Source organism: Arachis stenosperma, chromosome 8 (assembly GCF_014773155.1).
Source record: "Arachis stenosperma cultivar V10309 chromosome 8, arast.V10309.gnm1.PFL2, whole genome shotgun sequence".
In the NCBI taxonomy this organism is placed as follows: domain Eukaryota; kingdom Viridiplantae; phylum Streptophyta; class Magnoliopsida; order Fabales; family Fabaceae; genus Arachis; species Arachis stenosperma.
This window is the reverse complement of record NC_080384.1, coordinates 1,381,392-1,453,480: the sequence shown is the minus strand read 5'-3', so window position 1 is coordinate 1,453,480 and position 72,089 is coordinate 1,381,392. Positions and strand designations below refer to the sequence as shown.

At 35.0% G+C, this 72,089-nt stretch overlaps 4 protein-coding genes across 10 annotated transcripts; 3 read left to right on the top strand and 1 right to left on the bottom strand.

Moving 5' to 3' along the window:
* Positions 1-39,825: 39,825 nt before the first annotated feature.
* Positions 39,826-40,506, top strand: LOC130944446 (uncharacterized). The gene is made up of 2 exons (XM_057872776.1): positions 39,826-39,938; positions 40,269-40,506. Exons 1-2 carry the CDS (start codon positions 39,826-39,828, stop codon positions 40,504-40,506), a joined length of 351 nt encoding a protein of 116 aa, XP_057728759.1.
* Positions 40,507-52,549: 12,043 nt separating this feature from the next.
* On the top strand, positions 52,550-56,887 carry LOC130944422 (phosphatidylinositol/phosphatidylcholine transfer protein SFH6-like). Its single transcript, XM_057872741.1, has 14 exons — positions 52,550-52,798; positions 52,943-53,225; positions 53,464-53,563; positions 53,648-53,914; positions 54,003-54,080; positions 54,176-54,277; positions 54,827-54,876; positions 54,964-55,063; positions 55,156-55,254; positions 55,364-55,477; positions 55,565-55,706; positions 55,896-56,296; positions 56,484-56,558; positions 56,719-56,887. Exons 1-14 carry the CDS (start codon positions 52,783-52,785, stop codon positions 56,737-56,739), a joined length of 1,848 nt encoding a protein of 615 aa, XP_057728724.1. The 5' UTR covers positions 52,550-52,782; the 3' UTR covers positions 56,740-56,887.
* Positions 56,888-57,097: 210 nt separating this feature from the next.
* Positions 57,098-60,914, bottom strand: LOC130944423 (inositol-pentakisphosphate 2-kinase-like). Of its 7 annotated transcripts, XR_009072043.1 has the most exons (9): positions 60,529-60,894; positions 60,232-60,435; positions 59,994-60,141; positions 59,377-59,417; positions 59,159-59,269; positions 58,399-58,995; positions 57,966-58,165; positions 57,488-57,636; positions 57,098-57,391 (listed from the first exon to the last, which is right to left on the bottom strand). XR_009072043.1 is itself a non-coding variant. In XM_057872744.1 (8 exons), exons 2-8 carry the CDS (start codon positions 60,649-60,651, stop codon positions 58,022-58,024), a joined length of 1,368 nt encoding a protein of 455 aa, XP_057728727.1. In that variant the 5' UTR covers positions 60,652-60,659; positions 60,748-60,914; the 3' UTR covers positions 57,098-58,021. The 7 variants fall into 7 exon arrangements, 3 of the variants coding, with proteins under 3 accessions (XP_057728727.1, XP_057728725.1, XP_057728728.1); XR_009072040.1 differs by having other exon boundaries at positions 57,488-58,165; XR_009072042.1 differs by having other exon boundaries at positions 57,098-57,636.
* Positions 60,915-65,306: 4,392 nt separating this feature from the next.
* Positions 65,307-67,768, top strand: LOC130945088 (3beta,22alpha-dihydroxysteroid 3-dehydrogenase). The gene is made up of 7 exons (XM_057873754.1): positions 65,307-65,920; positions 66,007-66,156; positions 66,223-66,471; positions 66,541-66,709; positions 67,048-67,154; positions 67,240-67,358; positions 67,466-67,768. Exons 1-7 carry the CDS (start codon positions 65,327-65,329, stop codon positions 67,572-67,574), a joined length of 1,497 nt encoding a protein of 498 aa, XP_057729737.1. The 5' UTR covers positions 65,307-65,326; the 3' UTR covers positions 67,575-67,768.
* Positions 67,769-72,089: the final 4,321 nt, after the last annotated feature.

The window sequence follows — 72,089 nt, the reverse complement described above, 5'->3', positions numbered from 1 at the left end:
AAGGATCAACAAAAGCCTCAACAAGGCTTTAACAATGGTGGACGCAACAGGCTGAGCAATAGCAAGCCTTTTCCATCATCTTCTCAGCAACAGACAGAGAATTCTGAACAAAACACTTCTAATTTAGCCAATCTAGTCTCTGATCTGTCAAAGGCCACTTTCAGTTTCATGAGTGAAACAAGATCCTCCATTAGAAATCTGGAGGCACAAGTGGGCCAGCTGAGTAAGAAAGTCATTGAAACTCTTCCCAGTATTCTCCCAAGCAATACAGAAGAGAATCCAAAAGGAGAGTGCAAGGCCATTGATATAATCAATATGGCCGAATGCACAAGGGAGGAGGAGGACGAAAATCCTAGTGAGGAAGACCTCCTGGGACGTCCCTCAAGCAAGAAGGAGTTTCCTATTAAGGATTCAAAGGAATCTGAGGCTCATATAGAGACCATAGAGATTCCATTAAATCTTCTTCTGCCATTCATGAGCTCTGAAGACTATTCTTCCTCTGAAGAGGATGAAGATGTGACTGGAGAGCAAGTTGCTCAACATTTAGGAGCTATCATGAAGCTGAATGCCAAGTTATTTGGTAATGAGACTTGGGAAAATGAACCTCCCTTGCTCATTAGTGAACTGAATACCTGGATTCAGCAAATTCTACCTCAAAAGAAACAAGATCCTGGCAAGTTTTTGATACCTTGTACCATAGGCACCATGACCTTTGCAAAAGCTCTGTGTGATCTAGGGTCAGGGATAAATCTTATGCCACTCTCTGTAATGGAGAAGCTGGGGATCATTGAGGTACAACCTGCCTTGTTCTCATTACAATTGGCAGACAAGTCATTGAGACAAGCTTATGGAATAGTAGAGGACGTGCTAGTAAAGGTTGAAGGCCTTTACATCCCTGCTGATTTCATAATCTTAGACACTAGGAAGGAAGAGGATGAATGCATTATCCTTGGAAGACCTTTCCTAGCTACAGCAGGAGCTGTGATAGATGTCAACAGAGGTGAATTAGTCCTTCAATTGAATGGGGACTACCTTGTGTTTAAGGCACATGGCCATCCCTCTATGACAAAAGAGAGTAAGCATGAAGAGCTTCTCTCAGTTCAGAGTCAAGAAGAGCCCCACAGTCAAACTTTAAGTTTGGTGTTGGGAGGCCACAACCAAACTCTAAGTTTGGTGTTAAGACCCCATATCCAAACTCTAAGTTTGGTGTTGGCACTATACAACATTGACCTGATCACCTTTGTGGCTCCATGAGAGCCACTGTCAAGCTATTGACATTAAAAAAGTGCTTGTTGGGGGGCAACCCAATTTTATTTATCTAATTTTTTATTTTATTTTATTTTATTGTTATTTTGTGTCTTATTAGGTACATGATCATGTGGAGTCATGAAAAAAAAATATAAAAATTAAAAACAGAATCAAAAACAGCAGAAGAAAAAATTCACACCCTGGAGGAAGCACAGGCTGGCGTTCAACGCCAGTAAGATGCATCTGGCCGGCGTTCAACGCCAGAACAGAGCATCATTCTGGCGCTGAACGCTAGAAACAAGCAACATTCTGGCGCTGAACGCCAGGAATGTGCCTAGAGAAGAAAAGCTGGCGCTGAACGCCAGTAACAAGCATGAAACTGGCGTTCAACGCCAGAAACATGCTTTACATGGGCGTTGAACGCCCAGAATGTGCACCACACGGCGTTTAAACGCCAGAATAGTGTGCAAAGGCATTTTACATGCCTATTTGGTGCAGGGATGGAATTCCTTGACACCTCAGGATCTGTGGACCCCACAGGATCACCTCAGGATCTGTGGACCCCACAGGATCCCCACCTAACATATTCCCACCTTACCTCCTAATCCTATTTTTGTGATTACTCTTCCCCATGTCACACTTCCCAACAACTTTCACCAATCACCTCAATTCCTCTTCCCAATCAACCTATTCACCACTCACATCCATCCACTCTTCCCCATAAACCCCACCTACCTTCACAAATTCAAAACCATTTTCCCACCCATTCCTACCCTAAATGGCCGAATAAACACTCCCCCCTCTCCCTATATATACCCTTCCATTCTACTTCATTTTCACAAACACAACCCCCTCTTCTTCACCTTGGCCGAACCTACATCTCTCCCTCTCCTCCATATTTTCTTCTTCTTCTTCTTCTTCTTCTTCTTCTTCTTCTCTTCTTTCTTCTATTGCTCGAGGACGAGCAACATTTTAAGTTTGGTGTGGTAAAAGCATAAGCTTTTTGTTTTTCCATTACCATCAATGGCACCTAAGACCGGAGAATCCTCTAGAAAAGGAAAAGGGAAGACAAAAGCTTCCACCTCCAAGTCATGGGAGATGGAAAGATTCATCTCCAAGAGCCATCAAGACCACTTCTATGATGTTGTGGCAAAGAAGAAGGTGATCCCTGAGGTCCCTTTCAAGCTCAAGAAAAATGAGTATCCAGAGATCCGACATGAAATCCGAAGAAGAGGTTGGGAAGTCCTAACTAACCCCATGCAACAAGTCGGAATCTTAATGGTTCAAGAGTTCTATGCCAATGCATGGATCACTAGGAACCATGATCAAAGTATGAACCCGAGTCCAAAGAATTATCTCACAATGGTTCGGGGAAAATACTTAGATTTTAGTCCGGAAAATGTGAGGTTGGCATTCCACTTGCCCATGATGCAAGGAGATGAACGCTCCTACACTAGAATGGTCAACTTTGATCAAAGGTTAGACCAAGTCCTTACGGACATATGTGTGGAAGGAGCTCAATGGAAGAGAGACTCTAAAGGCAAGCCAGTCCAACTAAGAAGACTGGACCTTAAGCCTGTAGCTAGAGGATGGTTGGAGTTCATTCAACGCTCCATCATTCCCACTAGCAACCGATCTGAAGTTACTGTGGATCGGGCCATCATGATTCATAGCATCATGATTGGAGAGGAAGTAGAAGTTTATGAGGTCATCTCCAATGAAATCTACAAAATAGCCGACAAGCCCTCCACCATGGCACAGCTAGCTTTTCCTCAGCTTATTTGCCATCTATGTTACTCAGCTGGAGTTATCATAGAAGGAGACATCTCCATTGAAGAGGATAAGCCCATCACCAAGAAGAGGATGGAGCAAGCAAGAGAGACCCTCCACGGTTCTCAAGAGATGCATGAGGAAGCTCATCATCAAGAAATCCCTGAGATGCCTCAAGGGATGCACTTTCCTCCCAACAACTATTGGGAACAGCTCAACACTTCCTTAGAAGATTTGAGCCACAATGTTGAACAATTAAGGGTGGAACATCATGAGCACTCCATCATTCTCCAAGAAATAAGAGAAGATCAAAGAGCAATGAGGGAGGAGCAACAAAGGCAAGGAAGGGACATAGAAGAGCTTAAGAACATCATTGGTCCTTCAAGAAGAAGACGCCACTAAGGTGGACTCATTCCTTGTTCTTATTTCTCTGTTTTTCGTTTTTTTTATGTTATGTTTATCTATGTTTTGTGTCTCTACTTTATGATCATTAGTATGTAGTAACCATGCCTTAAAGCTATGAATAAAACCCATTAATCCTTCACCTCTCTTAAATGAAAAATGTTTTAATTCAAAAGAACAAGAAATACATGAATTTCGAATTTATCCTTGAATTTAGTTTAATTATATTGATGTGGTGACAATACTTTTTGTTTTCTGAATGAATGCTTGAACAGTGCATATGTCTTTTGATCTTGTTGTTTATGAATGTTAAAATTGTTGGCTCTTGAAAGAATGATGAACAAAGAGAAATGTTATTGATGATCTGAACAATCATGAAATTGATTCTTGAAGCAAGAAAAAGCAGTGAAAAAGAAAGCTTGCGAAAAAAAAGAGAAAAAAATGGCGAAAAAAAAATAGAAAGAAAAAGAAAAAGCAAGCAGAAAAAGCCAATAGCTCTTAAAACCAAAAGGCAAGGGTAAAAAGGATCCAAGGCTTTGAGCATCAATGGATAGGAGGTCCCAAGGAAATCAAATCCAGGCCTAAGCGGCTAAATCAAGCTGTCCCTAACCATGTGCTTGTGTCATGAAGGACCAAGTGAAAAGCTTGAGACTGAATGGTTAAAGTCATGATCCAAAGCAAAAAGAGTGTGCTTAAGAGCTCTGGACACCTCTAACCGAGGACTCTAGCAAAGCTGAGTCACAATCTGAAAAGGTTCACCCAGTCATGTGTCTGTGGCATTTATGTATCCGGTGGTAATACTGGAAAACAAAATGCTTAGGGCCACGGCCAAGACTCATAAGTAGCTGTGTTCAAGAATCAACATGCTTAACTAGGAAAGTCAATAACACTATCCGACATTCTAAGTTCCTAGAGAAGTCAATCATTCTAAACTTTAAAGGAAAAAGTGAGATGCCAAAACTGTTCAGAAGCAAAAAGCTACAAGTCCCGCTCATCTAATTATAATTAATATTCATTGATATTTTGAAATTTATAGTATATTCTCTTCTTTTTATCCTAATTGATTTTCAGTTGCCTGGGGACAAGCAACAATTTAAGTTTGGTGTTGTGATGAGCAGATAATTTATACGCTTTTTGGCATTATTTTTTAGGTAGATTTTAGTAAGTTCAAGCTACTTTCAGGGATGTTTTCATTAGTTTTTATGTTAAATTCACATTTTTGGACTTTACTATGAGTTTGTGTATTTTTCTGTGATTTCAGGTAATTTCTGGCTGAAATTGAGGGACTTGAGCAAAACTCTGAAAAAGGCTGACAAAAGGACTGCTGATGCTGTTGGAATCTGACGTCCCTGCACTCGAAATGGATTTTTCTGGAGCTACAGAACTCCAAATGGTGCGCTCTCAACGGCGTTGGAAAGTAGACATCCAGATCTTTCCAGCAATATATAATAGTCCATACTTTATTCGGAAATTGATGACGTAACTTGGCGTTGAACGCCAAGTACATGCTGCTGTCTGGAGTTAAACGCCAGAAACACGTCATGATCCGGAGTTGAACGCCCAAAACACGTTATAACTTAGAGTTCAACTCCAAGAAAAGCCTCAGCTCGTGGATAGATCAAGCTCAGCCCAAGCATACACCAAGTGGGCCCCAGAAGTGGATTTATATATCAATTACTTACTCATGTAAACCCTAGTAGCTAGTCTAGTATAAATAGGATAAGTTACTATTGTATTAGACATCTTTTGACAGTTTAATCTTTTGACTTTGTAGTCTTTGATCATTCGGTCTCTTGATCATTCAGGGGGCTGGCCATTCGGCCATGCCTGAACCTTTCACTTATGTATTTTCAACGGTGGAGTTTCTGCACACCATAGATTAAGGGTGTGGAGCTCTGCTGTACCTCAAGTTTCAATACAATTATTATTACTTTCTATTCAATTCTCTTCTATCCTTATTCCAAGATATACGCTGCACAAAACTTTGATGAATGTGATGATCCGTGACACTCATCATCATTCTCACCTATGAACGCGCGTGACTGACAACCACTTCCGTTCTACCTTAGGCCGGGCGCATATCTCTTAGATTCCCCAACAGAATCTTCGTGGTATAAGTTAGATAGATGGCGGCATTCATGAGGATCCGGAAAGTCTAAACCTTGTCTATGGTATTCCGAGTAGGATTCTGGGATTGAATGACTGTGACGAGCTTCAAACTCCTGAAGGCTGGGCGTGATGACAAACGCAAAAGAATCAAGGGATTCTATTCCAACCTGATTGAGAACCGACAGATGATTAGCCGTGTTGTGACAGAGCATAGGAACGTTTTCACTGAGAGGATGGGATGTAGCCATTGACAACGGTGATGCCCTACATACAGCTTGCCATGGAAAGGAGTAAGAAGGATTGGATGAAAGCAATGAGAAAGTAGAGATTCAAGAGGAGCACAGTATCTCCATACGCTTATCTGAAATTCCCACCATTAATTTACATAAGTATTTCTATCTTATTTTATTTTCTGTTTATTATTAATTATTCGAAAACCCATAAACCAATTTAATCTGCCTAACTGAGATTTACAAGGTGACCATAGCTTGCTTCATACCAACAATCTCTGTGGGATCGACCCTTACTCACGTAAGGTATTACTTGGATGACCCAGTACACTTGCTGGTTAAGTTGAACGGAGTTGTGGAAAGAAAGTGCTGAGTTAGTTTTTAGGCACATGCCAAAGAGCCATTATTGTTGATCACAATTTCGTCCACCAGCAAGCAGAGCTGGGTGTTTCTGAGTTTGGGTCCCTCCGTTATTTTTACTCTATTTTTATGATTATTATAATCTGGAATTGTAGAGATGATGGAGGGAAGACCTTTCCTTCTCTAATTAAAGAATTGAGAAAAGAGTTTCTGCTAATTTCTTTGTTTTACTCGAGACCCATGTGAGTGGGGGACAGAGGTGTGGATATCCGTAAAATGATGGGCTTTGATGGAGTCTTTGTCAAAGAAGAAAGAGGTCATGCTGGTGGTATTTGGTGCTTATGGGACACTAATATTTGGAAAGTGGATGTGATGGACCATTGCTCGCAAGTTATTCATATGAAGGTATCGACAGGTAATCATAATCCATGGATTCTTTCGGCAGTGTATGGTAGCCCTCAGAGAATTAATCAAAAGGGACTTTCGGGCAATATTCATTTGTTTAGAAGGAGTAATAACCTTCCTTGCTACTTCGTTGGAGATTTCAACGCCTTCCTTCTTGATTCCGAGCGTGGAGGAGTGTTTTTAATCAGAGCAGAGGTTCTTGTTAGGACTTCCAATCGTGTGTTAATGACTGTGAGTTAATTGATTTGGATTTTGTTGGGTCCCCTTTCACTTGGAAAAGGGGGAATCTCTTGGAGAGGCTTGATAGAGGTTGATGTAATCTGGATTGGCGAATTACTTTTCTAGAAGCTTTTATCAAGCACCTTCCCTACCTTAAGTCCAATCACACTTCGTTATGTCTCAATCTATCTTCGATGATGACACCTAATAGAGGAAAAAGGCCATTTAGATTTATGGCTTCCTGACTTTCACACCCTGTGTTTGAAGATCTTGTCAGTAGTAGCTCGAAACTTGATGAGTCTTGGTCTAACTGCATGCTTTCCTTCCAAGATGCTTTAAAAGAGTGGAACTTATCTATCTTTGGTAATGTCTTCAAAAGGAAAAAAATAATTATCATGAAATTACAAGGGCTGTCTGTGAGCATGAGTAACAAGTATAGCTCTTATCTTGAGAAATTATAGAGTGTCTTATGGAAAAAATACGAAGAAATTCTAGCCCAAGAAGAGATGATTTGGTTCCAGAAATCTAGATGTAAATGGCTGGAGTTCGGAGACCGGAATACTAAATAATTCCATGGCACCACACTTGCTAGAAGAAGAAGAAGAAGAAGAAGAAAAAGAAGAAGAAGAAATAAAGTTCTCTTCCTTCAAGATGATAGTGGTAATTGGATTTCAGATAAGCCATGCTTAGAGAATATGGCTACTGAGTTTTATATTAAGCTTTATAGTGATGAAACTATTGTTGTGAACTATATTCTCGAAAATGATTTTCCTCCTCTGTATCATGGTTCAGTAGCTATGTTGGATGCACCTTTAATAGCGAGAGAGATCAAAGATTCCATTTTCAGCATGGGAGGAATGAAAGCGCCGGGATTGATGGCCTCCAAGCCATCTTTTATCCAAGTAAGTGGGATCTGGTTGAGCCCGATCTCTGAAGGTTGCTTTTTTGTATCTCTGAAGACCCCTTGAAAGTAGCTGAGATTAATGAAACTTTGATCACCCTGATCCCAAAAGTTAAGCTAGCGACCAACCTCAAATAGATGCATTCGATAAGTCTATGCAATGTCTCTTACAAGGCTGTGACTAAAATCCTTTCTACAAGATTAAGAAAAGTTTTGGAGCATTTGGTTTCTCCTACACAATGCAATTTTGTTCCTGAAAGACATAGTTCAGACAATAACATCATTGCTCAAGAGGTGATATATTCTATAAGGAATAAAAGAGGTCAGAAAGGTTGGATGACAATAATGATCGATCTTGAAAAAGCTTATGACAGACTTAAATGTAGTTTCATCAAAGATACCCTAATTGACATTGGTTTTCCTCAACACTTCGTTAATTTGGTTTGTGCTTGCATCACTACTCCAAGGATGAGACTTCTCTGGAATGGAGAGGTGCTCGAGGAATTTTCCCCCTCTAGGAGTATTCACCAAGGAGACTTAATTTCTCCTTATATCTTTGTTCTATGTATGGAGCATTTGTCTCAACTAATCAATACAGTAGTTGGTCATGGGTTCTAGAAACCTATCCATCTAAAGAAGGATAGTCCCAACCTCTTCCATCTTTGCTTTGCGGATGATCTTTTTTTTTGCAGAGGCTAATATGTAGCAAGCTGACATTATCAGTCGGATGCTTGAGGTTTTCTATAACAGTTCTAGTCAGAAAGTTAATATTGAAAAGACCCAGATTTTTTTCTCATAATGTGGGCAATAATGTTAGAGAAGATATTAGTGAAGCTCTCTAGTTTACAAGAACAGATGACTTAGGAAAATATCTTGGAGTTCCCATCCTTTACAACAGAACATCAAAAGACACCTTTAATGGGATAATCAGTAGGCTCAATCTTTAGCTTAGTAGCTAGAAAGCTTCTTCTCTATCTCTAGTAGGATGAACTACCCTAGTGAAATCTATCCTTTCTTCTATTCCTAGTTATAATATGCAAAATGATAGTTTACCTATTGCTACTTGTAATGAGATTAATTGTAAATGCAGGAACTTTCTATGGGAAGAGACGGATAACACGAAAAAGGTGCATATGCTCAACTGGAGGGAGATCAGCAAGGAGGGTTAGGTATTCGTCATGCTAAAGACCTCAATCATGCCTTTATGATGAAGGCTGGGTGGGGTCTTATTGAAAGGCTTGATGCTCTCTAGACCAAAGTCCTTTGTTCGAAGTGTAAGTGCAGTAGTAATATTATACCAAGGGTGAAAAGAAGAAGTTGTGACTCTAATATGTGGAAGGGCATTTGCAAAGCATGGAGTGATGTAGAACGTAATACTATATGGCGCATTGGAGATGGGTCTAGAATCAAATTCTGGAAACATAGATGGCTGCTGTTCCGAGGGTTACCTGAAACTATAGGTCGATCTCGGTCGAGATCTTCTGTGTTGGTCGGAGCCGATGTGTCTGGTGGGCATATAGTCGCCGGAGCTAGTGTGTCCGACTTGTGGTACTGAAAGTGCTGCTGATCCTTCATCCCCGGAGGGTGGGGGTACCTGTAAGGGACTCTGATGCTTAAGTTAGCAAGGGTATTAAGCAGGTATTGAGTAGAATCAGAGTATGAGTTATACCTGGGTGCTCCAGTGTATTTATAATGGTGAGATGTGGCCTTCTGTGGATAAGATAAGTTAGTTATCTTATCTTATCTTTTATCTTTAAGTGATGTCATCTTATCTTTAAGGGAACCGCCCTTCTCTCTGTAGGCTTGGGCCGCTTTAGGATTTGGGTCATGTTTTCGTGGGGACTTGACCGAGATCTTTGGGAAGAGGTCGGGTTGTCCTGACCTGAAGAGGTCGGTCGCTTTGTCTGTCGAACATCCCGGGTCGGTCATCTCGACCCAGGATATGAACAGTGCCCCTGCTTGAGCTCGGTCTTCTTTTTTGAGGTCGAGTCTTTGACTTCGGTCCTTCTTTGATGAAGCCGAACTCAAGCATTTTGTCGTTTTCTTTGTAGCTGCTTTTGAATGTAGAACGTTTCCTCTAAAAGACGCGCGCTTTTATATTAGCACTTTTTCGGGAACGTGCGAGGGTTTAATGCTTTCTTTAATTTTGAGCATTAATTTCCCCGTTTCCCCTGGGCTCTTTACTTTGATTTTGAAAAACCCAGAAAACGGTTTCTCTCCTTTTATTTTCCTTGTAACCTCTTCGTAACTTTTTCCACTTCTCTCTTCGCTCTCTGTCTTTCGCTTGCGTTTCTGCTTCCTGGCGTTAGTGGCGTCGCTCGGCGGTTTCCTAGGCAACTTTCGTTTCTGCCCCTTTTTCGAAGTTTCTTCCGTCTCCAGGTTAGTCCCTTTTCATGCTTTCTCTTTGATTGTGGTGTTGTGAAGAGGTTTCGGTTTTGATCCTCTCTTTTTGGCAAAGTTTGGATCTTTCTGTTTTCCTTGAGCCCAAGATTTGTTGAAATGTGCTTTCTGAGAGTTTCTCTATCTTCTGCATGATCCTTTTCGCCTTTGTTGGGTGCCTCTAGGGCTTTGCATGTTTTTGTTATTTCTGTTCTTGGTACTGCTTGTCCGTGTCTGTTCCTTTTTTATTTGAAGGTTGCTTTTGTCTGCTCTTTAAAAAGGTTGCATCTTTTAATGGTCTCTGCTTGGCGTGCTTTTTGCTTAAAAGTGTTTGCTGTTTTGGATTCTTTTTGAGAAATGCTGGGATGCAAACTTCACATTATTTTTCTGGGAGCCTTGCCTTGTTACTGCCTCCAAAGGATGCCCCAGGACTTTGGTTTGAGTCTTGGGGTTTTCCTTTTCTTGCTTTTCATTGCCTGAGAAGTATTAACCGAGTTGTTTTCTCTTTTGTCCGAGATGTTTGTAGTAACCTCATTTTCTTTTCTTACTTGTAGGATTAGTTGGCCTCATGTCTTCTTGTAATAATATTGTAGAGATGTCGTCCAGAGTTCCCGAGGGGATGTCCGATTGGCTGGACTCCCTTGTTTTGTTGTGTGTTTCTGTTGTGGATGCTAAGTTTTGCATAGAACTGAGGAAGCGCCATAGGATTTGTGGTAACAATGCCCGTGAGGAGGATTACGAGCTTGTTGCCCCTGATTCTGACGAGAGAGTTTGCTTTCCGTCTTCTGTTGAGGGAGAGCGTCCCTTCTTTTATGCTTACGAATACTTTTTTAGTCAATTGAACGTTTCTTTTCCTTTTACTGCTTTTGAAACCGACCTGTTGTGATCGTGTAACATTGCTCCATCCCAGCTTCACCTGAATTCCTGGGGTTTTATTAAAATTTTCCAACTTCTCTGTCGTGAACTAGATGTAACACTTTCCCAGACTCTTTTTCTTTACTTGTTTGTTTCCGCCAAGCCTGGCAGTTCTTCAAAAAAGAAAGCTTCTTGGGTTTCTTTCCGGTCTGCCCAGGGCCATAAAGTGTTTGCGATGTATGATGAGTCCTTTAAGGACTTCAAGAACTACTTCTTTAAAGTTCGAGCTGTTGAGGGGGCCCGCCCCTTTTTTCTTGATGAAAGTGATGAGCCTGCTTTTTCTCTAGAGTGGCAAAAGAATGTAAGAGTGCCACGTTACACATGGGAAATGCTTAGTGAGGTTGAGCGGGCCTTTATAGTTGTTCTTGAAGATTTGTGGGGGAAGCCTCCCCATCTGGATACGAAGAGATTTTTGAGTGATCCATCTTTGGTTCGAGCTACTTTGGGTACTGTCTGATTTATTTTATACTTGCTTCCGAGCTTTTCTTCTCCTATGTTGTAACTTGTCTTTTGTGGTTGATTTTTGTGTTTTTCAGAGATGTCGAAGTATAATGATTCTATGAAGGCCTTCAAGAAGGCGAAGAAGGCAATTACTGCTTTAAACATTTTGGCCAAGGCGGCCGGAGAGGGATCTTCTCAGGTTCCAGTTAAACCTCCTATATCTAGTTCTCCCGGGCCGAGGAAAGCAATTCCTATTCCTCAGGTTCGTCTGGTCGATCCTCCACAATCTTCTGCTGCAGCTTCTGGTGCCCCTCTTAGTAAGAAGCAAAAAACATCCGAGCCCTTCAACCTGGATGCCCCGGATTTTGATGCTATTGAGTTTGTTGACCGCCCCCTATGGTGGGCTTTCTATGGACGACGTTTTTCTTCTTCAGCATCTGGATTTTATCACCAAAAGTAGTGTGAAGATGGCTCATATGGGTGCGGCTATATTCCGAACAGTTCAGGGAATTCCGATTCATGCCACAAAATCCTTCATGGAAGAGGCCAAGTCGGAATTTGATCGAATCAAGGGTCTGAAGGAGGAGTTGGAGGTGAAGTTGACGAAGGTGGAGAAGGAGCTGGAGGGTGAGAAGGCCAGTTCTATTGCCTTGGCTGCTTCTTTGAAGCTGGCTGAGGACATAGCATTGAAACATAAGGATAGCTATGTCTCGGCTTATAGGGAATTGATGCATCTTCAGGAGGATTTGGAAACTGCGCGGGTTAATTATGGTGAGCTTCAAGGTCACCTTGTGGGTAGCGTAACTGCTGCTTCCGAGAACCTGATGGAGCAGTTCCGGGTTGTTGCTCCTGATGCCGACTTGACTCTCATCAGCCTGGATAATGTTATGAGGGATGGTAAGATTGTCCCTTATGACCAGGATAATGATGAGACTGATCCTCCCCCAGCGCCTTCTCTTAAGGTGTCGACCTCCTCTGTTCCTCCCGTTACATCTGATCCGGATTGCCAGATTCTGAACCGGGATGATGGAACCGTAGATGTTGTGCCCCTTCAGACTCGCCCTCCATCTCCCCGTACTGATGCTGCCGGGAAGGCTCCTGATCTTAGCTGATCTTTTTTCTGGATATTTGTGTAAATAGCCCGATTTGTGGGCTTTTGAACTTGTTTTTGTAAATGATGGTTTGTTGACTGTTGGTACTCTAGTTGCTGTTTTTAGCAAATTATTTTGAAAACAAAATGGTTTCTCTGAGGCTGATTTCGGTGGCCTCTTTGAAGCTTTATCATACTATGCTTTCATTGTGCTCTAGCAGGGTGTCTGTCGGAATCTTGTTGCTTGGCCTCTTTAGATTGCTTTTGTGTTTTTGTTTGTAGCTTGGATCCTTTTGAGGTCGTGACTTGTGGGGGGTCCAACTTGTTTTTCGGTTTCCTCGCTTTTGTTTTGTGTTTTTAGCGCCTTATGACCGATTTCTTTATGTTGGTCCCCTTCTAAGTTATTTTTGTGATCCCCTTTTCTGGGCCTTTACCAGGTCTCTTTAAGGGATTACTTTTATAACTTATCTTTGTAGGAGACTGACTTTGTTAGGTCGATCTCTTCTAAGTTGTTTTTGTAATCCTCTTTCTTGGACCTTTGGCAGGTCTCTTTCAGGGATTACTTTTACAACTTGTTTTGTAGGAAACCGACTTCGTTAGGTCGATCTCTTCTAAGTTGTTTTTGTAATCCTCTTTCTTGGACCTTTGGTAGGTCTCTTTCAGGGATTACTTTTACAACTTGTTTTGTAGGAAACCGACTTCGTTAGGTCGATCTCTTCTAAGTTATTTTTGTAATCCTCTTTCTTGGACCTTTGTTAGGTCTCTTTCAGGGATTACTTTTACAACTTGTTTTGTAGGAAACCGACTTCGTTAGGTCGATCTCTTCTAAGTTATTTTTGTAATCCTCTTTCTTGGACCTTTGGCATGTCTCTTTCAGGGATTACTTTTACAACTTGTTTTGTAGGAAACCGACTTCGTTAGGTCAATCTCTTCTAAGTTGTTTTTGTAATCCTCTTTCTTGGACCTTTGTTAGGTCTCTTTCAGGGATTACTTTTACAACTTGTTTTGTAGGAAACCGACTTCGTTAGGTCGATCTCTTCTAAGTTATAGCAATTCCTCTTTAATAGGGTTGGCCAGACCTCTTTCCAGGGATTCGCTGATAACTTGGGTTGACTTGGTCCAACTTTTTAGTGTCGGCCAGTCTTTTTAAGTTATTATATAGTAATCCATAGGACCTCGTCAGGTTCTTTTTTGGGATCACTTTCGATAACTTCTTGCATTATTTTGTGTTCATCTTTGCCGATTTATAGATGGTAGTTTCTGTCCTGGTTTAATCGACCTTTAGGTGAATCGCATTTTCACCTTTGTCGGTCGATCATTCCTATCAAGATTGTATAGTGAATTTGCTCTTCACTTTTCTGTTTGATCCGTTGCTTTATAATCGGACGATGAATGCTTCAGATTAATGCGTCTTGAGAACTTTGTAGAATATCTGAAATGTATTTTATTTAAAGAAAATGCAAATATATACAGGTGGGAGTTTTTTATACCCTTAAGTCGGATTAAATCTTAATCTTGACGCCTCATTAAAAAACCTTTTCAGGAAAAAGAATGCGTCTTGTGATGAGTCCTTTATCTAACTATAGTACCTTCTCAGGTTACAGGCGTGCCATGATCTGGGGAGTTCTCGTCCCTTGAGTTCGGACAGTCTGTAGTAGCCCTTCCCAAGTACTTCTGTGACTCGGTAGGGTCCTTTCCAATTAGCAGCCAGCTTTCCTTCTCCGGGTCGAGTTGTTCCAATATCATTTCGGATTAAGATGATATCGTTCTCTGCGAAATCTCTTGGCACTACCCTTTGATTATACCTGGAAGCCATTCGTCGCTTTAATGCCTCTTCTCTGATCCGAGCTCTTTCTTGGATTTCTGGAAGTAGGTCGAGCTCTTCTCTTTGGAGTTGAGAATTTGTTTGCTCATTATAGTGGACTACTCGAGGAGATCCTCCTTCGACCTCTATTGGAATCATTGCCTCCACTCCGTATGCTAGTCGGAATGGTGATTTGTTTGTGGTAGAATGGGGGGTCGTTCGATACGCCCATAGGACTTGTGGGAGTTCCTCGGCCCAAGCTCCCTTTGCTTCTTGTAGTCTCCGTTTCAACCTGGCCAATATGACTTTGTTGGCTGCTTCGGCTTGTCCATTGGCTTGGGGATGTTCGACGGAGGTGAACTGATGTTTTATGTTCAAGTTGGCTACTAGTTTTCTGAAGCCTGCATCTGTGAATTGGGTGCCATTATCCGTGGTGATGGAGTATGGAACCCCAAACCTTGTAATAATGTTCCTATATAGGAATTTCTGACTTCTTTGAGCGGTGGCGTTAGCTAGGGGTTCTGCCTCGATCCATTTTGTGAAGTAGTCTACCCCTACTATGAGGAACTTGACTTGTCCCGATCCCTGGAGAAAGGGTCCGAGAAGATCGAGTCCCCACTTTGCAAATGGCCAAGGTGAGGTCATGCTGATGAGCTTTTCCGGCGGGGCGATGTGAAAGTTGGCATGCTTCTGACATGGTGGACATGTCTTTACAAATTCTGTAGCTTTCTTTTGTAGAGTTGGCCAATAGAGTCTCGCTCGTAGTACTTTTTTAGTGAGAGCTCGTGCTCCGAGATGATTACCACAAATGCCGCTGTGTACCTCTTCCAAGACTTCCTTTGTATTGGAGGTCGGTACACATTTTAACAATGGTGTTGAGATCCCTCTTTTGTATAGGGTGTTGTTTATGATAGTGTAGTACTGTGCCTCCCTTTTTAACCTCTTTGCCTCCTTTTCATTTTTGGGAAGCGCTTCTGTTTTGAGGTAATTAATTATGGGGGTCATCCATCCTTGATCCCGACCTGTTATGGCTAGGATTTTTTCTTCTTCTGATATTGATGGGTTCTGTAGTATTTCCTGGATGAGGCTTCTATTGTTGCCCCCTGGTTTGGTGCTGGCTAGTTTTGAGAGCGCGTCAGCTCAGGCATTTTGCTTACGGGGTATGTGGCAGATCCTATATTCTCCAAGTTGTCCGAGCTGTTCTTTGGTTTTACCCAAATATTTGTTCATGGTAGGATCTTTGGCTTGGTAGCTTCCCGTTATTTGTAAGGTAACGACTTGTGAGTCACTGTAGATATTGAGTTTCTGAGCTCCAACTTCCCTAGCCAGCTTCAAACCAGCTAATAACGCTTCGTATTCTGCCTGGTTGTTTGAGGCTGGGAATCCGAATTTCAGGGAAAGCTCAAGTTGGGTTCCTTGGTTGCTTTTGATTATCACACCTGCGCCGTTTCCGGCTTTATTTGAGGAACCGTCCACGTATATGTTCCACTCTATGAGGATTTCTGTGGTGTCTGTGAATTCTGCAATGAAGTCGGCTAGGTATTGTGATTTGATGGCTGTCCGTGCCTCGTATTGGAGGTCAAACTCAGACAACTCGATTGCCCACTGTAGGATTCTTCCTGCTAGATCTGTTTTTTGCAGTATCCCTTTTATGGATTGGTTGGTCCGAACTTTGATGGTGTGCGCTTGGAAGTATGGGCGAAGTCGTCGGGATGTGAGTATCAAAGCATAGGCGAACTTCTCTATTTTCTTGTAGTTCAGCTCTGACCCCTGTAGTGATTTACTAATGAAGTAGACGGGTTGTTGTCCCCCTTCATCTTCTCTAATTAGTGCTGAGGCTATTGCCCGACTTCCTACAGCGAGATATAGTATGAGTGGTTCCCCCTTTCGTGGTCGAGATAGGATGGGGGCTGTCCCAGGAATTCTTTAAAGTCTCGGAAGGCTTGTTCACATTCCTTTGTCCACTCAAAGTTTTTTCCCTTCCTTAAGGTAGCGTAGAAGGGGAGGGATCTTATTGCTGACCCTGTTAGGAATCTAGACAAGGCTGCTAGTCTCCCATTGAGTTGTTGGACTTCTTTGACGCAGGTCGGGCTTTTCATATTGAGTATGGCCTGGCATTTATCTGGATTTGCCTCGATTCCTCTTTGTGTGAGCATGAAGCCCAGGAATTTTTCTGCCTCTACTGCGAAGGTGCATTTAGCCGGGTTGAGTCGCATGTCGTGCTTCCGTATGGTGTTGAACACTTGAACCAAGTCGGTTAGTAATGTTTCTTCGCTTTATGTCTTTATCAACATGTCATCCACATAGACCTCCATGATTTTTCCGATGTGGTCTGAAAAGACTTTATTCATTAGCCTTTGATAAGTGGCTCCTGCATTCTTAAGGCCGAAAGGCATTACGATATAGCAATAATTTGCTTTTGGTGTAAGAAATGAGGTCTTTTCTTGATCCGGTGGATACATTAGAATCTGGTTGTAGCCTGAGTATGCGTCCATGAATGAGAGATACTTATATCCTGATGAGGTATCGACTAGAGCATCGATGCTTGGGAGTGGATAAGGGTCTTTTGGGTAGGCTTTGTTGAGGTCGGTATAGTCGGTGCACATTCGCCACTTCCCATTTGACTTTTTCACCAAGACGACGTTTGCTAGCCATAGTGGGTATTTAACTTCTCTTATATACCCTGCCTCTAGTAGTGCCTGTACTTGTTCTTCTACAGCTTGAGACCGGTCTGGCCCGAGTTTTCTTTGTCTTTGTTGTACCGGACGGGATCCCGGGAAGACTGCCAGCTTGTGGCTCATTAGTTCGGGATCTATGCCCGGCATGTCGGCAGCTTTCCATACGAAGAGATCAACATTATCTCGTAGAAACCGTATTAGCAATTCTTTTGCGTCTTCTTTCAGGATCGTGCCAATATTAGTTGTTTTGTCCGAGGTATCTCCGATCTGGACTCTTTCTATTTCTCCTTCGGGTCGTGGGCGGAGTTCTTCTCGTCTCTGATCTCCGCTGAGTTCGATCGTGTGGAACTCTCCTCCTTCGCCTCGGAGATTTAGACTTTCGTTATAATAGCAACGCACCATCTTTTGATCTGCTTTTATTGTAGCTATCCCTTCTGTAGTTGGGAATTTCATACATAGATGTGGAGTTGAAACTATTGCTCCGAGTTGATTTTACGTTGTCTGACCTATTAAGGCATTGTAGGCTGAGCTTACGTCGACCACGATATAATCTATCTTAAGTGTTCTGGATTGGTTCCCCTTTCCGAAGGTTGTATGTAACGATACGTATCCTAGTGGCTGTACTGGGGTATCCCCAAGTCCGAACAGGTTGTTCGGGTATGCTCTTAGCTCTTTTTCTTCTAAGCCAAGTTTGTCGAAGGCAGTTTTGAATAAGATGTCGGCGGAGCTTCCTTGGTCAATTAATGTGCGGTGGAGGTTGGCATTTTCCAATATGATTGTGATGACCATGGGGTCGTCGTGTCCTGAGATGATTCCGGATGCATCTTCTTTGGTAAACGTGATTGCTGGGATGTCTGGTACCTCTTTCTTGCCTTCGACATGATACACTTCTTTGAGGTGTCGCTTGCGGGATGATTTGGAGATTCTTCCTCCGGCAAATCCACCGTGTATTACGTGGATATGTCTTTCTGGTGTGCGGGGTGATCGTTCAGATCGTCCGACATCTTCATCCCTTCTTCTTTTTCTTGGTTCTTCGTCCTGGTTGGCCAGGAACCGATCTAGTTTTCCTTCCCTAACTAATTTCTCTATGACGTTTTTTAAGTCAAAGCATTCGTTGGTGGAATGTCCTCGGACTCGATGGTACTCACAGTATTTGTTCCGATTTCCTCCTCCCCTTTTGCCTTTAAGTGGCCGAGTTGGGGGTATTTTTTTCGTATGGCAGACTTCTTTGTAAATATCTACCAGGGATACCCTAAGAGGGGTGTAGTTATGATATTTTTTATTTTCTCTCCGGAGCGATCTTCTTTTTTCCTGGATTCTTTATCTTTATCTCGGTAGGTAGAACCGAACCTTGAGGCTTCCCCAAGTCGAGAATTCTTGTACTTCGTCTAGGGATGTCGGGTACCTCTTTGATATAGATTGGCTAAATGGTCCTTCTCGTAGGCCATTTATGAGACCCATGATGGCAGCTTCTGTTGGTAGATTTTTTATATCCATTCATGTTTTGTTGAATCTTTCCATGTAGTTGCGAAGACTCTCCCGTTCTCCTTGTTTGATCCCTAGTAGGCTGGGTGCGTGTTTGGCTTTGTCCTTTTGTATGGAAAATCGGGCCAGAAACTTTTTGGCCAGGTCGTCGAAACTCGAGATGGATTTTGGAGGTAGGTTGTCGAACCATCTAATGGCTGTCTTGGTAAGAGTTGTTGGAAAGGCTTTGCAGCGAACCGCATCTGAGGCGTCAGTGAGGTACATTCTACTTCTGAAGTTGCTGAGATGGTGGTTGGGGTCCGAGGTGCCGTCATATAGAGTCATATCCAGAAGTTTAAAATCTTTTGGGATTTTGGTTTTCATAATTTCCCTGGTGAATGGATCTTGATCTTTCTGAAAGCTATCCTCTGTGGAGGGTCGTGTAGCTTTAGTTTTGAGATCGGCTTCGAGTTTCATAAGCTTTTCTTCTAATTCTCGGTGCCGCCTTATCTCCCGACGTAGATCCTCTTCTTTTTCGCGTTGATGTTGGGCTTCTTTCTCAAGTTGCTTCAATCGATTTTGAAGTGCTTCTATCGCCCCAAGATTTGATGAATTTTTGTCTCCATTAGATTCTGGAGTATCTTTAAGTATAGCATCCGTGTTTTTGTGTGGCATTCTATCTTCCAAACCTGAGTCGTGGTCGTTGTCATGGTTGTCCGCCATGGTGCTGGGATGACTTCCAGGTTCCCCGGCAACGGCGCCAATGTTCCGAGGGTTACCTGAAACTATAGGTCGATCTCGGTCGAGATCTTCTGCGTTGGTCGGAGCCGATGTGTCTGGTGGGCATATAGTCGCCGGAGCTAGTGTGTCCGACTTGTGGTACTGAAAGTGCTGCTGATCCTTCGTCCCCGGAGGGTGGGGGTACCTGCAAGGGACTCCGATGCTTAAGTTAGCAAGGGTATTAAGCAGGTATTTAGTAGAATCAGAGTATGAGTTATACCTGGGTGCTCCAGTGCATTTATAATGGTGAGATATGGCCTTCTGTGGATAAGATAAGTTAGTTATCTTATCTTATCTCTTATCTTTAAGTGAGGTCATCTTATCTTTAAGGAAACCGCCCTTCTCTCTGTAGGCTTGGGCCGCTTTAGGATTTGGGTCATGTTCCTCTATTTGGGCCTTTCCTTGGGCTTTTGTGGGGACTTGACCGAGATCTTTGGGAAGAGGTCGGGTTGTCCTGACCTGAAGAGGTCGGGTTGTCCTGACCTGAAGAGGTCGATCGCTTTGTCTGTCGAACATCCCGGGTCGGTCATCTCGACCCAGGGTATGAACAGCTGCCAACCTTGGATAGGTTAGAAAATTATACAACTCAGGTAATGATTAGTTTGGACTTGGATGCCTCCCTGATAAGCTTTTGGAATGTTTCAGGTGAATGGGATGGTGAGAACTAAGATTATCTTTCGTTGGATATAGTTCAGAAAATTATGGCTATGTCACCGCTTTACTTTGGAAGAATGTTGATCATGTAGCTTGGGACCGAACTTTGGATGGAGCTTTTAGTCTTCGAATAGCATACTAAAGCATTATTAAGGATCCAGAAATGCCGAATCATACCTTCAATCTAATTTGGAATTGGAACGGGCCTGAGCGTATCCGCACCTTCCTCTGCCTAGTGGCGCAGAAGGCTATTCTCACTAATTCAGAACGAAGACAAAGACATATGAAAAATTCAGCCTTGTGCACCAGATGTAACCGTGACGAAAAAAGTGTTCTTCATGTCCTTCGTGATTGCTATGTAGCTAAAGAAACTTGGCAGTTGTTGAACCCTCAAATCTATAAGGGCGACTTCTTGACTACTAATACGAAAGAGTGGATTAATACTAATCTATCTAAAGATCGGAGGTGGGCTTTCTTATTTGGGATTGCAACCTCTTCCTTATGGTATTTTCGGAATAAGTGGGTGTTTGAAGGCAAAGCTAATACTTTGAAGAATATGTATGACTCCATTCAAGCTCGCTGGGTGGAGATTGATAGGATATGGAAAAACATCTACCCAAAAAAGACCCCAATCTGACTGATGTCTTGATTCGGTGGCTTCCCCGCCAGAAACAATGATTAAAATGAATGTGGATAGCTCCTTCTTTAGCCATAACAATAATGATGCTTATGGAGGAGTGTTTCGGGATCACCTATGCAGATTCGTTAAAGCCTTTGCTTGTAATTTAGGGAGTTACTCTATTATGCAAGCAAAACTTTGGGCTATTCTCAAAGGGCTACAACTTGCTATAACTAATGGTTTGCATAATATTTTGGTTGAATCTGATTCCCTGATGGCTTTGAGTTTTGTAAGAGAAGGGTGCCCCAACTCCCACCCTTGTGCCTCTCTTATAGAATATATTCGGATCCTAGTGAGTCGTGTTCAACATATTGCCTGGAGACATTTTGCGTGAACCTAACCCAGTGGCTGACATTCTTGCAAAGAAAGGCCAGGAGCTTATTCATGGCCTTCATGTGTTTGACTATCCCACTTCTGAAATAAAATCAGCATTGCGTCTGGATGGAATAGGAAGCTTTAGCCTAACAGGGTCAGGCTAGTCTTGGTTTCCCTTTGTTAGGTGTCTCTTTTGTTTTGCTTGCTTGTGCTCTGTTTTCTTTTGCTTCTTGGGGTCCTTAACTCTTTTTTCTCACCAAAACAAAAATATTGACTATCCTTTAAAAATTGATTTATTACACATTTAAGCATTGCAATATCTAAGTAAACACAAATTTTTGCCGTTCAATGAACAATTTCTGAGGTCCTAAGTTCGCGAGAAGGTGAGTTCATTTCTTTTGGAATATTGGTGTGGTCAATGGGGACTAAAGAATAGTGGTTGATAAACTTGTAATTTATGATGATTTTTGAATTGAAAAGAGTAGAATCATCAATTTAACTTGCATTTGTTTCTTAAAAAGGCATATTTTTTATGAATTTATCTTCTGGTTGTGCTTAATTGATTGAAACATGTTCTTTAGGCTTATAAAATCCTGAAATTAATTTTACTTTTTTTCACTTGATGTCATAATATGTTTGTCTGAGTTGTTAAAGGCTTAGGAGGTAAGAATGGTTTGGAAAGATAAAAAAATAAACATGTAAAAGTGGAGGTTTCATAAAAAAAATGAAAAATTGGCAAAGCTGCAGATATGCGTACGCATTATTCGTGTGTACACTTGATGTTCATGCGCATCGTGCATGCATATGCACCATAAACAGCGCGTGACTCATTGAAAATAGCACGTAACTCGTAATTTGGAGGCCATTTTGACCCATTTCAGACCAATTTTTTAGTCATATTCGAAACAAGCTTTGAGGGGGATGACACAATATAACACATTCACACACACTTATTTTCTTTTTTTTTTTCAAATTTTAGAATCTTGAATTTTAAAAAGAGAAGCTCCAACTTCTCTTTAGGATTTAAGGGTTTCTTATGAACTTTTGTGTTGTTTTTAAATTTTAGTTTGTTTAATTGTAGTTCTTAACTCATAATTTCTTATTTTGCTACTCTAATGCCTTAGAATTTCTTGTTACTTTATCTATTTTGTTATTAGTCCTTGAATCCTTGTTAAATTTTCAATTCTCTTTAATGAAATATGCTTTATTTTTGCTTACTTAGGATATTATTGTTGCTTTCTTAAATTGAGTAGTTATAGGTTTTATTATTCTTGCAATTTATGATACTTTGTTTTTATGTACACCAAGTGTTTGATAAAATGTTTACATTAGTTATGGAGTAGATTTTTCTCTTTCTCTTGGCTTGGAATTGAGAAATTAGGTGACCTTGAATCATTAGTGTCCAGGGACGCTAAACGCTGATTCTGGCGTTTAGCACCAGTAGCGCGGAGCCAACTTTAAGGAAAGGGCTTCATTAGTTAGATTTGGATCATATTTATCTTATTTTATTTCATTTTAGTTATTTTTTATTCCCAAACACAATCTTTTGGGCTTTAGTAGTAATTAGTTTTAGTTTTAAATCAAATTAGATTAGATATAAAAGGGAAAAGATTTAGCCCTTCAGAGGATCTTCTCTCTTACGCACTTTCACCTTTTCTGAATCCTAGTTTTCTCTTTGAGCCATGAGCCACTAAACCTCTTTAGTTAAGGTTAAGAGCTCTATTTATTTCTATGGATTAAGACTATTATTATGCTATGTTAATTTATGTATTGATTCAGTTTCAAGGATTACTTTCGTTCTTCATCTTATGAATCTGGGTATATCAGAAGAACAACCCTTGTTCTATATGAATTCTTGTGATTCTTGGAAAAGTTATCTCACTTGATTACTAGCTTGAAAATAAATTCCTCCTAAATTGCTAATTACTTGGACTTAACAGAATACGTAATATATAATCCTCTTATATTTGGATAATTAGAGTTTTTGTGGCTAATAAACTAGAATTGAACATAACCCTCTAATCTATATTAAGTGACCAATGCATTGGCGTGCGGTTGATTAGGTTAGAGGAGACTAAATTACTAAAGAATTATGGTTTAGTCAATTACAATTTGCCATGAAATGAATCTTGCATGATTAAAATAGTTGGCAAGAAAATTTAATCTGGAAGAATATATAACTCCAAAACCTCAACTATCTTCTCACATACGTTTCACACCGATTCTACTATTTGTTTGTCTCATTCTCTGCATCAGTAGTTTAATGCTTTTGAACCTCAACACCATTTTCTGCTTGCATGACTAAGTGATTCTTTCGACTATTGTTGCTCAATCCATCAATCCTTGTGGGATTGACCTTCACTCACCTATGGTATTATTTGGTACGACCCAGTGCACTTGCCAGTTAGTTTGTGAACCTAAAATTTTGCGCGAAGTTTTAGACGCCGTTGCTGGGGATTAACTGCAATTGACAACTAATCGTTGTTTGATTGTTTAAATTAGGCGTTCTTAGTTCTTAGTTTTTATTGGTTTTTGTTGTTTAAAATTTTCAAAAATTTAGTTTAATTCTATTTCAAATTTTTCTCTTAATTTTTGAAATTAAGTTTGGTGTCCCCCTTAGTAATTTTTATTTTATTTTTTCGATTAATTTTTTTCAGTTATTTTTTAATTTAGTGATTCAATTTTCTTTGTTGACTTTCAAAATTTTTAGTGTTATTTGTTCAGTTTATTTTATTTTGTTTCCTTTACACAGGATACCTCATTAGAAATTCTCTATATTCTGCCATAGAGATTCCACTTTTCTTTATTTTCTGTTGTTCATGAGCAGGAACAAGAATAAAGAACCTCTTCTAGATTTTGATCCTGAGATTGAAAGGACCTTGAGGCAGCATCTACAACAAGCAAGAGCTTATAAAGCCAGTGAGAACCTCAGGGATAACTTTGAGAAAGAAGTTGAAGAGTCCACTATGGAGCTCAACAACAACAACAATGTGGTTAATGCCAATGTTGTTAATCATCCTCCTAATATGCCTATAGAACTTAGGAGAACACTTGGCTCATATACTGCTTCTAGTCCAAATTTTTATAGGAATAGCATTGTTGTACCCCCTATTGCTGCAAACAACTTTGAGCTGTAGCCTCAGTTGATCTTTCTAGTGTAGTAGAATTGCCAGTTTTACAGACTTTCGCAGGAAGACTCGAACTTGTTTATTTATAATTTCCTACAAATTTGTGACACTGTGAAGACTAATGGAGTCCATCATGATGTTTACAAGCTACTTCTCTTCCCATTTGTTGTACGGAACCGAGCTAAACAGTGGCTTGACATTCAGTCCAAGGAGAACTTGGACACTTGGAAAATAGTGGTCAACAGATTTCTGACCAAGTTCTTTTCACCTCAGAAGCTGATTAAGTTGAGGATGGATGTTTAGACTTTCAGGCAGAGAGAGGATGAGTCTCTCTATGAAGACTGGGAAAGGTATAAGTTGATGCTTAGAAAGTGTCTTCCTTATATGTTCTTTGACTATATACAGTTGCAGATATTCTATGATGGAGTCTCTGAAATCGCCATGATGTCCCTGGATAATTCTACAGGAGGATCACTTCATATGAAAAAGGCCCCAGATGAGGCCATAGAGTTGATTGAGATGGTTGCCAACAACCAATATATATACTCTTTTGAGAGGACCTCAATAAAGAAGGGAGTCATCGAGTTGGATACCTTAGATGATATTCTTGTCCAAAATAAGGCTATGTCTCAGCAAATTAATGCTATTACACAACACTTGAGTGGAATGCAAGTTTTAGCTGTCAGTGCTCAAGACACTTCCTACAACATGAGTGGTGGCTTCCCTCAAGGTGAGACTTATGACTATGGCCAGTTTACTTTTGAACAGGTTAATTTCATGGGTAATTTCTCTAGATCCTCCAACAATGATCCATTTTCTAAGGCATATAATCAATAGTGGAGGAATCATCCTAACTTCGGGTGGAGAGACCAATCTCAGAGGTAACCAAACTTTAATAATTCTCAAGGCAGTTTTAATCAGAATAATTTTAACAACTGCCAGTTTCAAGCCTCTCAGCCACATCTCAGCCTTATAATACTCCTGACTTGGCTTCTATAGTTGCAAAACCCTCCAAGAACACTCATAGTTTCATGCAGGAAATCAGGACTTCACTTCAAAACTTGGAGATACAAGTAGGTTAGTTGAGCAAGCAAACATCTAAGAGGCCTCCTAACACTCTTCCTAGTGACACAGTATCTAATCCAAGAGAAGAGTGCAAGACTATCATATTAGTAAGTGAACTAGTGACAGAGGAGGAAGTACAAGTTGCTGAGGGATAAAAAAATAGAGGCTCCAGAAAAGACTGAGGGTACCATAGCACACGCCCCACCTAACGCACCTGAGCACAAGCCAAAGTTGCCATATACCCTCAGAAGCTCCAAAAGGAGAACAAGGACAAGGAATTCTCATAGTTCTTGGAAGTTTTTAGAAAGTTGCAAATCAATATTCTTTTTGCTGAGGTTCTGGAGCAAATGCCTCTCTATGTCAAGTTCATGGAAGGTTTACTCTCTAAGAAGAAGACTTTAAAGGAAAATGAAACAGTGGTCCTGACCAAGGAATGTAGTGTAATAATTCAGAGAAAACTGTCAAAGAAGATGCCAGATCCAAGGAGCTTTCAGATTCCATGCACTATTGGGAGCATAACCTTTGACAAAGCCCTATGTGATCTTGGTGTAAATATCAATTTAATGTCCTTGTCTGTGATGAATGATACGCGAAAATTAAGATTCACGTACAACCGGCAAGTATACCGGGTCGTATCAAGTAATAAAACTCACTAAGAGTGAGGTTGATCCCACGGAGATTGGTAGATTAAACAACTTTAGTTAAATGGTATATTTAGTCAAGCAAACATGGTTTTGAATTCATGAGAATTGATTTTTTTTTTAATGTACTTACAGAAAATTAAATGACAAGGAATTTAAAGAACTAGAATAAAGGAAGAGAATGAAAGTAAATCGCTGAAAAATTAAGGTGCAAGAAATTTAAATGACATGGAAAGTAAATTGCAAGGAAGTAAATGTTGCAGAATTTAGAGAGCAGAGGAATAGATTGCAGGAAGTAGGAAGCAGAATATAAGTGACAGAATAATAAATTGCAAGAAAGTAAAAGGGAATTGGGTAGTGGGTATTCAAAATAACTAAAGAACAAAAGAGATGAGAATTAATGATGGAGAGATCATTAGGGATCAGAGATGTAAATTATCATGGATTGACTTGGTTCAACTCCTTCTCAATCATGGGTATAGATCCATGGCTGATTGTGAATAATTGGATCCCAATCTCTTGGCAATCCAATTTCTCTCAATACAATCAATTGCCACTCTCGTGATCTAATTGGTCATGAGAAGAGGTGAAGCTCAATTTCTAATCCAAAGCCACACAACTTCCAGGATCTCAACCAAGGGAGGTTACATCTCACATACCAACCCAAAGTGTATTGATCAAAGAAATCATGAAAGGATAACTCTAAACTGAATTCTATGGATTCTTTCTCAAGTTCACCATACAATTCATATAGATTCAATCCTTCTCTCGAATGTAATTGAATCTGTGAAGAACAAGAGTTTCCTCTTGGATGAACCACTTGAATTGAAAAAGAGAAGAATTGTTGTCAACCCATTCAAATAAACAGAGCTCCTCCCCCTAATGAAGGTGGAGTTTAGTGAATCATAGCTCTAAATTCAACAATAATTGCAAAGATAAACATTAAAATTGAATAGAGAAGAAAATGAAGAATGAAGAAGAAGAAGTTCTTCAAACTGAAATTTGAAAGTTGCAAGAAAAACAAAATAGCTTTCGGGTATACTCCCCAAAAGTTATGAAAGCTATATACGTAAACTACTAAAAGTGCAAAAGTAAAAGTCTCTAAGTGTGGGAGAAGAGTCCCCCATTCAAAATTTAACTCTATTTATACTACTCCTAAGACTCATTTGGAGGTCCTCAATTGGGTTGGCAATGTGGGCTTTTCCATGGTTAAGTTCCTGGTCCAATGACGGAAGAATTCCTCTTTGAAAGTGGTGAAGAGAACAAGAGCAATTCCTCATCAATTCTAGCCCATCTAGGCGTTGTTGCCAACAACGCCAGCTTTATACAAGTTGGCAACGTATTTCCTGGGCACCAGGCTTGGTGCTTGGGCGTTGCCAGCCCAAGTTGTTGCTAAACACTTGGCCTTTTCTGAATTCAATTTTTAGTGCCCAAAGTTGCCTCTTGTTTGAGCTTCAATTTTGTGCTTCACCATAGTCTAATATACATGGTTGAAAAGCTCTGAATGTCAGCTTTCCAACGCAACTAAAATCACCTCAATTGGATCTCTATAGCTCAAGCTATGTTCCATTGAAGAAGACATGGTCAGGCAGTCTGGCGTTTTTGGTGAACACGCCCATGATAACGCCCAAGGTTTCTGGGGCTCTAAATGAAGCTGACTTTTGAACCTTCAAATGAACTCCAATACCTCACTATGATATATGGTTGGAAAGCTCTTGATGTCTACTTTTCAATGCCACTGAGTTCACCTCATTTGGAGTTTTCTAGCTCAAGATACACGCCCTTGAAGAGAGCCACATCAAGCTGCCTGGGCGTTGTTGCCCACGTTGCTGGCAAACACGCCAGCAACAACGCCAGGCTCTCTTTTCTTCTTGGCTTGGGCGTTGTTGCCCACGTTGCTGGCAAACACGCCAGCAATAATGCCGAGATGCCTTCCTCCTCCTTGCTTGGGCGTTATTGCCCACGTTGTTGGCAAACACGCCAGAGACAACGTGCCAACATCTCCCCTGGTAGCTTCCTGGCGTTGCCAACTTGGTCTTCACGTTGGCAACGTGAAATGCACCTTCCCTGGTAGCTTCCTGGCATTGCCAACTTGGTCTTGACATTGGCAACGTACAATGCATCTCCCCTGGTAGCTTCCTGGCGTTGCCAACTTGGTCCTCAAGTTGGCAACGTGCAATGCTCCATTTCCTTGTTCTTGGGGCTTAAAGATGACTCTGATTTGAGCTTTCATTTCATGCTACATTATGGACTATTATATATCGTTGGAAAGCTCTAGATGTCAGCTTTCTAACACAACTGGAAGCATGTCAATTGGATCTCTGTGGTTCAAGTTATTCATCCTTGAAGAGGGGGAGGTCAAGCTACCAACTCTGCTGAACACACACTAGCACGTTGCCAACTTGGTTTCCAAGTTTCCAACGTGCTGTTCTTCCCTGGCAGCACCAAATGGGCGTTGGCAACTTGGTTTCCAAGTTGCCAACGTGCTGTTTGCTCCTGGTTGCACAAAATGGGCGTTGCCAACTTGGTTTCCAAGTTGCCAACGTGCTGTTTGCTCCTTGTTCCCAGCTTTCCTTGCTCCAATGTCCTCTTGCTTCATTACCTAACATAAACCAAGGAATTCTCTTCAAAGTTTTGTCATCTAATACAAAAGTTTTCAAGGGAATCATTCACCTCAATTTGCATATAAACTTCTTGAATCATTTGCATAGATTATGCCAAATTTCACTTAGTTCTTGGTTTATGAATGCATGGAGGAAAACTCACAAAATTGCTTGTTTATTTCAAAGAAAGTGAATGAAACTAAGCTAAAACTAACTAAACTAACTAGTTAAAATGGCAGATATGCGAATGCATCACAACACCAAACTTAAACCTTGCTTGTCCTCAAGCAAGAAAAGAACTATGCACAAAGATTTATTTTAATTAGAATGAGTTGAGGAATAGCTTGTAATACCTTGGTGAGTGAAGTGATTAAGTGATAGTGGGGTGAACTCTGAATTTTGTGTTCATGCAAGGGTCCCAGTGCTTATTAGTCCTTACATTTTGGAAGTCTTAGATCTTAGGACTTTCATTCAAATGATATCATGGAAATCTCTCTATAGGTAATCACCTTGAAGCAGCTCGTAGTTTCTTTGTCTTGGCCTTGACTTTAAGTGTCATGTCTCAAAGCGGCTCTTTAGATAAGCTTTCAATTAATACTCCCAAACCAGTTGGTTTTAAGGTATTAGGTGTTGAAACACCCCTTAGGATTTACTTGCTCAAGCCTCTCTCTTTGATACAATTCTACCACAAGCATTTAACTAGGATAGTAACTCTTTGAGTTCTCATTTCTTTCTTTTTCTTCCTAGTAATTGATGCTCAAAGCCTTTTGCCATGTTCTTTTGTTTTTCTGTTTCTTTTGCTTTCTTTTTTTTTTTTTTTGCTGCTTCTTGGATCAATAAATGTTTGAAATTTTCCATAATACTTCTTTGAACTTTGTTTCCTACCTATGAGCTCCCATGCAAGTTTTCACAGACATGTAACCTCAATACACAATCATACAACTAGAACCACCACTTTTCTTAATCCTTTGCTTTCCTCAAAACAAATTTTTGACTCCTTTATCATTCTTTTTAAAGAGATGTTCTCTGTTTGCATTCTTATAGATATTGAGTGCAAGCAATTTCAAGAGTATGGTGTTATAATGTATCAAACATCTTAGTTATTGAACTACAAAGAGGTTATAACAAGTAGATAAACAGGGGTACAATATAACTTTCAATCATAGCAGTTTGAATACAAGACAATCACTCAACAATACAACCTTTTGGAGTTTACTTGCTTTACTCCTTATCATCATTATTATTGGTCTTTATATCCCTTTTTGTCTCTTTGGTTGATGATGCTTAACCCTTCCCAAGATTGAAGTGACTGCCTATAATGAATTTTGGAAGGTGCTTGTCCCCAAGCACTTAAGAGATGGTTAGCATGCATGTATGCTTGTGATCTTCTAGACATAAGTTGGTGTGAGAACACCAAACTTAGTTCCTTGCTTACTTTAATATGCAATAAAATGAATGCATGCAAGAAACATCAAGTGCTTCTATTAAGGAAATAAAATTTAAATTAAAAGTGGCAATTGTTAAGTAGTTTTTCTGATTGTTTGGAGCAAGTGACTAATCATGCAGAGGGTTAAAATGTGTCTTTAATGAAACTTTTTGGTGGAACACCAAACTTAGCACCTCACATTCACCTCTAAATTCTGTTGGTGTGCAACACCAAACTTAGCTCCTTGCAATGCAGATAAATATACTTAACTCTTTTATTGAATTAACTAAGAAAAAAAACTACCTTTGGTTGGGTTGCCTCCCAACAAGCGCTCTTTTAGTGTCATTAGCTTGACATGTTGTTCCTCACTTTCTTCCTCTTCTTCCAGTTGGTTAAGAGGAATGACCTCAAGGGGGAAGAAGTTTCAGTTGTTGTCCCCTTTCTTGGTCTCCTCTCAGCAAGCCTCCTTTTGTACATAGTTTGATTGAGCTTGCTTGCTGGTTCAGGGGAAGGATGTTTTGCAGTTGACCTTCTCTTGAATGTTGTCCTTGGTATCTTGGTCACAATCCTCTTCTTGGTGCTTTTGTTAATTGTCTTCACTTCTTGGATGTCAAGACATGGTTGCTGTGTGATTATTAGAGTTTTATCTTCATCAAGAGCCTCTTGAATTGGTAGTTCCATGAGCCCTTCCTCTATGCAACTTTCTACTTCATTGGAGTGTGGACTCCCTTGGTTATTTTCCTCCCTCACAACCTCCTTCTTCATTGGGATTTCACTTGGCATAAGGGCCTCTTTTTCTTGCTCTTCCAATTTCTCTTTTATAAATTGGTCTTCATCCTCAATGCTTGGCAATCCTAAGTGTTTTCTTATTTTCTCTAAGTGCCCATCCATCTTCTTGAAGAGGATTTCTTGTTCTTTCCAGGATTGTTCTTGTCTTTCCAAGAGTTCTCTATTTCTCTCATGAATTTCTAGGGAACTTTGGAGGCATTGTTCTATTTGTAGCAAGAGAGGAGAAGGTTGGGGTGGATTTTGTGGAATTGTGGATGTTGTGGTGAAGTGTTGTTGAGGGATATGGAATGAATTGTGTGGGTAATCAAATGTATTTTGTGGTTGATGAATTGAATTGTATGTATTTTGGAAGGAATTTTGTGTTGAGGCAAACTCAAGTGGTGAAGAATTTTGATATGAAAAATTTTGAGGTGAGGTTGGATAATTAAGAGGTGATGGCTCTTGATGGATGGGATAGGAAACATTGAATTCTCCTTGGTTTTGTCCTTCCCAATCACAATTCGGATAGTTGTCCCATTCATAGGAGTATGAATCATCTTGTGTTCTTAGGAGGTATCCCATTTGGTTTGATTGCTCAAACCCCATCATTCTTTGTTCTTGATTTTCCCAACCACAATTAGTATGGTAACTTGAATCATTTTGTGGTGGTGAAAAATATTCCATATAATTCTCTTGCTCATCTTGTGTCTCTGAAGCAAATCTCCATGGATTGGAGTGCTTAGAATTTATATTTTCTTGGTGATATTTCCAGCCACCATTAGAGATTGGTGGTGGTGGGTGATATCCCAGAAAGTTTGTTTGATCAAAAGATGAGGTAAACTCCATTTAAGTTTTGTAAAACACAATCACCAAAGCAATTGAAATTCATGTCTCAGATGAGAATTTCAAAGTGAGACAATAACATAAACACCTTAGTGTCAAAAAGAAAACAAAAAATTAAAAGAACTGTACAAATGGTGGACGAAATTGTGATCCTTATTCTTTAAGTTGCACTCCTTGTAAAATTATGGAATTTAAGAAATTGGCACGAGGGAACCATGGATCATTTGTGATCAATGTTCTAACTATTTTGAGAGGCATCATTATTATGGCACTGGTTGAATCCACAACTCCGTTCAACTAACCAGCAAGTGTACTGGGTCGTCCAAGTAATAAACCTTACGTGAGTAAGGGTCGATCCCACAGAGATTGTTGGTATGAAGCAAGCTATGGTCACCTTGTAAATCTCAGTTAGGCAGATTAAAAAGTTATAGGTTCCGAAAATTTATAATAAAATAAGAAAATAGATGATATAATAAAAAGGGATAGAATACTTATGTAGATTCATTGGTAGGAATTTCAGTTAAGTATATGAAGATACTGTAAGGCTCAAGGACGCCTGCCCTCCTACTACTTCAACTCAATCCTTCTTACTCCTTTCCATGGCAAGCTGTGTATAGGGGTTCACCATCAGCGGTGGCTACTTTCAATCCTCTCGGGAAAATGGTCCTCTGCGGCTGTCACTCGCATGGCTAATCGTCTGGAGGCATCACCCATGGTTGATGGCTACATCCCATCCTCGCAGTGAAAACTACGCTCACGCACTCTGTCACAGCACGGCTAATCACTGGTTGGTTCTTGCTCCTACTGGAATAGAATCCCTTGATTCTTTTGCGTCTGTCACTAACGCCCAGCAATTGCAAGTCTGAAGCACGTCACAGTCATTCATTACCGGAATCCTACTCGGAATACCACAGACAAGGTGAGACTTTCCGGATTCCCAGGATCCTACTCGGAATACCACAGACAAGGTGAGACTTTCCGGATCCTCATAAATGCCGCCATCTATCTAGCTTATACCACGAAGATTCTGTTGGGAAATCTAAGAGATACACATTCAAGCTCTGTTGCATGTAGAACGGAAGTGGTTGTCAATCACGTGCGTTCATAAGTGAGAATGATAATGAGGGTTATCTAATCATCACATTCATCATGTTCTTGGGTACGAATGAATATCTTGGAATAAGAATAAGAGAGATTTGAATAAAAGAAAATAGAATTGCATTAATACTTGAGGTACAGCAGAGCTCCACACCCTTAATCTATGGTTTGCAGAAACTCCACCGTTGAAAATACATAAGTAAAAGGTTCAGGCATGGCCGAATGGCCAGCCCCCTAAAACGTGATCAATAGCCTCTTAGGATGAAAAACAAAACAAAACTGAGACCAAAGATGTCTAATACATTAGTTAAATGTTCTATTTATAATAAACTAGCTCCTAGGGTTTACATGAGTAAGTAATTGATGCATAAATCCACTTCCAGGGCCCACTTGGTGTATGTTTGGGCTGAGCTTGATCTATCCACGAGCTGAGGCTTTTCTTGGAGTTGAACTCCAAGTTATGACGTGTTTTGGACGTTCAACTCCGGATCATGACGTTTTTCTGGCGTTTAACTCCAGACAGCAGCATGTACTTGGCGTTCAACGCCAAGTTACGTCGTCAAATTCCAAATAAAGTATGGACTATTATATATTGCTGGAAAGCTCTGGATGTCTACTTTCCAACGCCGTTGAGAGAGCGCCATTTGGAGTTCTGTAGCTCCATAAAATCCATTTTGAGTACAGGGAGGTCAGATTCCAACAGCATCAGCAGTCCTTTTTGTCAGCCTTTTTCAGAGTTTTGCTCAGGTCCCTCAATTTCAGCCAGAAATTATCTGAAATCACAGAAAAACACACAAACTCATAGTAAAGTCCAGAAATGTGAATTTAACATAAAAACTAATGAAAACATCCCTAAAAGTAGCTTGAACTTACTAAAAACTACCTAAAAACAATGCCAAAAAGCGTATAAATTATCCGCTCATCAACAAAGCAAAAAAAATGCTTGATCTAAATTACCATTCACTTAATCATTGTCAATCTTTGCCATTCCCCGGCAACGGCGCCAAAAACTTGATACGCGAAAATTAAGATTCACGTACAACCGGCAAGTATACTGGGTCGTATCAAGTAATAAAACTCACTAAGAGTGAGGTCGATCCCACGGAGATTGGTAGATTAAGCAACTTTAGTTAAATGGTATATTTAGTCAAGCAAACATGGTTTTAAATTTATGAGAATTGATTTTTTTTTAATGTACTTACAGAAAATTAAATGACAAGGAATTTAAAGAACTAGAATAAAGGAAGAGAATGAAAGTAAATCGCTGAAAAATTAAGGTGCAAGAAACTTAAATAACATGGAAAGTAAATTGCAAGGAAGTAAATGTTGCAGAATTTAGAGAGCAGAGGAATAGATTGCAGGAAGTAGGAAGCAGAATATAAGTGACAGAATGATAAATTGCAAGAAAGTAAAAGGGAATTGGGTAGTGGGTATTCAAAATAACTAAAGAACAAAAGAGATGAAAATTAATGATGGAGAGATCATTAGGGATCAGAGATGTAAATTATCATGGATTGACTTGGTTCAACTCCTTCTCAATCATGGGTATAGATCCATGGCTGATTGTGAATAATTGGATCCCAATCTCTTGGCAATCCAATTTCTCTCAACACAATCAATTGCCACTCTCGTGATCTAATTGGTCATGAGAAGAGGTGAAGCTCAATTTCTAATCCAAAGCCACACAACTTCCAGGATCTCAACCAAGGGAGGTTACATCTCACATACCAACCCAAAGTGTATTGATCAAAGAAATCATGAAAGGATAACTCTAAACTGAATTCTATGGATTCTTTCTCAAGTTCACCATACAATTCATATAGATTCAATCCTTCTCTCGAATGTAATTGAATCTGTGAAGAACAAGAGTTTCCTCTTGGATGAACCACTTGAATTGAAAAAGAGAAGAATTGTTGTCAACCCATTCAAATAAACAGAGCTCCTCCCCCTAATGAAGGTGGGGTTTAGTGAATCATAGCTCTAAATTCAACAACAATTGCAAAGATAAACATTAAAGTTGAATAGAGAAGAAAATGAAGAATGAAGAAGAAGAAGTTCTTCAAACTGAAATTTGAAAGTTGCAAGAAAAACAAAATAGCTTTCGGGTATACTCCCCAAAAGTTATGAAAGCTATATACGTAAACTACTAAAAGTGCAAAAGTAAAAGTCTCTAAGTGTGGGAGAAGAGTCCCCCATTCAAAATTTAACTCTATTTATACTACTCCTAAGACTCATTTGGAGGTCCTCAATTGGGTTGGCAATGTGGGCTTTTCCATGGTTAAGTTCCTGGTCCAATGACGGAAGAATTCCTCTTTGAAAGTGGTGAAGAGAACAAGAGCAATTCCTCATCAATTCTGTCCCATCTGGGCGTTGTTGCCAACAACGCCAGCTTTATGCAAGTTGGCAACGTGCAGGGAATTTCTTGGGCACCAAGCTTGGTGCTTGTTCGTTGCCAGCCCAAGTTGTTGCTAAACACTTGGCCTTTTCTGAATTCAGTTTTTAGTGCCCAAAGTTACCTTTTGTTTGAGCTTCAATTTTGTGCTTCACCATAGTCTATTATACATGGTTGGAAAGCTCTGAATGTCAGCTTTCCAACGCAACTGGAAGCACCTCAATTGGATCTTTGTAGCTCAAGCTATGTTCCATTGAAGAAGACATGGTCAAGTTGTCTGGCGTTTTTGGTGAACACGCCCATGATAACGCCCAAGGTTTCTGGGGCTCTAAATGAAGCTGACTTTTGAACCTTCAAATGAACTCCAATACCTCCCTATGATATATGGTTGGAAATCTCTTGATGTCTACTTTTCAATGCCACTAAGTTCACCTTATTTGGAGTTTTCTAGCTCAAGATACACGCCCTTGAAGAGAGCCACATCAAGCTACCTGGGCGTTGTTGCCCACGTTGCTGGCAAACACGCCAGCAACAACGCCAGGCTCTCTTTTCTTCTTGGCTTGGGCGTTGTTGCCCACGTTGCTGGCAAACACACCAGCAACAATGCCGAGATGCCTTCCTCCTCCTTGCTTGGGCGTTGTTGCCCACGTTGTTGGCAAACACGCCAGAGATAACGTGCCAACATCTCCCCTGGTAGCTTCCTGGCGTTGCCAACTTGGTCTTCACGTTGACAACGTGTAATGCACCATCCCTGGTAGCTTCCTGGCATTGCCAACTTGGTCTTGACGTTGGCAACGTGCAATGCATCTCCCCTGGTAGCTTCCTGGCGTTGCCAACTTGGTCCTCAAGTTGGCAACGTGCAATGCTCCATTTCCTTGTTCTTGGGGCTTAAAGATGACTCTGATTTGAGCTTCCATTTCATGCTACATTATGGACTATTATATATCGTTGGAAAGCTCTGGATGTCAACTTTCTAACACAACTGAAAGCATGTCAATTGGATCTCTGTGGTTCAAGTTATTCATCCTTGAAGAGGGAGAGGTCAAGCTGCCAACTCTGCTGAACACACACTAGCACGTTGCCAACTTGGTTTCCAAGTTGCCAACGTGCTGTTCTTCCCTGGCAGCACCAAATGGGCGTTGGCAACTTGGTTTCCAAGTTGCCAACGTGCTGTTTACTCCTGGTTGCACAAAATGGGCGTTGCCAACTTGGTTTCCAAGTTGCCAACGTGCTGTTTGCTCCTTGTTCCCAGCTTTCCTTGCTCCAATGTCCTCTTGCTTCATTACCTAACATAAACCAAGGAATTCTCTTCAAAGTTTTGTCATCTAATACAAAAGTTTTCAAGGGAATCATTCACCTCAATTTGCATATAAACTTCTTGAATCATTTGCATAGATTATGCCAAATTTCACTTAGTTCTTGGTTTATGAATGCATGGAGGAAAACTCACAAAATTGCTTGTTTATTTCAAAGAAAGTGAATGAAACTAAGCTAAAACTAACTAAACTAACTAGTTAAAATGGCAGATATGCGAATGCATCAATGAAGAAGCTGCAAATCCAAGAGATATAACCAACAAGGATAGCCTTACAAATGGTAGACAAGTCTCTGAAACATGCACATAGAATAGTGGAGAATGTCTTGGTCAAGATTGGAAAATCTTTCCTCCCTACAGATTTTATAATCCTTGATATGGGAGAGGATGAAAACGACTCTATAATCCTAGAAAGATCATTTCTGGCCACTTGGAGAGCTCTGATCGATGTGAAAAAAGGTGAATTGGTTTTGAGGATGCATGAGGATTATTTGATCTTCAAGGTTTTTAGACCCATACATCACTCAGGTAAAGGAGGCATTTGCATGAAAAGTGAACTCACTAACCCAAGTCTGCAAGGATTCCTAACTGAAGTAAAGCAGAGTTTATAGCTCAAGTCTCCTTTGGTGGGAACCAATACAATTTTTTCTGATATCAAACCTAAGCTTGGTGTTGGGTGTACATCATCACCAAGGAGGAAGGTCCCAAGAAGAAGGTACCCAGGGGATGGAGAAACAAGAAGATTTCCACTGAAGGTTTCTCACTAAATATGAAAGTGGTGTTGACCAAAATCCCAATCTTACCTCATACAATGAACAGTAACCTATCTCTTGAGTATATTGAGCTAATCCATGACAGTACAGGAAAAAGATTTACAGTGAGAGGTGAGGAGATAAGCAGATAACGAGATGGAACGACTCTTGTGTTGCCTTGTCTCTCATTATTATGTCTATCATTATCATATCATATCATATGTGTCATCTATGCTACTACTAGATGCCACTATTAGCTAAGCACTTAAATCCATGTTATATGATTGTCCACCAACATATTGAACCATATATACTATAATTTAGATATATATGGTACAGGTTTTATATGAAGAGCCTAATTGAGTCAGATTTGGTTCCTCTAAATTTTGAATTTCACTTTAGAGAGTAAAGTATGATCTATCACCATTTATTTCATAGATGGGACTAAAAGAAAATATGAGAGAAAAAATATTCAATTGTGAGATATCTCACTTTATCCTCTAAAGTGAAAATCTAAAATTTAGAGGATTCAAATTCAATTAAGTCTGTCCTCTCTAAATAAATAGACTTCTACAAAATCCTAAGTCTGACTTATTTATTAAGTAGGTATGTCCTAATCAAGCCTAATACAGGATAAATTGGATAAGTAAATTTACTCATGCTTTTCATTTTAGATTTTTCTTAAATTCTTTAATTTTTTCACCTGAACCATAATAATAATAATAATAATAATAATAATAATAATAATAATAATAATAAAGAGATATAACGGCATAACGCCATTAGTCTACAACACACCTTCGAGGATGCCAAAAAAGCAAGAAAGGGACGTGGCATGTTGGGCCAAAAATCAGAATGCCAAAATAGAACATCATGGAAGGCGTGCCATCCCAAGAGCTCAAGTGCCATGTCAAGTACATTGCCAACCTTCCAAGGAACCAAATAAGGAGGGTGTGTCACACCACAACCTCAAGTGGCACGCCAAGCACAATGAACGCTCCTAGGAACCAAAAAAAGCTGCGCCACTTAAGCGTGCTACACGCCTGTGATCCCCACAAAGTTACGCGTGCAACGCCAACAACCCCTTCCACACGCCTTCGATCATTGCTCTTAGAGAGGGCGTGCCATGCCACTTTTGGGCGTGGCATGCTGGGCCAACTATCTAGCAAGCTTCCATGCATTTCAATCCCCTTAAGTGGCACGCCATTCACACGCTATCCTACATGCCCATGCAGCCATTTTTGGGCCAACTTCCAGTGATCATCCAAGAGCAACACCACTTCACCCAGGTGTCAAGCCAACTCTCCAAGTCCAAGACCAATTCCAACACCCTAAACAGCCAAGCTTTTAATTTCAATTAGAGAAAGAAGATCATTATTAGTTAAGGTTGATTAGGAAAGATTTGATTTAATTTTATTTTGAATTTAAAAAGTTAGGTTTAGGTTAGAATATAAAAGTCTAAGAAATTTATTCGAGGACTTTTATCACATCTTATCACACTTTACAACCATGGTTTTTGTTTTTCTACATCGTGAGCAACTAAACCTCCTCTGTTAAGGCTAGGAGCTTTGTTTATCTTTTTTTTACGGATTATTAATCTAAGTGCTTTATTTTATTTGAGATTTATGCTTTGATCTATTTTCACGATTGAGTTTTTCATTATTCATCCATAAAGATTAGAACTGTTGGAAAATATTCCAACATCCATTTTGGATTCTAGTATTACTTTGAAAAATTTAATATTGGAATTAATTTGAAAACTCTTCCTCATTACTTTTTAATCTAACTAGGAATAGTGCGTTAAAAAGTGTGCGACGTTGTAACTCTCATAACTTTCAATTGGTTTAGAACTAGTTTGAATAAGTGGCATATAATTTAACCTAGGATCACTCTTGAACTTTATGTGAACATAAATCAGAATTGTGCTTAACCTTTTTTCTTAACTAATTGACTAAGGAATTAGCGATTAAGTAATTAAAGGAAAATTGAATTGCCAAGGAATTGGAGTTTAATTATTTATGATTTATTATGAATTGATCTCTGTAAGTCTCAATTAAATAACATAAAGATTGTTTTCCTAGAGAGTGAATATCTTCGAAGACTTAGCACTCTCAGTCATACTACTTTCTCTAATCATTCATATATGTTGTCTTTTATTTCTCTATTTTGACACTTAATTCCTCTCAAATCAAGTTTTCTGTCTAATTAGAATAATCAATTAATTATTGTTTGCTTAGTCCATTAATTCTCGTGGAAACAATATCCACTCACCGTGGTATTACTTGATACGATTCAGTGCACTTGCCAAGTTAGTTTTACAATCCTCACATCCTCATTTCAACACTTGCAAATATGATTAAGTGTATTTTCCTCATGCATCTACCCCTAGCACGTTACTAAATTCGTTACACATAGCACAATCTTCTAGTATTACACCAGAAAATCCCTTATCTCCTTTGAATTACACCTTTTCTCACGCAAACACTCAACCCATTACACCCCCTTTGAAGATCTAATAGACTTCAGAGGCCGACGTCACATTTACAAGATTACCATTGTATACAATCTTCTCATATTTCTACTGCTTCTAAATCTTCTTTAAGGTATCCAATATCACATTACATCTCATATGGCAACTTGTCTCATGCATATAAAAAAAATTTGCATTAGTTATATCATCAATAATTAAACCGACACACTATGATGAGGCAATTGCTCATTATTATTGGAAAGATGCCATCTCTACCGAATTGTACACCTTGAATGTGAATAAGACTTGGAAACTCATTGTTCTACCCACTAGCAAGAAGGCTATTGGATGCAAGTGTATATTCAAAATTAAATACAACCCGGATGGGAGTGTTGAGTGGCATAAAGCCAGGCTCATCACTAAGGGTTATACCCGGATTCCAGGATTTGATTTCTTTGATACGTACAATCCTGTGGCAAAGATGGCGACACTGCGTATTCTTTTATGTTTGGATGCTATTCAACGATGGTACCTTCACCAATTGGGCATTAACACCGCTTTCCTTCACAGTGAGCTTGATGAGGATGTTTACATGTAACTACTGCCAGGTTTAGATGTTTTCACTATTATTTTGGTTTGCAAATTACAAAAATCACTTTATGGTCTCAAGCAAGTGAGCAGACAATGCCTGACTCACTGCTACGCTCATTCAACTTGGTTACATTCAATCCAAACATGATTACTCACTCTTCACTAAGTTTTGCGCAACTGAAGTTACTATGGTTCTAGTCTATGTTGATGATCTAATTTTACAGGGAATTGTTTGCAAAAAATTGATTTTATCAAGAAATGATTGGATGATGCCTTCAAGATCAAAGATATAGGGGAACTTAAATACTTATTGGGTTTTGAAATTTCTCGAAGCCGCAAGGGCATTGCTGTTAATAAGAGGAAATATGTCTTAGATCTTCTCAAAGATTATGAGATGAATAATGCTAAGCTGATTACCACTCCCATGGACTATTCGATCAAGCTTGGAAATGATTCTGGTCTAACTTATGAGGATGTCTCAACTTATCGTAGACTCATTGGTAGATTGGTCTATCTAAATAGTACTAGACCGTACATTTTCTTTGCCATTGGAAACTCAGTCAATACTTAGATATTCCAATATTAGCACATCATCAAGCTGCTATGAGGGTGCTTAAATACATCAAATCCTCACCTGCCACGAGTTTGTTCTTTTTAGCAACTTTTGATTTGTCACTATCTAGCTACTCGGATGCTGATTGGGCTTCATGTCCAGATACCCACCAGTCAATCTCTGGTTATTACTTTTATCTTGGTACTTTACTCATCTCCTAGAATAGCAATAAATAACCTAATGTTACTCCTTCTTCAAAGAGCTGAATACCGGACTCTTTCACTAGCAGTTTGTGAAGCTCAATGGTTATCCTTCATTCTCAAGGATTTTGGTTTTCCACTTTCCAAGCCCATTCCTTTGTATTGTGATAGTCGTTCTGCCATGTACATTGCTGTCAACCCTATTTTTTACAAGAGAATGAAATATATCGAGATTGATTGCCATGTAAAAGAGACGGGTTCAATCTTGTTTGGTAAAGTTGCTGCCTTGTCTCTATCCGTGAGCAGTATGCTGACTTTCTTACTCTTTCTAGCTTTGTTCTCCAAGTGTTTTAACCAATTTGGTTTGTTAAACATCTGCACCCATAAGTCTTTTATGCAAGGGTCATGTTTTTAGTCTTTCTTCCTTTGAACTATTCTTAGTCCTTCTTCTTTCTTCCTTTGAACCCACACAATAGAGATTGATGAGAACACTAAGTTTGTTAAAGGCTTTTTTTTCTTTGCTCAAATTCAATGCTTTCGATCAATGAGATTGTGGGGGTGAGTAAGGGTCGGGTTGGTTCGGGTTTAAGGTTAAATTAGAACCGAACCAATTAAATTGTAATTGATTCGGTTTGGTTTGGATTTGTATTTTTTTGTATATCCGAACCAAACCAAACCGATTAAAAATGGACTGGTTCGATTCGGATAATTGGGTATCCGATAAAATAGAAATTTATAAAAAAAATAAAATTTTTATCTTAAAAATTTTGTAATTGCAATAAACATGTAACATTATCAATTGAAATAATCCAAACATGTTAAACACCAAATATATAAAAAACTAAACACATTAAAATCCAAACATATTAAACACTAAAGATATTAAAATCCAAATATATTAAAAGACATATATATTTTTTAAATTTTTATTTTTTTATTTAATTAATATATGATCGGGTCTACGGGTTAGTTCGGATTTTATAGCCCCAAAATCGTTACCCGAACCAATTGTTAGAGAGAATAATTGGTTTAGTTCGGATTGGACCCGATTACCTGTTAATTTTAGAACCAATTTAATTGGTTCGGTTTGGATTCGGATGGGTAATCTAGTACCCACAACCCATGCTCACCCCTATGAGATTGGGAAGAAGAATATCCCAAATTTGTTACTTCCTAGAACCCATATAATAGAGTTTGATGAGAACATTACTTTGGTCAATCTTTTCTTGACTAATGTAGTGCTTCCAATCAACGAGACCAGGAAGAAAAAGCTTTGAATGGTGAATTTTACTGGGTTACTTTGGTCTTGTGACAAGTTGGCATGAGTGCATCATCACCAAATTGAGGGGCCATATTGATAGTACACATTTGCTAAGTTAGAGAAACTATATTATTTATATGCTATGTTAGTTAGGCAATTAGCTGAGTTGACAATAGATAGTTGGTTAGACAAATATAAGGAAGGTTATCAGGTGTACTGGGAACATCGGTGTTCCAGTTGTTTTAACCGTTGATCTAAATTATAAAAAATATATATAATATATATTAATTAAAATCAACGGTTAAAACAACTGGAACACCGATGTTCCTAGGTACACCTGATAACTTTCCTATTGTATATAAGCTTAGTAGATGTTGTAATTGTAGTTAGTTTTAATTAAGTCATCACTATTTCAAAAAGCTCTTTTTCTCTTCTCTCTTTCTCTCATCCTCTTTGTTACATTCTTCACCATCTCTTATTTGATTCATTGCTAAGCTCATCAAATGACTCCGAAACATAAATTTTTCTCGCCAAAGTCCATAAGACAATTAAATTACCCGTATCTTAGAAGATCATCTCTTTAACTCAAGATTCGAGACATTAAAGTACGATCCTAGAAATCAAGAAAATGCACAAATGATCAAAATTAAAACCATATCAAATGTTATTAAATGCTCATTAATGACAATAAAAAGTGCATAGGTATTATACAGAAATTATACTATAAAGGACAACGTGAGGTCGAAAGGGAGGTGCATTATTTCTATACTGACCATTTTTTAAAAATTGATCTTTTATTTATTTAGATATCAGAATGTTTTTGCAAGTACAATTCTTTCTGGTTCAACAAACAACTTCTGAGATATCAAATTTACGAAAAGGTGACTTCATTTCTTTCAAAATAATGTTGTTAAATTTCCTGCCATTTTAGTTGTTTGGGAGATATTATGGATAAATGACTGAACAAAGTATTTTTTTGTACTTTGTATATATGTAATAAGATTTCTGAATACAGGATTCAATAAAATTGAGAGGTGACGCTCCTAAAATCAGTCAATATTAAAAAAAGATGAAGTATAAGCGCTAATAAACAAGGTGTTTATTATGGTATTTAAAAGGTATTTAATTTGTAAAAAATATAAAAATTAATATTTAATTTAAAAATATAAAAATAAATAATCTTTAAATATTATAGAATTGACGAATAAATAATAGTTGAATTTAGTATTCAATTACTATTTTTACTCGTAATAATATTATGAGAACACAAATCTTTTAAAATTACGTCAATTTTGTCCTAATATTATAGATTATGACACAAAATATTTATAGAATCAAAATTACTTTTACAAAAATGTCGTAAAAGACAAAAGTCTCTGTCGACTAAGAAGACTAGGGTCTCCGTTAAAAAAAATTAAATAATAAGATTTTTTGTTATTATTTTCACGTGAAAGAGTTTAATTTTTTACTAATAATTAATTTTAATATTTTTATCTAAAATTAAAACAATTTAACATGTATACTTTTACATTTAATTAGATGTTAAGTCTATTACACAAATAGAAATAAATAATTTTTATACTTGCTATTTAAAAATAATATTTTTTCTCTTTATGTATATAAAAATATAATTAGATATTAGTATAAAAGAATTTATATTGATAGTTATAAAATTAACTCAAAATCAATTTTTTTTAAACAATTGAATCTTGATTCTAACTTTTAATCATAATATTAGTATTCTCTCTAAATTATATGTAATAAATATTTGAAAAAAGAGAAGTGAAAATATAGTTCAATCATAAGCGATAAAATTTAGTTTAAAAAACTACAAAAATATGTAAATAATAATATTTTTATTTGAATTATATTATTTTATTAATTTATTTTTTGTAGAATAGAAAGGTAGAGAAAAATAGAGAATGAGAGAAAAAAGAGAGAAAGATAAAAAGAAAAAAAATGAGAGATGGAGTTTGCATTGATAATTGTAGAAGAAAAAAATTTGGGTGACTGTTGACACATTTTGCTTTGTCAAATTATTAATATAAAATATAAATTATATATAGAGTAGGAATGGTAGATAGAAATAGAAAAAGAGAAAGAGGTAAATGAGAGAATATAAGATGGAAGTTTATTAATTTTGAAGGAAATTATTTTCTCTTAATTCTAATAAGAGAGTATCATCATTTGATATATTTTGGTTATTAAATTAGTTAGTAATATATATTATATAATATAGCTATATTTTAATTTCAATTTCAAAATCTTAATTTTAATTTTAATTTAATTTTAATACAATTAGAAAATGTTATATTGCACGTTTTGATTGTTAAATTTGTAATTAGTCATTGATAATGATATATAAGAGAGATAGAGTAGGTAAAAGAATGAGAGAAACAAAAAGAGAGAGAGAGAGAGAGAAAGAGAGAGAGAAAGAAAGGAGAGGAGAACTTTCTAATTTTAGAAAAAAATTTAATTTTAATTATAATGAAAGAGTAGTATAACAACTCGAATTTTTAAAATTAAATTTTATACTTTGAATTTAAAATAAAAATAATTTAATTATGACTTATTCTATTATTTTGAATTATCTATTAAAAACTATATTGATAGTTACAGTCTAAATTAATTTTTATTATTATTATTATTATTATTAAAGTTTACTAGAAAAAAAAATTAGAAAGAATGGGCGAAGCCATTAAACGGAATCAAAGAAAAAGGAAAGTTAAACTTTGAATTGTTATATATATATATATATATATATATATATATATATATATAATAGGAGCACATACACTTGAATCATTATGGCTATATTTGGTTGGAAGGAAAGAAATAGAAAGGAAAGAAATAGAAAAGAAAGAAAAAAAAGGAAAGAAATTGAGTGAATTTTTATTTTCTTTAGATGTGTTTGGATGAAAGGAAAATAAGAAGGAAAGAAATGTTATAAAAAGACAACTTTATCCTTGTATTATAAAATACATTGAAAAAAGTGAAGGGGTAATATTGGAAGTTGTGAGAGAAAATAAGTTTTTCCTCCCTTTTCTTTCCAACATTGGAGAGAAAAAAAATTGGTAGGTCCCACCAGTTTTTTTTCACCTCTTTTCTTTTCTCTCCAATTTCTCTTTATAACCAAACAATGAAAAATGATTATTTTCCTTCCTCTTTTCTTTCCTCCTTTTTCTTTCCTTCCATTTTCTCTTCAAACAAACATAGTGTATATGAATCCCATTTCCTTTTCTTTCCTCCACCGAAACCAAGGGACAAAAGAAAAAGAAAGAAACATGCTTATATCTATATGTATAACCTAAGCATGACACCTAATCATTTCATTTAATAACTAATGACACCTAGACTTCTTCATATGTAACATTTTCTCCTACAATAGTGATTTAGCAATACCTATCATCCTTGCATGCTTTATTTTTCGATGAGCAATAGAAGAAAGAGTGACCGAGAGAGAAAGAGAGAGAACCGTAACCACCAAAACTTCCGACTTCGATTTTCTTGAGATCCGTAACTCCAATAAAAAATCTAATCCGATAAAAGTGTTCGTATCCTCCTCCTCTACGTATTGGCGTCACTTTTGATTGGTGGAAGTTGACGGTGACATAACTCCTTTTTCCCTCGAGTTCGGTCAATTGGAGTTTTAGGAGGCACAAACGATTCTTAACGTTTTCTTCTTCAGCAGTTCGGTCAGAAAACTTCTCCGGAGGTCCCGTTAGTTTGATTTCGTATGGAGGTATGGTTTGGTAACTTTATAATAATTAAATGTGACTTTGATAAGTGAATGTTGATTTAGCTTATTACTACGTGAATTTGAATGAGTTTATGTTAAATTATTGTTGAATTATTGTTGTTTGCTTGAGATTTTGATTCAGTTATGTATGAACAACTAGCTGGGATGCTTTGATTATTTTGGGAATAAGAAATGGAATTTTCAAAAACTTTAAGAAATATATTAACTGATTTTGAATTATTAAAGAAATATTTTCGCTGCTGGAGTCGGTTGGATTATTAATTGTTTTAAAGATTTTGGAGAATGGCATAAAGATGTGGTTTTAGTTTTAAAAGAAAAAGAGAAGATAAATCGGCACGTGTACTTATGTGAATGATTGAAAGGTCACGAGAGGGTGACGGAAAGTAAATAGTTATGGTGCCGATATGAAAGTGTTAAGCCGTGGGCTTTGTTTTTGAATGATTGTGCAGGGACGCCCATGTGTATGGAACGGCTTCCAGGAGAAAGTGACACATGCTTCAGCTGGAGAATCAGCGCCTGCAAGTACTTGCAGAGGTCATGTTCGGCATACTTCAGCTGGAGAATCAGCGCCTGCAAGAAGTGGAAACTTGCAGAGGTTATGCCGCTGGAATGCCTTATCTGACTTGCGGGTCGGATTGCATCGGGTGCGGGTCGAAACCGACAAATGAGCTCATTACCTACGATAGGAATAGACATGCATCATGCTTGTTTGCGCATATCTCTATGCTGTGTAACTCTGTGATTGTGTGTGTGCGCTGCGTGACTGATTGACTTCTAAGTTCTTTTATTATTCATGTTTATAAGTGTTTTGTTGTTAGTTGCGGTTGGTTAATAATGGCAAAATGAACTTAACTTCTAACCCCGACCCTACTAAGAACTTCCCGGTTCTTACCCCCTATCTCCACCCCTTTCAGCTACAGGTGCAAAGGCTCATTGTCAAGTTACGGGAGCACAGAGGAATATGTTTATAGGTTGAGTTGTTAGGATTTGTTTTCCCCTCGCCCTGTTAGTTAGAGTTTTTAGAGGGGTAGGATTTGTTTTTGGAAATTTTGAAATAAGTTTATGTATTTAATACTATGTGAATATATATACTTTTGTGATTTAGTGGCGTAAAATAAAGTCTCTTTTCGTTTTCTTAATTAAAGTTTCGGTTCGTATTCGCAAAGGCTCAATATTAAATAAAGATGGTATATAATAAAAAGGTTTAGAGGTAAGTAGCACTCAGACTTTTAGTACGATCATGAGGTGCTAAAAGTTAGGGTGTTACAAGTAGTATATGATACTTTAATAGTAAAATTAGTATTGTATAATAGATAATAAATAATAGATATTTAGATCTAAAAACATGTAATTTTGGGCTACTCAAATCGATTATGTGGTTTTATAATTATACTGGCTATTGTATTTAGAAAGAATGTTATAGGAGGATCTCCAAATTCAACACCTCAGCAATAGGCTTCCTGAGTTAGTAAGTTTAACAACTATACACCCTTAATAGTCACTATGTCAAAGGTTTACCAACAAATCTCTCAAAGAAGAATCTTACAAAAAGACTCGAATGATTAAGCCTAGGCCAAACCTAAATTGGAACCTGTTTTGTGTCTATCACAAAACCCATGGGCATCGCATAGAAGATTGTTTTTACTTGAAGGATGTCTTGGAGCAGGCCATTTGCGAGAGTAAATTGAATGAGTTTGTCCATCATGTCAGACCCCTAAGAGACAACTCGGAAAAGAAGAAGAACAGAAAAGTCGAAACCCTAAATGTAACTGAAGCATAATCAGTCCATTTCTCAGGCTCTACAGGAAATTAAAGACTGATACCATAATGTAACACCCTCACTATCAGAATATCACACTTTTGGCTGCGCCACTCTGATAGTGAGAATATTACAACCACTTCTATATATTTAATAATAGAATACGAGTCTTTGACTCAAAACTGTATCGCTATTTTCTTTAAAAAAGTGAAAATACTTTTTCCTGATGCATCTATCCCTAGCATGCTATTAAATTCGTTACACATAGCCATAATATTCTAGTATTACACCAGAAAATTCCTTATCTCCTTTGAATCACATTTCTTCTCACACAAACAAGCAGCCCATTACACCCCTTCGAAGATCTGATAGACCTTGGAGGTCGCCGCCATATTTACAAGTATTGTATGTAATCTTCTCATGTTTCTAATGTTTCTAATTCGGAGGTCGCCGCCACATTTACTTATATTATGCATATAAAAAAATTGCATTAGTTGTATCATCAATAACTAAACCGACACACTATGATGAGGCAATTGCTCATGATTACTGGAGAGATGCCATATCTACCAAATTGTACGCCTTGGACGTGAATAAGACTTAGAAACTCATTGTTCTACCCACTAGCAAGAAGGCTATTGGGTGCAAGTGTATATTCAAAATTAAATACAACCCAGATGGGAGTATTGAGTGGCATAAAGTTAGGCTCGTCACTAAAGATTATGCTTGAAATCCAGGATTTGATTTCTTTGATACATACAACCCTGTAGCAAAGATGGCGAAACTGCATATTCTTTTGTGTTTGGATGCGATCTAACATGGTACCTTCACCAATTGAGCATTAACACCGCTTTCCTTCATGGTGAACTTGATAAGGATGTTTACATGTAGCTGCTGATAGGTTTAGATGTTTTCACTATTATTTTGGTTTGCAAATTATAAAAATCACTTTATAGTCTCAAGCAAGCGAGTAGACAATGCACGATTCACTGCTATGCTCATTCAGCTTGGTTACACTCAATCCAAGCATGATTACTCACTCTTCACTAGATAGGTAATTAGCTGAGTTAACAATAGATAGTTGATTAGACAAGTATTGTATATAAGCTTAATAGATGTTGTAATTAAAGATGTTGTAATTAAAGTTAGTTTTAATCAAGCCATCACTATTTTAAAAAGCTCTTTTTCTCTTCTCTCTTTCTCTCATCCTTTCTGTTACGTTTTTCACCATCTCTTATTTGATTCATTGTTTAGCTCACTAAATGGCTTCCGAACATAAATTTTTGTTACCAAATCCCATAAGGCAATCAAATGACCCATATCTTAGAAGATTGACTCTTTAACTCAAGATCCAAGACATTAAAATACAATCCTAAAAATAAAAAAAAAATGCACAAATAATCAAAATTAAATATCAAATACTATTCAATGCTCGTTAATGACAATTAAAAAGTGCATAGTTGTTATACAGAAATTATACTATAAAGAAGAATAAGAGGTCGAAAGGGAGGTGTATTATTTTTATACTGACCATTTTTAAAAAATTGATCTATTATTTATTTAAATATCATAATGTCTTTTGTAAATACAACCCTTCCTATTTTCTTGATTTAACGAACAACTTCTGATGTACCAAATTTGTAAAAGGTGAGTTCATTTCTTTCAAAACAATGATGTTAAATTTCCTGCCATTTTGATTGCTTGAGAGATATTATGGATAAATGACTGACCAAAATATATCTTTTGTGCTTTGTAAATATATAATAAAATTATTGAATACATGATTCAATAAAATTGAGAGGCGACGTTCCTAAGATCGGTCAATGTCCAAAAAAGATGAAGTATAAGCTATAATAAATAAGGTATTTATTATGGTATTTAAAAAGTATTTAATTTGTAAAAAATATAAAAATTAATATTTAATTTTAAAAAATATAAAAATAAACCATCTTTAAATATTATAGAATTGACCAATAAATAATAGTTAAATTTAGTATTCAACTACTATTTTTATTCGTAATAACATTATAAAAACATAAATCTTCTAAAATTATGTCAATTTTGTTCTAATATTATAGATTATGGTACAAAATATTTATAGAATCAAAATTACTTTTATAAAAAAGTCGTAAAAGACAAAAGTTTCTATCGACTGAGAAGACTAGGGTCTCCGTTAATAAAAAAAATCAAATAATAAGATTTTTTGTTATTATTTTCATATGAAAGAGTTTAATTTTTTACTAATAATTAATTTTAATATTTTTTATCTAAAATTAAAACAATTTAACATGTATGCTTTTACATTTGATTAAGTGTTAAGTCTATTATACAAATAGAAATAAATAATTTTTATGCTTGCTATTTAAAAATAATATTTTTTCTCTCTATATATAAAAATATAATTAGATATTAGCATAAAAAAATTTATATTGATAGTTATAAAATTAACTCAAAATCAATTTTTTTTAAACAATTGAATCTTAATTCTAACTTTTAATTATAATATTAGTATTCTCTCCAAATTATATGTAATAAATATTTGAAGGAAGAGAAGTGAAAATATAGTTTAATCATAAGCGGTAAAAATTTAAAACTAAATAAAAAACTAAAAAACTATATATAAATAATAATAATATTTTTTATTTGAATTATATTATTTTGTTAATTTTATTTTTTGTAGAATAAAAAGATAGAGAAAAAAGAGAATGAGAGAAAAAAAGAGAAAGATTAAAAAAGAAAAATGAGAGAGAGATTTTGTTAATTTAGAAAAAGAAAAATTTGGGTAACTGTTGACACATTTTATTTTGTCAAATTATTAATATAAAATATAAAAAATATATATAGAGTGAAAATGATAGAAAGAAATAGAAAAAGAGAGGTAGATGAGAGAGCGTAAGATAGGAATTTATTAATTTGGAAGAAAAATATTTTCTCTTAATTTAATAAGAGAGTGTCATGTAATATATTTTGGTTATTAAATTAGTTAGTAATATATATTATATAATATAGTTAAATTTTAATTTCAATTTTAATTTCAAAATTTTTATTTTTTTTTAATTTTAATATAATTAGAGAATGTTATGTTGTATATTTTGATTGTTAAATTTGTAATTAGTTATTGATAATAATATATAAGAGAGATAGAATAGATGAAGAAATAAGAGAAATAGAAAAATAAAAAAAAAGAAAAAAATAATATATAATATATTTTGATGATAAAATTAGTAATATATAATAGATGATAGATATTTAACTGTAAAAACACGTCATTTCAGCTACTCAAATCGTTTACGTGGTTTTATAATTATAGTGGCTATCGTATTTAGAAGTATGTAACATTTTAAAAATAAATTAAAGCGAACACTAACTTTTGCGATGATGAGAAAGGTGCTATTTGTTGTGTTATGATCGGTGGTAGGGTGCCTTGGCTTATAAGGTTTGGAGTTCTTGCAACTCTTTGACTTAAGGTTAAAAGTGATGCTTAAATTTAATAAAGCAAAACCAATGTAAATGGGAGTTACCCTTACGAAACCATTCTCACTACTCAGTTTTTTCAACTATTTATACTAAAATTATTTTATTTATTTTAAATTTAAATTTGAAATTATAAATTTATAATTTTAAAATTAATTAATATTGGTTAATTAAAATTATTTTTTATATTTTTTATTTTTAATTTTATGATAAATTAAATTTTTTATAGCCTTATAGGAACTTGAAATCAAATTGAAAATAAAATAAAAGAAGAAGAAACCGTTGAAAGTGATGGCGTAGGACCAACAAGGAAACGTACGACGCAGGGCAGATTCCCGCCAAAGCCAACTTATGTTAATAATATCATGAATAAATCATTAAAAATAATTTTAAAAAATTTTAACAAAAAATAAATTTTAAAAAAATTAAAAATACGATAAAAAATAGTTATTAAATATATATGTATTAAAAATTTTTAAAAATTAAATTTTAATATAATTTTTTATAAGTATTATTAGAGGAATAATATCTTTTTATTTTTAAAATTTGACAATTTTATGTCAATTGAATTTTTTTAAAAAAAAATTATGAATGACCAAAATTTTAAAAAAATAAAAAAATTAAAAATTAAATTTTGTTTCATTTTTTTATATATTTTTTAAATATTTATCTAAATATTACAATAAAAATTTGTATCAAATAAATAAATTGTTTGTTAAATATAAAAATTATTTTTTATCTATATTAATTATTTTTATTATATTTTTAAATTATTCAAAAAAACTTTTTTTGATGATAATATTTTTTTAAAAGAAAATTGTTATCGCTTGAATATTTTAAGTATCAAATAGTGGTAAACTCTAATGGCAATGTACTGGGTCCCAGCAACGCACTCTGTGGCAACTTGTCCGATGTCCCCCACCGCAATGAAATTTCATATGTACATCTTTCCTTGAGACCAAATTAAAATATAATTGATCAGTACACTGAAGTATAAAATATTATTTCAATTTATATTTTATTTATATCAAATATGACCATTTGTTTAAATTTGACTACTCACCTTTTTTCATGAAAATAATAACTACGATATTAACGTATATTATATTAAATAATTAAATTATCAAATTTATTTAATAAATTTAAATTATTATTTTTACATAAAATATCTAAATATCTTCTTTTAGTCTGGTATAGTAACTAATATGGTTATTTAAAAATATTATTCGTACATTAAAATTAGTCACTAAAATTAGTCATTAATGTATTTATGTATAAAATATATGTATAATTTTTTTTTATTAAAGATAAAGAGATTCAAACTCACAACTTCTAAGTAAATATAAAGAGACTATGTTATTTGAGTCATAACTCATTGATTAATATATATGTAGTTTAATTTATTAATATGTATTTATATTTTAACATATATTTTATATTGACAACTGAATTTAATGACTGATTTTTAGAGTACACATAATATAATCGATGATTATTTGATAGGTGTAATTATCTGAGTTTATATAATATCTCATTATTATGTATCTAGCACAATTTCAACCAATCATTTCATACCATATCACCTATATTTATAAAGACTTAAACATTATCTTGAAGACTAGTACTAGTTTTTAAATTCTTTGTCGCCCGAGAATATGCTCATAATTTCATGACCACTACATTTCATAAATTCCAAATTCAGTTCATGTGATTCTCTCTCGTCTCCCTGCCGACAATTCCAATATGATGGATTCATATATATAAAAATGGAGTTGATTTGAGGGTACATAATTGTGAATTTGATGCTTCACTCTGCAGCTGTTCTATTAGCACTCTTAACATGTCAGGGCACCTTTGTAAGTGATTCCTCCACGCCCCTCCTTTAAAGTCTCTTTGGCTTTGCATGCCACTGTATCATGCCATGATTCTGTTTACTACTATTTCAATCATATCTCCAAGTGGCCTCTGATTGGGCTCTGCTGAAACTTTTTATTTGGTAGGTATTGAAGAAGTAGCAGGGCAGGATGAAAGAAGAGAGCATTCAGAGGATGAAAGAAAGACAGCAATATACAGTTTGAAAAAGAAGGCAATAAATGCATCGAACAAGTTGAGGCATTCTTTTAAGAAGAAAAGAAGCAAAAAGAGTGGCAGCCGGAGTAATTCCCTGTCCATTGAGGATGTTCGAGACGCGAAGGAGCTTCAATCAGTCGATGTATTTCGACAGGCACTTATATCTGATAACTTGCTGCCCGCCAAACACGATGATTATCACACGTTATTGAGGTTACAAAACTCACACATTCACTCCTTTTATATTTGTTATTCACATGGATTGCATATTTTTTCTTTTAGCTTCTAGAATAAGGACTTGTGAATTGTGATGATAACAATCAGATTAGTTTTTACTTTTTAATCATTTCCCATGTTCATTTTCTACAGTAGTATTTCACTTCAATTACAATGAGAGTGTCATGTAGTACACTTTGATTCTGTTAAAAACTAAATCAAGTGATGTTTGCAGATTCTTGAAAGCCAGGAAGTTTGACATTGAGAAAGCAAAACACATGTGGGCCAACATGATACAATGGAGGAAAGACTACGGTACAGATACAATTATAGAGGTGAGACAACTTGTTCAAAACAAAATACCTAAGCGTTTGATTGCACAATCAGAACATTATATTACTGTTGTTTTCACTCTGCAGGATTTTGAGTTCAAGGAATTGCATGAAGTCCAGCAGTACTATCCACACGGTAATCATGGCGTAGATAAGGAAGGAAGACCCGTTTATATTGAAAGACTAGGCAAAGTTGATCCCAGCAAACTTATGCAAGTAACTAATATTGAAAGGTACTTGAGATACCATGTGCAGGGTTTTGAGAAAACATTTGCTGTTAAGTTTCCAGCTTGCTCAATAGCTGCTAAGAGACATATAGATTCAAGCACAACCATATTGGATGTTCAAGGCCTGGTATGCATTGTTGTCTGTCTAAATGGTCACTCAAAATGGCTTCAATTAAAACCAGAGTTCGCATTTCTTTGTTTCTTTTGTTTTCTAGGGTTTCAAAAATCTAACCAAGTCTGCACGGGAACTCATCACGCGCCTGCAGAAGATTGATGGTGATTACTATCCAGAAGTATGTCTGTTTAGACATCACCGTTTCTTTTTTTTCATGGCTTCTGAATGTCTTATGGTGCTTCTAAGTTCACAACTTTAAATGATACTGTGCAGACACTCTACCAAATGTTTATCATCAATGCTGGCCCTGGTTTCAAGATGCTTTGGAACACGGTGAAAACGTTCCTAGATCCCAAAACCACGTCAAAAATTCAAGTACGTGTTTCCTTTCTTAGTTAAACTCCAAAGTGATCGCCGCATTCCCTTTCCGTCGAGTTACTTATCACGCTATGAGTGACCTGACACATACCCTTTCATGTTGGACTAGACAAAACAGCATTGTTTTAGTTTTGCCGCTAAAAATTTGATGAAAAAACGTCATTTAACTTTAATGAACCACAAAACATCTTATGCCAAAAAAAAAAAGTATGACCATTTAGGTTAAACAATATTGTTTTATTAAGTATTTAGCGCCAAAACTAAAGCAACATCATTTCGTCCGGTCTAACGTGAAAGAGATGTATTAGGTTACTTGCAGCGTGAGAGTAACTTGATGGAAAGAGAGTCAAGGACTTAGTACAATTGTTTTAATCTTGAGGGTGTTTATGACGCAATTAGAATCTCGGGGACCTTTTCAATACAAGCGGCCAATCTCAGAGATTATTTTAGGGATTAACTCGTTTAAGATCATTCTTCTAAGGATTTCACTGAAGTAATTACTTTCTACAGTTTTCAGTGTATGATTAATTGATGAATGTTGCATAGGTTCTCGGAAACAAGTTCCAGAGTAAATTACTTGAAGTTATTGATGCGAGGTAACTCTATATTCAACTCTATTAGTTAATTAACTCAGTCAACTTGTATTGTTTTTAGGAAAATTCTGATTAACTGAAACTTTTCAGTGAGCTGCCAGAATTTCTTGGTGGTACTTGCACTTGTGCTGATCGGGATGGTTGTATGAGATCTGATAAAGGGCCATGGCAAGACCCAAACATTATAAAGGTTTGCTGTATATCATGTAAATGTTGTTGTCTGGTTTTTCATTATGCTTTGCTTCTAACAGTAACTCAACTAGAACCATTCCGGGCATGTAGATGGTTCTCAATGGTGAAGTACATTGCTCTAGACAAATAGTAACAGATACTAACGATAAGGCGACTGCATTCGAATGTGATAGGACATCTTATCCAATGGTACAGTTTCTAACATCATCTTAATCTTAGACATTCATTGCATGAATGAGAATACAGAGTTGAGAATTGATTAGATCTTTCTTTGAATTTTCTGTTTCTGAGAGGACAGATAAGAAGTTGTGATACACCTACAGGAGAGTCAGGGTCTGAAGTTGACGAAATTACATCTCCCAAAGCAAGTGGGAATCATATAAACCCTATGTTGACTCCAGTGCATGAAGAAGTAAGTTAGCAGCATGAGCTTGAGGTTCCAAAAGAATAAATTTCTGCAATGCAATGAATTAAGAAGAATTTGATTTGTTTTTTGCAGGCAAGACTGGTTGGAAAGGCTAATCATGCTGCTAAGGGTTTCTCTGAGCATGATGAGTATATACCAATGGTTGACAAGGCTGTGGATGTTGGCTGGAAGGAAAAGCAAGCAACATCTCAAAACTCATCTGACTCAACAACAGGTTATTTAGTTGTACATCTTTCCTTAATTTTCTAGTGTTTTGATATGCCATACTTAATCGAAAATTGATAATTCAAAAGTATGTCATTCTAAGCTGCATACATCTTTTCAAGGTCAATATGCTTTAAGTGATCCAAATTCTTGGCATCCAAGACTAGAATTCCTGTTAACACATTGGTGCTCATTGCAGAAAAATTTCTATCGAGTAATGAAAAATGTCCTGATGGAAACCGAGCATATATCTGGACTGTCATAATGAGCTTCTTCTTAGCCCTCGTTACTTTTGCCCGTTCGATAGCATTTGGTGGTGTTAAAGGAATACTGAGGCATGAATCTAATTCTTCTCAAAGTATAACAAGCATGACTGTTGATTCAGTGTCTATGGAAGAATCTGGTACTCCTTCACCTGCTCCTGAGTTCACAGAGACAAACCACCCCGCATCTGCCTTGAAACGCCTTGGCGAGCTTGAAGAGAAAGTTAACATGCTACAATCAAAATCTAATGTGATGACATATGAGAAAGAGGAGCTGCTGAATGCTGCAGTTTATCGAGTTGATGCATTGGAATCAGAGTTGATTGCTACAAAGAAGGTAACTGCAGTTTGTTCTGTGAAATCACATTCTTTGCTTCCAGCTGAAAGGCAGCATCTCCTGCTGCTTTACTCTCAAATTTTGAAGAGAAACATTATAATGTATGATTTGCCATCAAATTGCCTTGTCCACTACATCATCTAGTTTAAGGTGTATTTTTAAAATGTTTAATTCGCTTCCTAAACAGGCTCTATACGAAGCTTTGATAAAACAAGAAGAATTAATGGAATACATAGAAAGACAGGACAAACACAAAAGCATGGTAAGTCAAAGATATATATATATATATATATATATATATATATATATATATATATATATATATATATATATATATATATATTTTACAAAACAGATGTTAGTTACCATCCTCCACGATATAGAAAACTCTAAAAATATGTTCCATCTGTTCGTACTTACAGTGGAAAAAGGTTTGCTGTTGAAGAGATACTGCACCCAAAGGAGCTTGTTTTGTAGGTAACACGTTATTTCTTGTCAGATTGAGTGTAATAATATTTAAACTTGCAGCAAAGAATATTGTTCTTCTACCTGCCACATTGGTCTTGTATCTAAATTTCTCTTTACCGGTCACAGATTTCTAGTTTTCTACGTATTCCAACAATTTGAAGTATCTGTGGTACTAGTACTATAAATTATAGGAGCAAGAAAATATGTATTTTCCCAATAGAACGATTTTCTTGGGATTTGAATTGGCCTGTAAATATGATAATCAGATCAATGGGATACGCATTCAACAAAATGTATAAAGAGATTTTCCAATATAAGAAAGTGAGATGAGATGTTGAGGGACTTAATGTTAACGAATTCTGGAAACAAGTATGCCAAAACTACAAATGAGCTGTAGCATTTTCATCTATCAATATCAAGTAATTTCTAATATGAACATCTGCCAAAACTAATCATGTTTTATCACATTTATGATACAATGGTATTTTACACATAACTGCTCTCTCCAAGGTTGTAATTCGTAAAGAAAGAAAATGAGAGCTTCAAATAAACACTATCCCAGTATGAGCTTTAATTTGAATGTGCCAGCAGAATGGGGAAAGTATGAGCTGCTTCTGCAAATTCAACCTACATATGTCCATTTTGTACTACTCAAACATGAGATAATAAATACATCCTTGTTTGTGTCTGACAAAGAGAGAGATAGAGAGGGAGAGAAAAAACCTTGTAACAGCTCATAAACTCATTGGCACACAGATCATCAGCCAAGCAATGGCCAAATTACACTGACAAAGTAAAAACCAGATCTGAGCTGAAGACACAGCCTATAAAGGTGGGTTTTGTCAAGTCCCCATTACCCTTTACTGCATACACTGGGAAGTTAGCTGCTAATTATGATCATGAAGTTTGCCAAGCTAAATTATAATCATGGAGGAAATGCAAATTATTTAAAAGTTTCTTCTTTTTTTCAGGGGGAAAAAATTCAATACCATTATCCATTCTATATGCACCTAGAAGTGATATATGCACAGATAAAAAATTCCATAGTCGCAATTAACCAGAACTGCAACCTCCACATGACCATTTGATCCAAGCATGGGCCATGTATATTTATATAATGGTCTAATGGGTTCGACCAAACAGACACAAAAAGACATTGAGGGAAATAAGAATGTTAATCAAATTAGTTATGCGTGCTTACCACTGCAATCTTTGTCAAGTATCAGCTATAACAGTCCATTAAATCCAGTTTGCACTTTATGAAGGTTGCAAGTTTGTGACTTTCTTTCTTTTTTCATCCCCCTCAATCATTTCTGTGTAGCAGCTCATGATCTTCTTGTCTAATTCATAATGTTCTTCCATTTTACTCAAACGTTTCAAATCCAGGTCGAGAAAATGAACCTGACAAAGAACAAATTGCAACCAAGCTAAGATGCATGGAATAACAAGCATTACAAGTATAATTCTTGTCACATCAAAGATACAGAAACTGATAATAGAATCACCAAGAATGGGGCCTAAAATTACTAATTTGCTGCTGAAATAAAATAAATAAATAAATAATGTGATGCACTGTCCAATGTTTATCTCATCAAAGAAATTTAAACAAATAACAAGATGCAATGAGCTGCTACCTTAAAATCAAAGGTTTGGTTAGTTGACTTAAGACATACGTTATTGTATTCAGATCCAGAATCTCCCTCTCTTCTTGGTCTAAAGCATATCATCAAACTACAGTCTTTTGCAGTTGCTGCTATCAAATAGTCTTTCACAATTCTCAAGCTTTCATCCAAAGAAGCAGAATGAAAAACAGAAAATCTTTTTGCTTGCTCGTCACTCAACTCTTTACAAACCAAGCACTGTTGACAAGTAATTTCATAGTATGCATGAATGGCTCCTTCAATGTCAACACTATCAAGCTTCTGAACCTCCAAGAGCCGATCTAGTACCCTTGACTTTTGCACAGCCTCAGCAACAAGAGTGATTAAGTTCTCTGTACATTTACCAGCATCAGCTTCAATGACAGACTTAAGTGAATCCTCAAATGCTTTCGCAATAGAAACATTTGTATCTTTTGCTCCACAACCCAATCCACCAAATATGAGATAGCCATTCAAAAATACCCGGAAATTGTTCTGAGGGGTAGTAAAAAGGTCCACAATAGCTTTATAAATTCTTTCCTTGCATCCAGAGAACAGATCAAGTGGATTATATTCACTTATCAGTGCTATCTACAATGATTCGAAAAATATGTATCTCAAATTTTGAGGTAAGAGAAAAAAATATAAGGTTAATAAAAAAAATGTTGTCACTACATAATGTGAGAACATGAAGAAGAATGCACAATGCAGCAACCAAGATACCAGCAAACGTAAAATTACATTGATGAGGTACCTCTCCTTGATGCAATTTCAGGGCTTGGTGCATTGCAAAACGTGTTATCGTTCTTTTGATTGCAGTTCCTTCAGATATGAATCTTGACAGAGGAAGAAATCCGCATTTGGGCTACATTTTTAGAAGAAGACTTCAAATGTTACAACCAAATGAAAGAGAAAGAGAAATAGAAAGGGGAAGCAGGTGAGACAATCAAGTTAAAGTTGTGGACCACGTACCTTTATCTCAACAGATATGCAAGATCTAGATTCTAGGGCCCCTGAAATGGAATGAAAGGGAGATTGCAACAGAACTTTCAAATATTTTACAAATAGGTAAGCGGGATGACTAAAATCATCTTACCAAATTAATAGAAATAATATTTGAACCACTCTTTTCATACATGTTTCTTATACGCTTTTTCGTTTATGGTATAAAAGACAAACATTTTATCATCTCTCACTTCTTATAAATCACATTTGATACTAAAAAACAAAAAGTGTACAAAAGTAATTTAAACAAAAATAGTGCATATAACATTAGTCAAATTTAAATGCCACAGGATGTAAATGAGGCTTTATGTCCTTGCAGTTGATTAAGCAGCTCATCAATACTTGAATGATCAATAGCAAGTTGGGTTCTACCCATAGCAATATTTAATTTGGGTCATTCCCCAGTTGACATTTTCTCTAGTTTGTATTGCAACTCAAGGGAGACAAAGTAATACAGGCAATACTATTGAATACCAACTTCTGCAACTTCAGAGGAAAATTATCTAAGCAAAAAACCATATTGAAGCAAGCAAATCCTTAACAGAAAGTGGCAAAAGTAATTTCATATGGAGACATGTGAGTACCATGAGCAAAAAGCGAATAATCGGACATGAGTAGCACAGATTCACAAAGCGTGTCAATCTTGGCATTATCAACTCGCCAAATAGGACGCTTAGAAATAACGTCCCTTTCAACTGCCTCAAGAAACTCCTTCAACACCATGACATGCATCTAACAACGAAGTAATAACAAAATATAGATCAGAGTAGAGATCATCATCATTATGAGTAAAATGTTAACATACAAGTTTATCCTACATACCCCAGCATCAACATATTGGGAACCAAGCAATGGCTTCATAACGTGCTCGACAAATAGCTGGCATGCAAGTTCGCTGTCGGAAGATCCTATGAGTTGATCAATGTCTTTCCAGAGAAGGTGTTCGTGCGCATTCAAAGCAGAGGGGCTCCTCATAGCAAGAGCACAGTTCCTTGGAGCCTTGCGCAAGCGCATCACTTTCCCAATCTGAGCTCATCAACATGAATTTTCATTTGTTGGGGTCAGAACACACATAAATTTGAATGAAAAAAGAGAAAGAGAATGAAGTAATGCACGCACAAAAGGAGGATATGATCCAACGTAAGCGAGAACAATGTTGGCAGCTCCTTCGCCTCTGTAAACCCACCCAGCAGCGTCCTTCTTTGTTAAAGTCACATCCATCCAACAATCGGTTTCGTACATTTATTTACCTATAATAAACGCCCAGTCAAGCATTTCATCAAACACTATCAGGGCATTCCAAATATAATAAAACACTATATCATGGTAAAACCTAACTAGGTTCGTCGTCTTCGTAATTGCGCCTCAGATCCTTCGTCCTCGTGCCCTTTGTAAATTTTGATCCTTAAACGATCACGTTTTTCTGTTGCTTTTGCATGTTACGGTCACGCTTTAGGAAACAGTAATGCTTCACGATTTTTTTTTTTTTTTACTTTTGTTTTTTTGAAGAATTCTAGTGAAATTTTTTTTGGGTCATAGAATACTTTTTATTGTTGTTTTGGATTAATGGATTATCAACCCTTTTTTGTCAGGGCGTCACTTTTTAAGTTGTAGCAATATTTTATGTTCGCTTTGGTCCGAGAACAATTGAATCCGGCTGAAACAAAATGAACTTATATGAGCCCAAATGAAGAAAAAAATATTCTGAATTTTTTTTAACAATTAAAAAAATAAAATATAATTTTTTGTCATTAATTTTATAAGTAAAATAAAAACAAACATAAAAAAATATTAAAGAATTAAAAATTACATTTTACCATCTTAATTTTTTTTAACAATTAAAAAGATCTATTTCCAAAAAAATTAAGTTTATTGCTTATACCTCACTAGCCACGGAAAATGTCGTTCGCTATACCATTACATAGTTGTTTATAAAATAACCAACATTTTTTATTGTATTTAAGTTAATATTAATTAACTTTTTTTAATTATATTACATGTAAAATTATTTTACATGTGTATTTAATTATGTAACATTATATTAGTAAAAATAATTATTTTTAGTCAACAAGTTATAACTCTAATGACATAATCTTTTCATACTCACCTAGAGGTCACGGATTCGAGTCTCACTCCTAACTTTAAAAAAAAAATAACTATCTCCAAAAATCGCCTAACCTGCGCTACCTAATTCGTAGACTTTGACAGGTTTCGGCAAGGTAGGACGGACTTTTCCAACATGCCCATCGTTTTTTTTTTAATTGAAAATAATAATAAAAAAGTTCTAAGTTATAATTTGGATAATGTTATATGTTTGATTGATTAAAGACTTGAAGATGTTTAATTATATGTTTAGACAATATTTATTTTATGTTTTACAGTATTGATTTTATTATTTTGTTTCAAAAAACTTAGTTGATGATTATTTTTACTATATATTTAGAATTATAAAGACTTTTAATATTTGTGAATTTTAAAATTATAATATTTTTATGTATGTAAAAATTATAAATTTATTGAAATAATTGTGAAATTATATATATTATTTAATATTTAATAATTTATTAATAAATAAAAAAAGAGAGAGATTTGACAGGTTTAGCCCACCAACTCGCCGTTAGGTGAAACGGAGGAGAAATTTGGGACCGCCTCACTAGGCGGGGTAGGGCGAACCATCCCGTCAAATGGCGAGTTTTTGGCGGGACAGACTAGCCCGTTTACTATCCGTATTTATATGAATGTGTAAAATATTTTATACTCTCAATGCATCAAAGTTAAACTCATATAAACTATATATTAAAATATAAAATACAAAGTAAAAATAAATTAAATCCATTATGTATTTGTATTATATCTATTATATCTTACTAATTTTACAATCAAAATATGTCACATGTCACTTTCTCGTTGTAATTAAAATCAAATCTTTCTCTCCAAAATTAAATAGTTTTTTCATTTTTTCTCTCATTCCTTCACCTACTCTATCTCTCTTAGACTCTTATATATCATTATTAATATTAATGACTAATTTTTACTTACTAATTTTACAACTAAAATATGTCACATGTCATTTTCTCATTACAATTAAAATCAATTTTTTTTCTCCAAAATAAAAGAATTCTCTGCTTCTCTCTCTCATTCCTTCACGCACTATATCTCTTTTATATATTATTATCAATAAACACAAATTTGTCAATCAAAATGTGCAATATGACATTCTCTAATTACAATTAAAATTAAATTATATCTTATCTTACTAATTTTACAACTAAAACGTGCCACATGTCACTCTCTCATTGCCATTAAAATTAAATATTTTTCTCCAAAATTAAAATGTTCTCTCCTCCTCTCTCTCATTTTTTCACTCATTCTATCTCTCTTATATATTATTACCAATGATTAATTACAAATTTGTCAATCAAAATGTACAACATGATATTCTCTAATTAAAATTAAAATTAAAATTAAAATATTAAAATTAAAATATTAAAATTAAAATTAAAATATAACTATATTATTAATTTAACAATCAAAATGTGTCACATGACACTATCTCATTAAAATTGAGATAAAATATTTTTCTTCAAAATTAATAAACCTCATTCTTTCATCCTCTTATCTACCTCTCTTTCCTTCTTTATTTCTCTCTACCTTTCCCACTCTATATATAACTTATAATTTATATTTTATATTACTAATTTGACAAAACATAATGTATCACAAGATATTCTTTTATTACAATTAAAATACAATCTTTTTCTCCAAAATTAACAAACTTTATTTCTCTTTCTTCTTTATTCTTTTCTCTCCCTTTTCTCTCTCGTTCTCTACCTCTCTCTACCTTTCTATTATAAAAAAAAATAAAATTAATAAAATAACATAATTTAAATAAATTCATAAAATTATAAAAAAATATTAAATTTATAATTATAATTAAAAAATAATTTTATAATATTATTCACATAAAAAAATATATCATTATTATATACATATTTTTTAGTTTTTTATTTAGTTTTAAATTTTTATTACTTATCTTTCTAATTTATATTTTTATCTCTCTTCATTCAAATTTTTATTACATATAATTTAAAGAGAATACTAATATTGTGATGCATAATTAGAATTAAGATTCAAATTAAAAAAAAATAATTTTGAGTTAATTTTATAACTATTAATATAATTTTTTATACTAATATCTAATTATAATTTTAAAGAGAGAAAAAATATTATTTTTAAATAACAATCATAAAATTAATTATTTTTATTTGTACAATAAACTTAACACCTAATCAAATATAAAAGTATACACATTAAATTCTTTTAAGTTTTGAATAATGAATACTAAAATTAATTATTAATAAAAAAATTAAACTCCTTTAATGTGAAAATAATAACTAAAAAGTTTATTATTTGAATTTTTTTTTTATCTAGAAAGACCCTGATCTTCTTAACTGATGAAAACTTTTGTCCCTTATAACCTTTTTGTAGAAATATTTTGATTCTATAAATCTTTTTTGCCATAATCTATAATGTCAGGATAAAGTCGATGTAATTTCAAAAAATTTATATTCCCATAATGTTATTACGGACAAAACACTAGTAATATAAATTTCTTATATAAATATATTGTAAGAATGCTAGAAGGCTATCATAATTTATTGTTTTTGTTCATCGGTTAGCCATAATGTTTAAAAGTATGGAATAAAGTATGTTGTTAGATTATTAGACTAAATGAATTGAGTTGATGGCTAACTAATGGTCAAAAATGATAAATTCTGATGTCCCCTAATTTAAAATGTTAGGAGGCCATCGAAAATTTTATTATTAGTTATTACTTAGCCATCAATTTAATCTATTTAGTGCTTGTTGGGGTATCATTAAATTAATAAAAGAGATATTTTTACAATGATTTTTTTTATCGTATTTGATAAATTTTTAGTAATAAAAGTAAAAATACTAAAACACTAATTTTTTTTCGAGAAACTACAATTTAAATCTTTTTTAAAAGATCTTTTTCTTAAAAAGTATATATCTTTCACATAATAAATAAACAAAAAATATTTTTATATTATTATATTCAAACATAATTAATAGATAAAAAATTTTTTTCATGAGATATTTAAACATAAAATTATTTTTACTTTTTTATAAAATTTTTAAAAAAAAAAACTAAAAAAAAAATGATAAGCTCACCAAAATAAATCTTTAGTTTAATTTTTTTAATCTAATAATTTAACAATATATTTTATTTTATATTTTTAAATACTAATAATAAAAAATAACAAATTCTAATAGTACTCTAACATTTTTCTTTCTCAATATATTGTGACTGATTTAGTGACATATTTTTTATATTTAGATAATACTTTTGTTTTCTTTTTATTAAAAATGTTGATCATCTAAGATTCTCTTTTAGTAGTATAATCATCACTACGAGTCCCCAAAAAATAAAAAATAATAGATCTCTAATGATGATATTTACTTGCAATACAATTGGTGTGACCAGTGGAGTGAGGGGGATTTGGAATGAAACTGTTGCCATGAACAAGAAATCAGCCATCCGCCCACCAACAGACGACTTGAACCGTTGAATAACATATCGTTATCAACTAGAAATAGAATAATAGAGAATATCCAAAAACACTGATACATACCTTGAACCCAATATATACAGATTAGTGATGATTCTAGTAGGCTAAGCTTCTGAGTCAATATAATCACTCATGAGCATGACTCACCAAGGTTAACGATTGCATCACATAAAGTTTGAAATATGTGGCCGGTAATCATGACAATTCAACTGCAAGGCCTTACTCATTATTGTTCCACTTCAAATTCCAAGTGGAAGCAACCCTGGAGAATGGGTGTTAGTGCGTGTGGGAATACACGCTAATCTTAATTATATTATTATATATGTATGTTGCTTGAACAAATGAACCAAATTAAAATGATTTCTCAAATGGTAAAGCTTGAAAATGGATACACTAGTTGTTACTGTTGTGCGGCTCTCTTCTTGTTACTGCTATTATTATCATGGCATTGGAGCAGAAACAAGAAGACCGGTGACGGTGGTGCCGGGATCCCTCCGGGTAACGGAGGATTGCCATTTGTGGGAGAGACACTGCAGTTCATGGCTGCCATCAACAGCACCAAAGGAGTATATGAATTTGTCCGACTCCGCCACCTCTGGCATGGCAGTTGCTTCAAGACCAACTTGTTCGGAGAAACACATGTTTTTGTTTCTAGCACAGATTCAGCCAAAGCGATTCTAAACAACGAGGGAGGCAGATTCTCAAAGAGGTACATAAAATCTATATCAGAGCTTTTGGGACACCATAGCTTGCTCTGTGCTGATCACCACCATCACAAGCTCATTCGTGGCCGTCTCCTCACTCTGTTCTCAACGGATGCTTTGTCCTCCTTTGTTCAGATGTTCGATGTCCTCGTTCTTGAAGCCATGAGTACCTGGCCTTGTGGACCCGTTCTTCTCATCCAACATGAAGCATTCAAGGTATCTCTCTTTTGTATTTACTTCCTCTTATCACGACAAATGCTTACCCAACAACAAGGTCTTATATATGTCTGTGTATAACGCAGCTAGCATGTAAGGCAATGTGTAAAATGCTGATAAGCATGGAGAATGGCTATGAACTAGTGATCATGCAGAAGAGCATTGCTCATTTATGTGAAGCAATGCTTGCATTACCCTTGAGGTTGCCATGGACTAGATTCTCCAATGGCCTACAGGTAAATATGTAATACTTTCTTTCTTTCTTTCCCGATGAATCTCCACTGAATGAAATGGAATTGCAGGCTCGGAAAACAATTATGGAAATATTGGAGAAGGAGATTAGTGAAAGAAGTGGAATAAGAAGAACTAATGACAAAGTAGATTTTCTCCAACAACTTATAGAAGAAGATGATGATAACAAATTAAACGATGAAGAGATCAAAGACAACATCTTAACTATGATGATTGCAGGACAGGACACAATCGCTAATGCAATGACATGGATGGTCAAATTTGTGGACGAGAATCAAGAGGCCCTTAACACGCTTAAGGTCAGTGAATGATATAATTTAATGTTTCTATTTGCTGTTGTTTTAATTTTCTTGGTATTGATTAAACAGAAGGAGCAACTACAAATTGAGAAAAATGGCAGAACAAGAAGGGATAATCTTACATTAGAGGATCTCAATGAGATGCAATATGCTTCTAAAGTTGTGACAGAAGCGTTAAGGATGGCATCTGTGGTACAGTGGCTTCCCAGGGTAGCACTCCAAGATTGTGAGATTCAAGGTTTTTACTTCCATTATATTATATCATATATTTTATGTAATTATTTTCTCGAGCGTGCAATCACATCCGTTCTCTCGCATGAATATTTACGCAGCCAATATAAAAAGTAGTTATTTTTAATGATGTGGTATCACGTAATTAGATGCACGTGTAAAATTACTTTATATTATCAAAATTAAATTCTTATTCTCCTTTCATAGATATATAATAAGAATTTAATTTTAATGCACCATCAGTGGAAAGTAGTTTTACACGTGCATCCAATTACGTAGTAAAAAAATTAAACTCGATCTAATAATATAATTACTTAATTAACTAACATATAGTTACTTGCACAGGATTTAAAATCAAGAAAGGGTGGAACGTTGATATTGATGCTAAATTCATACACTTTGATCCAACTATATACAATGATCCACATGTATTCAATCCTTCTAGATTTGCTGTAAGTGTAATAATCTATACGCACTTGATTGATTTTCCCCTTGATTCAAACATCACAATCAAAGTGTTTGATTGAATTCAAACAGGGTGAGTTTAAACCATACAGCTTCCTAGCTTTTGGGATGGGAGGAAGGACGTGCCTTGGGAAGAACATGGCTAGAGCCATGATGCTGGTGTTCCTCCACCGTCTCATCACCACTTACAAGTGTGTGAGACTATTTTATATCTTTTAATCTGATTATGTGTGTTTGATTAATTGAAGCAATGAAATTATGAAATGTTTGGCTTCATGCATGTATGTATGTAATTCAGGTGGAAGGTGATTGATTCAGACTCAAGTATTCAGAAATGGGCGCTTTTCTCAAAGCTCAAGAGTGGCTGTCCTGTTCGTTTGACATCTCTGAAACAGCACTCAAACTAAACAAAAATTATGTAATAATATATTACATGATATATGATAATTAATAATTAAGGCTTTCTTTGTAAAGTTGGGTAATTGTCTAGCAAAGTCATGGTCTATGCTAATGTAAGTTGATGGGAAACCAACTTAACAGAGTTTATATAGTTTATAGTGCAATAATATTAAAATAAAATATATAAGAGATTACAAGCTAAGGTTAAGCTACAAATTTTAGGGCTGTTCATAAAAAAAATCATAAGTTAGTTAATTGGTTAAAAAATTGTAACCAAATTTTAAATAATCGGATTTTAAAAATAATTTATAAATTATAATCAGTAAAAAAATTAAAAATCGATTAACAAAACCAAAATCGGTTTGATAGTTTGGAGTCTTAGAATTAGTTTTTCTAATATAAATGTGTTATAATGGGTAAAAAGAGCTATTTTAAAAATAATTTATAAATTAGAGATTTTGGTTTAAATAGAGTTATCACATAATTTTATATCTCATTCTATTTCATAATAATACATTTATTTGTCGCCTTTATAAGTAGATATAACTGCTAAGCTAAACCACATTAATTTTATTTGTGTTATTTTATTATTGAAAAAGTATAGGTAAATAATAAAAATATTAAATAATGTGAACAATAGATTTATCGAATATTCAATTCATTGGATGGTTATTTCTAATATTAAGATTTAGATAAATAATTTGAAAGTGTAGTGTATTTTTATTTTATTGAGTCAATTTTAGAGTTTATTATTCACATTATTCATTGTCTACCTAACAAAATCCTTTATTATTTCGCTTTTGCTTCAGTCTAAATTCTTAGCAAATATAAAGTTTTTTTTTAGTATCTGAATTATATTTATAAAATAAGTGTAATTATTCGTGCCATGCACGTGATAAGATTAAAATTATAATTTTAAATTTTTTTTAAAATTAATTTGAATTATAATAATTTGATTAATAAAAAAGTAATATGTTATGCATTGCTTGTTTTTTTTTAATTTAGTATTAATTAGATTAACTCTAAAATAGTTATTAATCAGTTTTAATAATCTACTTTCTTCAATAAATCAGACATATATACTGAATATGATCATAAATAATATAGTAATAGTTAAATCCACCAACAAATATATTGGCTATTAATCTATTATCACACTATAAAACAAATTAAATATAAAGACTATTAGCACGAACTTATAAATCTATAAAATCGTACTGTCTTTGATTTGTGCAAGGGTTTACTTATCAAATAAACTTAAAATATGAACAAAAAAATATTTATAAAATGGATTTAGCATCACTTGAAAGAATCATGGAAAATAATCAACTTACTTTATCATCTATGAGCACCATTTCTATGTAAGTCGTCTTGTTCTTGTCAAATTTGAATGAGACTTTCCATAACCTTATAATTCTTGCCTTTATTTTTCAAACTTGTTCATTATTACATAATCTATCATAAGTAATAGTGTTGATAGAATCATAGTTAGTATCCCTTAGGTATGAAAAATAATAAATAAAAGAAGTTTTATGTCTGAGGTACGAATTTTGTTCATAGAATCGTAATTAGTATCCCTTAGGTATGAAAAATAATAAATAGAAGAAGTTTTATGTCTGAGGTACGAATTTTCTAGATGATAAATAATTGTAACAATTCACTATTAATCCTTTTATATATATATTATACACGGTAATAATTAGCAAATATTTTCAATGGAAATACTTGCTACAATTAGGTGAAATTTATGCTATTATATTTTATTAACCTTTATGATTAATTCAATAGAGATACTTACTCAATATATATGTTATCAACATTAATTATATGCCAATATTTTTAGGAAAGAGATAAAAGAGGAGATATATAAATATATATATAATATTATTGCTATATAGTAAGCATACATAAATTGCTACATTTTTTATTATATTATACAACTTAAAATTATACTATCATGTTATTATTAATTCTACATACTTGCTATAATTATATCAAATTTAATTATAACTCTAAATAAATAAAATAAATAACATTCAATATTATTTTTTTTACATTCAATATTTACTATAAATATAAAAAGTAAAATAATTAATAAAAAATATGAGCAGAAAATAAAATATATTAAGTAAAATTCAATTTGTTATCTAATTAATCTTGTGTCTATACGATATAATTTTACAAAAATGTTATGAATCACAACCTTTTTTATTCTCCAAAAAAAATACTATACGTAACCTTTAGTAGTACAAAAAATAATTATAAGAATTAATTATTGATATTGATATTAATCACAATTGATTATTGATACCCTAATTTTTTTAAAATATATTTTACCTTTTTAAAATATAATACATGTACAGTGTAGACCTTATTATTATTATTATCTAATTGATATTAAATTAAATGAGTCACTATTAATGTGTGCATCAACTATCTCCTATTAAAATTATTGCACTTGAATGAGAATTAGAACTATATCAATTGATATAATTAGAATAATTAAAAATATAAATGATTAATAAGTAGTTTAATAACGCATTAAATATTGATTTAATATAATTATAATGAAGATATTTTTTAAATTAATATAATCATGCATTATTCATGATCTAATTATAATATAATTAGAATAAATTTATTTGAGAGAAAAAAAAGAATTCAGGTGTAATTTTCAAAAATTATAATATTTTTTATTTATATATACGTATATATTAATTTTGTTAAATAATTATATATATATATATATATATATATATATATATATATATATATATTACGGTAGTTTTTCTTAATATATATACATATACATAAATAAAAAAAATATATGAATTATATTTTGTTAAACTCTATGTTACCGGTTAATAAAAATATTTAAATCATATATATTAATTATTTTTTGTTATAATTATTTCGTTTTATATATATGATTTTTTTTATTCTACAATCGTGCAATAATTTTTAATTTTTTATATCCATATATATTCTTCAATCCCAACCTCATTCATACGCATATAAACAGGTTTTTTGATGTTTTAAATTTTTTTTAAACGTATCTTTCCTTTTTTTAAAATATTGATGTTTTAATATTTTTTAATTATATTTTTTTAATAATTACATTACTAATCTGAAATACAAAATGAGAAAAAAGGTGATACATATATCCAAGAAAGAAAATAAACTTAAAAATCAGAAAAAAAAATATATTAAAAAATATAAAAATAATATATTCAAAAAGAATAGTCGTAATATATAAATTTCTCTAAAACTAATTTAATCAAATACCAATATTAAAAATAAATTACTTAAATAATATATAATCTATTATAGTCCTTAGATATGTATAGATTAGAGTCATTCTCATAACGACAACCAACTGAAACAACATCGTAAGTTTGAACATTTAAAATTCGTGCAAATTCAGATCATTCCCTTGTTCTTTGAAATCGTTCTGTATCCCTAATAGAGTTGAATCGCAATTCCTTTTATGGAAAAAGAGTTACGGATGTGGCTTTAACGTATTGGAGACCAAAATTCGGAAGTCACTATTTATATCTGAGTGTGACACCCATGAAATCCTAAAGGTCAAATAAAATAGTATCCCTGGTTTTATTCTCATTTAATTCTAAATCAAAAGTAATAATGACTTATTTAATTCAGCATATATGATAATAAACGAGATTACCATTATATAAGTCATTTAACGTAAAATAGCTTAATTTGCGATTATAATTAATATATGTATTACCCATAAATAGACTAGGAAATTATAATTTCATAACAAAATAATCATTCAATTTGAATTACAATTAATTGATTGATAGAAATTATAATAAATTGTATGATATTTAAATAATTAACCAAATTAATTAGTTGATATAATTAATTTATTATAATAAATTGAATTTAATGAATTAAAAGAAATAAATCAAAAAATACCATCAGAAACATGTCACGACAGTTTTATCATTAAGTGCAAAAATTTAATTTTTATATAATAGAATAGATATTTACAGATTATTATATTAAACACAAACTAAAAAAAATACACTAAACAAAATAAATGCAACAATGGTAAAATATAACCTAAAAAATCACTTAAATTAAAAAAAAAACATGTGATGAATTACAATAAATCTATATATGAGAAGTAAAAATAAAATAAACAATTAAAAATAATATAAAAATAGCAATTAAAAAAGTGAAAGAAGATAGAAGAGATAATGTGTGAAGCAGATAAAAAATGTATCGCAATAGAAGATTAATATAATTAATTAATACAAAGGATGAAAGAGAAAAATCAAAATACGATTTTATTAAAAAAATTTCAAAAAAAAATATTTTAAAGAAGAACCTATTAATCAACTTTTATAAAAATATTACAAAAAATTTAAATTATCTTTAATAAAATAATAATACCCTTAATAATTATTAATCAAAATAAATAAAAAAAGAATTAATATAAAACAAAATCAGAGAAAAATATTAGCAAAATTAAGATAAAAAAACAAAAATAAAAAATT

What these genes read in the sequence shown, in the direction of transcription:
- LOC130944446 (XM_057872776.1), top strand. Translation starts at nt 39,826, where the DNA reads ATGGCGACACTGCGTATTCTTTTATGTTTGGATGCTATTCAACGATGG. An exon ending in CTTGATGAGGATGTTTACAT is followed by an intron (nt 39,939 to 40,268) that starts GTAACTACTGCC and finishes AATTTCTCGAAG; the next exon opens with CCGCAAGGGCATTGCTGTTA.
- LOC130944422 (XM_057872741.1), top strand. An exon ending in AAACCACGTCAAAAATTCAA is followed by an intron (nt 54,278 to 54,826) that starts GTACGTGTTTCC and finishes AATGTTGCATAG; the next exon opens with GTTCTCGGAAACAAGTTCCA. An exon ending in TGACTCCAGTGCATGAAGAA is followed by an intron (nt 55,478 to 55,564) that starts GTAAGTTAGCAG and finishes TGTTTTTTGCAG; the next exon opens with GCAAGACTGGTTGGAAAGGC.
- LOC130944423 (XM_057872744.1), bottom strand. Translation starts at nt 60,651, where the DNA reads ATGTACGAAACCGATTGTTGGATGGATGTGACTTTAACAAAGAAGGAC. An exon ending in CCCAATATGTTGATGCTGGG is followed by an intron (nt 60,142 to 60,231) that starts GTATGTAGGATA and finishes CTTCGTTGTTAG; the next exon opens with ATGCATGTCATGGTGTTGAA. An exon ending in ACCAAACCTTTGATTTTAAG is followed by an intron (nt 58,166 to 58,398) that starts GTAGCAGCTCAT and finishes GTTCTTTGTCAG; the next exon opens with GTTCATTTTCTCGACCTGGA.
- LOC130945088 (XM_057873754.1), top strand. Translation starts at nt 65,327, where the DNA reads ATGTTGCTTGAACAAATGAACCAAATTAAAATGATTTCTCAAATGGTA. An exon ending in GATTCTCCAATGGCCTACAG is followed by an intron (nt 66,157 to 66,222) that starts GTAAATATGTAA and finishes ATGGAATTGCAG; the next exon opens with GCTCGGAAAACAATTATGGA. An exon ending in TCAATCCTTCTAGATTTGCT is followed by an intron (nt 67,155 to 67,239) that starts GTAAGTGTAATA and finishes GAATTCAAACAG; the next exon opens with GGTGAGTTTAAACCATACAG.